Source organism: Calliphora vicina, chromosome 5, assembly GCF_958450345.1.
Source record: "Calliphora vicina chromosome 5, idCalVici1.1, whole genome shotgun sequence".
Lineage (NCBI taxonomy): Eukaryota > Metazoa > Arthropoda > Insecta > Diptera > Calliphoridae > Calliphora > Calliphora vicina.
Window position 1 is genome coordinate 1,234,027 of NC_088784.1, and position 55,161 is coordinate 1,289,187.

At 29.8% G+C, this 55,161-nt stretch overlaps 5 protein-coding genes across 11 annotated transcripts; 2 read left to right on the forward strand and 3 right to left on the reverse strand.

The window, feature by feature from the left end:
- The first annotated feature begins 7,004 nt into the window (after positions 1-7,004).
- Treh (Trehalase) lies at positions 7,005-26,679 on the forward strand. Of its 6 annotated transcripts, none has more exons than XM_065514109.1 (8): positions 7,005-7,261; positions 20,639-20,662; positions 22,371-22,554; positions 23,670-24,548; positions 24,614-25,012; positions 25,083-25,230; positions 26,217-26,297; positions 26,474-26,679. In XM_065514109.1, the coding sequence occupies exons 1-7, from the start codon at positions 7,251-7,253 to the stop codon at positions 26,294-26,296; spliced, it is 1,725 nt and encodes a 574-aa protein (XP_065370181.1). In that variant the 5' UTR covers positions 7,005-7,250; the 3' UTR covers position 26,297; positions 26,474-26,679. The 6 variants fall into 6 exon arrangements, 5 of the variants coding, with proteins under 5 accessions (XP_065370181.1, XP_065370182.1, XP_065370178.1 ...); XM_065514106.1 differs by lacking the exon at positions 7,005-7,261 and adding an exon at positions 12,904-12,920; XM_065514110.1 differs by lacking the exon at positions 20,639-20,662.
- A 2,087-nt stretch (positions 26,680-28,766) lies between these two features.
- On the reverse strand, positions 28,767-32,334 carry Rbpn-5 (Rabaptin-5). 2 transcript variants are annotated; one of them, XM_065514104.1, is made up of 8 exons: positions 32,133-32,330; positions 31,854-32,045; positions 31,516-31,793; positions 31,103-31,456; positions 30,630-31,036; positions 29,949-30,084; positions 29,230-29,346; positions 28,767-29,160 (listed from the first exon to the last, which is right to left on the reverse strand). In XM_065514104.1, exons 1-8 carry the CDS (start codon positions 32,239-32,241, stop codon positions 28,867-28,869), a joined length of 1,887 nt encoding a protein of 628 aa, XP_065370176.1. In that variant the 5' UTR covers positions 32,242-32,330; the 3' UTR covers positions 28,767-28,866. The 2 variants fall into 2 exon arrangements, with proteins under 2 accessions (XP_065370176.1, XP_065370177.1); XM_065514105.1 differs by having other exon boundaries at positions 28,937-29,173; positions 32,133-32,334.
- A 72-nt stretch (positions 32,335-32,406) lies between these two features.
- Positions 32,407-34,252, forward strand: LTV1 (LTV1 ribosome biogenesis factor). Its single transcript, XM_065514111.1, has 2 exons — positions 32,407-32,561; positions 32,634-34,252. Exons 1-2 carry the CDS (start codon positions 32,559-32,561, stop codon positions 34,143-34,145), a joined length of 1,515 nt encoding a protein of 504 aa, XP_065370183.1. The 5' UTR covers positions 32,407-32,558; the 3' UTR covers positions 34,146-34,252.
- On the reverse strand, positions 34,253-38,725 carry CPSF1 (cleavage and polyadenylation specificity factor subunit 1). Its single transcript, XM_065514103.1, has one exon. The coding sequence runs from the start codon at positions 38,611-38,613 to the stop codon at positions 34,312-34,314; it is 4,302 nt and encodes a 1,433-aa protein (XP_065370175.1). The 5' UTR covers positions 38,614-38,725; the 3' UTR covers positions 34,253-34,311.
- A 1,549-nt stretch (positions 38,726-40,274) lies between these two features.
- dnr1 (defense repressor 1) lies at positions 40,275-54,381 on the reverse strand. The gene is made up of 3 exons (XM_065511529.1): positions 53,432-54,381; positions 41,707-42,761; positions 40,275-41,647 (listed from the first exon to the last, which is right to left on the reverse strand). The coding sequence occupies exons 1-3, from the start codon at positions 53,516-53,518 to the stop codon at positions 40,861-40,863; spliced, it is 1,929 nt and encodes a 642-aa protein (XP_065367601.1). The 5' UTR covers positions 53,519-54,381; the 3' UTR covers positions 40,275-40,860.
- Positions 54,382-55,161: the final 780 nt, after the last annotated feature.

Here is a 55,161-nt window from a genome sequence, read left to right on the forward strand (position 1 = left end):
TGAAACTAATTTTATTTGAAACTGTATATTTTAACTTATGACGGTCTTCTTGCAAATCAGCGTAGTATGTCTACAATATCTGCGTACGTACGAATATGCATAGATATTAAATTATAGGTCATCACGAAGCAAATACACAACATTTGGTAGCGGTTTTAACATTTTGGTTTAGAAAAAATAAATTAAGTTAAACTTGTGGTTAAGCAAATTTACAATGGGTTTTATTATTGATAAAAGCATGTTTTTGCATATAAAATTGTTCGCATGAAAAAACCATAATTTTTCGCTAATATTAACAGAATACTAGGCTTAATGGATTAATTTTGTAAGCATTGCCATACTTTTCAGTAAAATCACATGTGCATTCCTCAAAATTTTTCATATAAATATAGCAATACTTTAAATTTTATAAGAAAAAGCAACCGCGAACATAACTTTTTTTTTTGTAAATTTTAACTTTGTAAAAGAAAAATTGACATTAAAGTATATAAAATGTATATTAAAAATTATATTGATGATAATAAAGCAAATCAAAACAAAGATATGCTGTGCTGAATTGTTTATTTTATTTTTCATCTGTTTGTGATATGACATTTTATACTTAGGTTTAACTCACCAATGATGCTCAGTTAAACCTAGATTATACAGCATATAAACAATAAGTGAGAAACACAATTTTTAGTTTAATTTAGGTTTAAACGACGAATGTAGATTATCTTTATCCCAGAAACTAGCTCTAAGACTGTTGTCAAAAAACAACGTATTAGCAAAAAACCAATACAATACGGCTGTTGGTATATGTGCTTCTTTGAGCACTATTCCTTTTTGAGTTCTTTTCAAGTCTTTATGGGTTTGTTTTTATGTTTAACATGTAGTTCGAGTAAATATTTATATACTCAGTACATGTTCTCATAGACTGAGAAAAAACTGAGTAAATTTTAACATTTATTATCTCATATCCATGAGTTAGGTTTTCAGGTTGCAGTCAGAGAATAGAGAAGACATAGAGAAGAAACTTTGTATTTACTTGGATAATTGTTCCGAAGTAGTGATTTTACATACCATTAGGGTAATCACTGGTTACAGAATTAGCTATGTGAGTAGTTATTTTAACATGTTCGTGTCCTAGTCGGAAGTAAATTGACCCTACAAGACTAAACTCCGGATTACAAAAGGACATTCAGTGACAATTGACTCCACAATAGATTACTTCTGGTGTGTGAAATAGCAAATTTCTAAAGTGCAGTACAAAACAAGTTTAAATTGATTACTTAGTGACTATAAAGTGACAATTGACTTTCTTGATTAGCTGACATGTATAAAGTAACCAATTGACTTCTATTTGCATTACAAAGAGCACATACTTGTTACGATGACTACTTAAGTTGTCAATGCAAATTTGTTGGGGTATGAAACTCACAACAACAACACTCGCGTTTTATGTGCATTTTTTTAATTTGATTTTCGGCTCTATATGTATTTCTCTATTGTTGCAACCAACCTTCGGCTGTTCTATCCAATACACTATGACTGACATCATCCGAGTTGGAGTGGAAATATTTGTGAATGGTTGAGAAAGAAAAACTAAAATACTCGTCGGCAAATCATGGACGTACATATATTATACATAAATATTTGAGAGAGTAGTGTGTAATATTTATTTTGGATTTTAGTTATTCACATGTCTGACATCATCACTGCACTATGGGAAAATAATCGTACAAACAATAGCACAGTGGCTTCTCAGATATTTAGTCAAACACTAATTTACATATTATCATTATTATTTATTGTTTTTAATTTAATTTTATTGTTTTAGATGCTGAAAAATTGTGCCATGGGAATTATGTTGTGTCAAGTGAATTTGTTTGCTATAAATTGACCATTTCTAAAATTAAATGTATAACTTGAGCATGGTGCAGTGAATAAAATGTTATAATAACAAACTCGGATGGTTGATGCATCATGGGTTTGAATCTCCTGTCAAACAAATAGGCTTTATTTCTACGTACATAAATCGCTTACAAAATTATTTATTGCCTGAAAATTATTATGGATTCGTTTTGGTACAACACATAAAAATGCAAATTCTAGTAAAATTGTAAGTACTTTTTTCAATAAGTTCATATTATTTTTTAGATTATTTTTGTTTGTTTGGGTTTTAAGAAGAAGAGCGACATACTCCTTTACACCTTGAACTAAACTCCTAAGTTGTATTGTGTCGACAAATTTTCAATTGTATATTCATACATAAGTATGTACATATATTCTGGATTGATAACTATCTGAAGCCGTCCGAAAATCGGTCTATAAAAAAATATAATTATATTTTATATACCAAAGAATAGTTTAAGATAAAAATTGAACACAATTTTTTGTAAAAAAAAATGTTTGTGAAAAAATATGTATATTGTAAAAAAAAATTCTGTGAGAAAATAAATTTGATGAAAAAACATCGTTGGAAAGGCCTTTGAAATATCTATCATTAGAAATCCGTTGTTTTTTGCTTATATGTCAGCCATTTGTGAGACGATTTTTCGAATTTAAATATCAACCGAACAGGAACTGCAGCGAATATATTGATGTATCAATCATGAATCATCTATGTAAGTTGTTTGCGGGCTTCGGGTAGTATATATACTTTGCAAATGGGAGAATCCATCCCAAAGCGGACATAATGCAGAACCTTTTGAATTTCTCATTTTCGAATTTAACGAAATTTACCACATCATAGACTTTTTGACTCCATAACAAAAACCACAGCTTTAAAAATATAGAAGGTTAACTAAATCACCGCTTACAACTAACTCATGGTGAAGGGATAATAGCAATAGGAAAATATCAAATACGTTAAATCCAAATTATATTGAATTTATTTTGAGGGGTGACTGAAAACTTTATTTCGTTTTGTGTTTAGGCTGAACAGGTGATGTACTATGCATTTTATATGTGTGTGTCAATCAATATTTTTTATTTATTTTTATCAATCTCAATCAATAAATAATTAGATATAAACCATAATCTTTATTTTGCATTCAGGTTCTGAGTTTTTTATATCGTCACATAAAATGCAAAACAACGTAACAACAAAAAATACCAAAATCTAATGTTTAATATATTATAATCAATAACTTACAAAATAATTAAAAAAAAAAAACAAAAATCTTAATTTGAAAATTATGCTACGTTATGTATAATTAGTACATATCGCCTACTTAATGCGCTATAAAGTATCAACAATCATTTAACCAATATATTTGAAATAAGTACATTTGTATGTACTTGTATAACACAGAATTTGAAAAATAATAAAATTTCAGTAATTTTTCTCGAATCGGTATTTATTGCGTTGTGACAGTATTGCACAAAGAGAGCAATATGCAGTATGTTCATTAGACCGTGTTGTGTTTATATTCACCTCAATTTTTCAAATCATTTTTAAAGTATTTTTAAATTAAATTAAAAAAAAATATTTTCTACTGACCAAAAGAAATATGAAATATAGGTTTCATATATATGTATGGTTTCATATGTATGTATTCGAAGAAAATCCTCATTCTCCTGTAATCTATCTGATCAGCGCTTAGGGCAAATCTTATTCCAATATGTGATCGGAGTAACATTTTTCATGAGCCGGTCTAATGAAAATCATATTTTTTGTAAACTGATCAGTTTTTATGCGTTTATAACAAACCAGTAAACTTTTTAATTTAGATTTCCGTCGATAAATTAAAGCGTAATACATAATTATTTAAATAAATCCATCTGTGCATACAGATGTAAGTGCAACAAAAATTTTATTTAAAGCTCTGCTTGTTACATATATAAAAAAATCCATAGAGTTTAATTTTTCAATTTAGCAGTTTGTTTACAGTTGAATCAAAATATAACGAACATCAGGCGATACTATTTTTTATAAAAGATATTCACACTTACATGTACATATGTATCACTGTATCAACGACCATCACCATTAACGTCGAGCGCTATAAGTCAATATAAACCAACGACATGTGGCCTCAACAGGACGGCGCTACATGCCACACAGGGTATTCTGCATGAGCGATTTGAGGGCATGGTCATCTAACATTAAGGTGATGTGAACTGGCCATGATATCTAAACACGCTTTCTTTTATTTAAAAAAAGATAGGAAGTGCTTAATGAAAAATCTTTTAGTATAATTTCGATATGTCGTGAACAAACTAATTTTTACTCATTAGCTTCGTTAAATTAAGTATGACAAATTAATAGTTCTACATCCAAGAACATAAGTCTGCTGTCAAAAACATTAAGAAAAAAAGTTTTTTGTAAAATGTTAAGCAACTATAACAACAAATGTAAATTTGATAATTATAATTATTGTCACTATTCAAAAATTCACATTACTATGGTAACACCTCCACATCATATTCACTGTGTTAAATGCACGTGAGTAAAATCACACAATCAGAATACATATCATTCATTCACTAATGCAACACTGTCACAACTCAAAATATAAAATGTTTGTAGTGGATACTAAAGTGGATACTAAAACCGGCTAACTAACTAAATTCTTTTAGATAATTAAATATTTGTTTGCTAAAATTCCATAAATTTACGAGTATTTTTCCCTATACGCTAATTAGATTAAACATATTTAAAGAATAATAAAATTGCACCGAAACACGATTTATTCGAAACTGTATACTTTTGAGATGTGGCGTTCTTGCATTAAATTGGCGATATGTATGAATACACTTCTGTTACATTATTCTCTATTTTCTCTTCGTGTTAATGCAGTTTTTGTATAATCGTATGTACATACATATATCGCTAATTTGAAGTCAGACATTAAAAGGTATTTTTTATACTCCTGTTAAGTTTTTATATAAAAAGTTAAGTAAATTAAGTAAAAATTCAACACAATCATATTAAATTAGTATAATGATTTTTCTTTTGTTAAAATTTGCTACACAAAATGTTTTTAAAACATTTTAATCACTTTAGTTCATTATTCTCTAAAGCATACAAAATAAACGAAATATTCACACTCGTATATGCGAATACGGATATTTTGCTACATCCCTAGTAAAATAAACAAACGATCATTTCAGAAAGTCACTACGTTGACTTAAACGATTTCAACAACATAAGAGTTCGTAAGGGGCAGAAGATATAGCAATTGGTTCGTTTTAAACAAAAATAAATATGAATTGCTGAAACAAAATATCCTCGCGTAAACTCCAAAGGATATGATCTGTTTTTGATGGTTTTACATGTTTGTAATTTCCACATTTACGACAACATACAGTGAGGCCTCGATTATCCGTGATTCAATTAACCGGCAACATCAATTAACCGGGAAGAAAATTTAAATATTTTTGGATCGATTTAATTTTTTTGCATCGATTAACCGTAATTACCTCTATTATCCGGGATTATAAGCATAATTTTTTTACGATTATCTTTGAACAATCAATTTGAACAATGTGAATAAAACGAAAAAGGGGAATTCCCTCTATTGCATACGATGATTCGGAAGCATATACAAAAGTAGATTTAGATTAGAATGCTCCCGGTCCCGACCATTACGGATAATCGAGGTCTCACTGTACATTAACTGTGATGCAGCTTAAAAAGCTCTGTTTGCTTTTTAACGTGGGTTGCGCAAGTCTATTGTCCAACAACAAAACAGCATGGTAAATTTTCTTCTCTTTAACCCGACATTACCTCTGGCATCTACAAACACAAGGGACTTGCGCAACTAAATTGCCTAGTGTGAAAGGGGTCTAACAAAAGAGGCTGACTATTTAAATACATAGTTGTTCCAATTTTGAAACAGCTTGTCGCTTTTATTTCCAATTAAAAGAATCCGGTTTTATTTGAAGGAAATAAACCAGCGCTTTTACAAGGTAAAAACGTAACAAAATAAATTAGGCGTGGTGCTATTGAAAATCGGCACAGTTGAATGAGATATAAGCAAAAAACCTCGATTATGGATATGAAATGAGAGGCATCCACCAACGATGTATACAATGATTTGGGTTAATTTCGAAAAAAAAAACAATATTTTGTAAACCGATTTTTTTACTAAATCATTTAATACATAAAATTTAATTATCAATTGAAAGACCCTGCCAAGGCGAATCTATAGTATACAACAAATACAAATACAACATGTACAAAAACAACAGGTACTTTGGTTTTGTTAAAAGATAAGTGAACTGTCAAAGTTGCCTGTTGTTGTTTTTGCTTTTGGGTTTGTTGTATTTTTCGCCACAACAACTGAATAAAAACCAGCCAGCCAGACGGACGGACGGACATCGTTTAATCGACTCAGAAAGTGATTCTGAGTAGATCGGTATACTTTAAGGTGTGTGTTAGACAAACATCAGCACAAACGCATAATACCCTCCCCACTATGGTGGTGCAGGGTATACAAATAATCAGCTGTTTTTCTGAGGTCACCTTCTATAGATTCAATCGCCTTGGACCCTGCCGACAAAAACTAACAATCTTAGTGCCTGTTTTTATAAAACGAATGAAACGCAGACAGCTAATGATGTAGCTAGTGCCAGTGTTGGTTGGGTTTTAGTTGAATTTTGATTAACGAATGTTTTCTTTAGTGCATCTGATTGCATTTGTATGATAAACTCAAGAAAATTACGAAGAATGCTTTAGCTGTACTCTCATGAAAATCTCGCAAATACGATAAAATAAACATGCAGTTGCAATATGTGCAAGTTATTTTTTTTCCAATTTGCACATACGTATACATATGTATATGTATGTATGTTTGTATGTACTATATAATACTACATATTTAGTTGTTTTGTTTGTTTATATTCACTTTCAATATGAATAAAAACTAAAAAATAAAACAATTTACATCGTATTAGTCAGTGTGGTGGTTGGCAACGATACAATATAATTAAGAGACCTGTTGTATGAATATCGTGCTCGTATATATAAGAAGTACTGAGTTCATACGAGCATTTCGTATTTATTCATTTATTTACAATGCACCAGACGCTTTTGACCATCATTACAATTTAAGCAACTGTCAGACATTGAACTATATTTCATTGCGGTCGCTACTTTCTTCGGAACGTGTTGTAATAAAATAAATACCTATATGTATTTATATTGTTCAGAGTGAAAAATAAATAAAAACTAAAATAAAAATAAAAATAAAAAGAGTGTTAAAGAAAAAATACCTATAAAAAGTTTTGAAAAGGAGAGTAACAGCAAAAAGAACTTTTACAAAATGAGTTTAAAGTAAGTGATATTCGAAATAATCATATGGATTCGTGTCAATATTTACAATTACACATTTCAAATTGCATAATTTAAGAATAAAGTTTAACCATGTGTATTATGCAAATGTCTTGTTTGTCTTATGCAAAAAAGTGCAACGTTTTATCAGAAAAAAAAAATAACCAGTGTTACCAACATTTCATTACAATTGCTGTGTTATTAGTCAAATATTTAATATAATACTGTGCACTCACTGCAGGTTTAAAACTAACAAACATTTGTTCATTGATCTGCATTAGCATTTAAAGTTTATAATAAGTTACATATGAAATAGTATTTATCTTCCGGATCAGCGATCTACATGTACATAAATGTAAGGAACTAGTTTGATTTAGAGGCGGATTTCTCTTAAGTATTTGGTTCATAGCTCAATTAGATATTAGAGTTCTAAAGTCATTTATTTACTAAAATTAAACAAAAATCAACTATATAACATTTTATAACATTTAATTCATTTCCGTCGAGAGTTCCTTTTATCCAATTGGCTCAAAATATTGCATCAATTAGTTTTAGATAATATAAAACAAAATAAGATCCATCCGATACAAAATACAAAATTATTAAGGGCAGGTCTATTGTAAATAAATATGTATGTGTGTATGTATGTATGAGTAAATAGAAATACATTCACGTATAGTTTCAACTTTTGCTGACATTGCAGTATTTATATGTATTTACATACATCGTTATTTTAAAATTAAAAATTTCTTTAAGTTTTGCACGTATCAAAAATTATTTATTAATTACACTAATTATATCAAAAATCATATAGCAATTCTGTTATAGCAAATGTAGTGAAATTACGATATTCTAAATGTTACAACTTCAAAAAATCATAAGTATGTAGAGTTTTGAAATTGACAATTTTAAAATTGTTTCTTACTTATATTTAAACGATACATAATTCACCGTTCAAATAAAACCCAATTTTAAAAAAAAAAAAATATTTTTCTTCGCGCTCCATGTTGATCATGATTCTTATTTTAGTGAAAAAGCTTACAAAGTACCTTTCCAAAATACATAAGTAAATAAAAATCAATTCAAAAATTAATGAGTTATGCTAATTTTTGTGATAAGATGTTTTTCCACTTTTTCAGTTTTTTCATACAAGTGCCGAACGACTTTTGCTTTAGTTGGGGAGTTACTGTCGTAACTCAGCCATTTTTCAACTGATTTTTACATACATATCTTTAAAAAAAAAACACAATTTTAAAATTAGTTTCAAAAGAAAATATTTATGATGTTTTGAAGTACTAAGTTTTACAATACCATTGTTTCACTTAAACGTAGTGATCGAAAAATATTAAAAGTATTTCCATACTCCAGAATTTCTACATGAGAACCCTTTCACTTTTGTATCACTGTTTTTATTATTATTAATATTAATTAGGGAAACTATGAGATTTTTAAAAAATTCTACGTCAAAAATTAATTTAAATTTGAATTTATCATTAAATTGAAACTTAAATAGTTAATTGGTAAAATCTCAGCATTTCTTGTAGCTCAATTTCATCGTAAAATTTTTATCAATGTTTTTATATACATACTTAGCTAATAATTTCCTAAATACATTAGACCGTTAAATGTCTGACCAAAATTTTGCGAATTGTTATATTTACGAGCTATTAAGTATCAAAGTGATAACCGATAATTGTGTGCAATAATGTTTATACTCTACACTAGAGTTTACTAAAAAATTTTTTGAAAATATTTTTTGAAAAAATTTTAAAATTTATTTTCGATTTGTTTTCTAAATACATAAAAATTTTAAATATTACGTTGCTTACATATATGTTGAAAACTCATGATGACCGTTTAATTAAATTTTATGATAATTATTTGACAAATGATATTAGTTTGATATTTTGTGCAGTCATAACTGAGTTTTATGTTTAATTGTCAGGAGTTATGATAAAGTTTTTAAAATGAAGATTGTTGATGACGCCCTTGGCAGGGTAGAAAATGCATTCCAATTTGCCAATTGTCTAAAATTTTAGTATTCAGTGATATTCTTTGAATTATTACAAATAAATTATAATATAAATGAACTTAAGCCTAATTAAAAATTTACTTTCAAATTATATATGAATTGATAACATTATTTATTTGAAAGTTTCCAAATGTGGATTAAATGATGGTACCTTGCCTCATTATTATAAGAATAATAGTTTCAGATCTCAATATAAACAAATTAAAATACATATACATATATTTATGTACATATGTATGTATATGAACAAATTCGTTAGGAATTCTTAAAAATAAAAATTCATACGACTACTGCTCCCAGCTGTTGTAGGGTATCGTATTGCACGACTATCCTTTTTTAATTGTTAATTGTATGACTCATTTACAGAACTTATCTTATCACCATATTTAATTACATGAATACGTCAACAATAGGCAAAATATTAGTTACATGCTGAAATGAATAACTTTTAGCCCTAGTATACGATCTGTATTTCGTATTTGTATTCGTTTTACTTACATACACGAACATGTTTATGTCAAATTAAAATGTGATTCTAAGTAATTGGATGCATATTAGACCTGCCCTAAATGAATTGGATTTTTATAAAACAATTTTCGATTTAAAAATGTAATATTTTTATCTTAACAACTGGGGTTTCTAATCGGGAAAAATTCGGTAATTTAGACTAAAACATTTGATAGGCAATAAATTTAGTTATTACAACCTAAACTATTTTCTTTGTATGATAAAAGCAGAACAAATTTTAATTAAATCTACTTTACATTAAAATTTATTTCGTTCTCTTAATGAACTACACATTTTTGTCAGATTTTAATTAATCGGATCTCTTAAATCTATTAAGAGATCCGATTATGTGTAACATTATTAAATTTTACAGATTTATTTGAAAAATGTAACTGGTTTTTGGTATAATTTCGTTGAACAATTTTTTTGTAATATTTTTCGGGAATAGAAAAATTAGTCCGAAAAATTAGGGCCCTAAAAACAATAAATAATATTGGCAATAATATACTAGTGGCAACCAAGGTTGCCAATTTAGCCATTTTCCGGCTAGATCTAGCGATTTTATTTTCATTTAGCCATAAAAAAATGGCTAGATTTAATCTAGCCGGAAGATCTAGCCATTTTATTTTGTCCTAGCCTTTTTTATTTTATACTTTTCTTGAACATTTTTGTAATTTTTTAAAAATAAAAAAGTATTTTTTATCAAATGACAAAGAAACTGTATTTTTAAACAAATTCGTCTGTTGATGATTTGATGAGAATATTATTGGTTTTATGAAAACAGTCTTCTAAATAGTTTCAAAAAGGAAAATTTATCAAAAAGGAAAACAAAAATATTGATATTACAATCTTTAAGTCTGCTAAACCCCATTAACACGAAGTCGGTAAAATTTTTTTTTGAAAACTGTCAGTATAACTATTAGTTAACACATAATCAGACTTCGTGGTGATGGGGGGCAATAAATGTAATATTTTTGAATTTGTATTCAGTTATTTTTGGGTTTTAGCCATTTCTAGCCATTTTTAATTCAAAATATAGCCATTTTCTGAGCTGAAGAATTGGCAACCTTGGTGGCAACACTAGTTTTAACTCCATCCCAAAATTGAGAAACACAACTTGAGATAAATAATAATTTAATATTTAGCCTCAAGATATGCTTTATATTTTTTAGACAAATACAATTCATTATCTGCATTTATCTATTGTATCTATTTGTTACAACTATAGCTTTTAAGTAGTTTTTTTTTTCTAATCTCTCATTATTTTATTCAAGGTCACTTTACTTTTTTCACATTTCCAACAATCAGTGTACAAAAAACACATTCAATTAAAATATTGAATTATACCTGCTTATATTAAACTCAGAAAAACTAAGTGTTGTTCGAAGTATCGAAGTGTTATTTAACTACAAACCAATTAGTGATACTAGTATTGGCATACAAACCACAGAAATTTAATTTATTTAAAGAAAAACAAAAAAAACAAAACACATCTGTTGATAGTAAGATAAAACATTTGAATACAGGTTTTTTTATTTAATCAACGTCATACAGACTGCATCTACTTGGACAATTGCTAAAGGAAAAACGAAAAACGAGACTTGTTATGCATGACTAGTTAAACGATCTATGATTGGCTGGGATTTGGCGGTGTGTCCGTTGTCTTGTGGGTTTGTTTAGACAACTGGGGGGTTGAGGAAGACGACGTGATAATTGTATCGTTTAAACTCATTTCGCAGTATAGATCACTTCGTTTTATTTTTGTATTCTATTGTCTATAAATGTAAATGAACGACAATCAAATAAAACATTCACATTTTTCATTTGTATAAGAATCTGGGATTTGTATATAATCTAATCTACATAATAGTATTTGTTTACTAAACTTTGATAATGGTACGATACACAAATTTATGTATTATTCTTAAAACGTTTATATCAAGGTTACCCCTAAGTTACCGTTAATAACTTACAGCTTGAATACAGTTACTTTCAAAATACCGTTACAAAAATAATATTGATACATATTATATACATATTATATACATACATATGTATGTACATATGAACCCTGACCGCGAAAATATCTTAAGTGCAGGAGAAGCTTTTTTTAATTCAATGTACGTTCAATGTACACGTTTTATTTTAATTTTTTTTTTTAACAAAAACAAAACACATTTCGTTTGAGTTACTTATATGTATATGTTTATATATACAGTCAGTTAATTTCCAAATTTTTATAAAAATCAGACATTTTACAACATTTAATCGATTTCCGGCAGAGGTTTCCATTAACCATATGACTTCAAATTGGATTTCTTATTAAAGTGATTTGGTGGCAATCGAACAGTGAATCATTAAACTGAAAATTTAACTTTTCCGGTGGGTCCACTTATTATAAATTGTAATTTAGACATTAAAACATCTAAAGATATTCATATTTATAGAATTAGTATTAGTAATTCGAAACGAATTACATTTTTATACAGATTTAACTATTGATTTTTTATCAATTAAGTATTTTAAAGGTTTTATTTGGTTTTTTGCCAAAAAAAATTCTCGTGAATTCCCGGAAATATAAAAAGTCCAAGAAATTAGGAACCCTAATACATGTATGTATATAAATACTAAAAATTAATTTAATTTATTCAATTTATATGGAGTTAGCAAGTTAGCAAGTTCCGAGATTTAATTAAATTCATTTCATGACTTAAAAATAATATATATTTTATATACACATACATATATACTAAATATATACTATGTACATATGTATTTATAGTATATTCTATTTCTATTTTAAACTTACTAAATGCATACATAGTATGTTCATACCAGATAGAGAGAGATTTTAATTGATCAATTTTATAAAATATTTCAGTATAGTGTATAACATTCAATAAACTGATAAGTGAACTGATAATTGCTGCAGCAAGTGACACTAAATATTAACGTATTAATGTTATATGTATTGCATTTTAAATTGTTTAACAAAAACAAAAAGAGTAAAATGTTTATTAAACCTGTAAGGTGTCTACATCAATCCATATATATAAGAGCTCTGATCAAGTCGGTTCGGTGCAATGTGAGGGAACTGAACAGTTTTATTTCTAATTCGAACAGGTAAATATGTAAATACTTATAATACATACATATGTAGTTAATTTTCGATTTTCATTTTGAAAACGAATGTGGTATTAGGTTTTGACTTGTTTTCTTTTTAAGAATATTTATCTTTAAGAATTTTCAAATGGTAAAGACAAATCTTTATTAACGCTGCAATTTCTGACAATACAAATTGAATGACAAACTTGAACAGTAAATATAATACACACTTACATAGCCATACATACATACATCTATCTATCTGTATTTGTATATTTTGTTTGACAATACGAGTGCATTAAACGAAAAGAGTTTTCTTTAGCTAAACAATCGGTGTATTAATATCAGTTGGGCGTTTGAATTCAGACCGTGAGCAACTTAAATTCGTTTCTACAATACAAACATTCTGCATAGTTAGTTAAATCAGTTATAAACATTTAAAATAAATAAACAACAAATAACTAAATATTAATAATACAAATAATACAAATAATTTTTATCGCTTGACAATCGTTTAGTATATTTTTTTAAAAATTATTTATTATTTCACTTAAGATGTATATAAGAATTTCGCAATTAATTTTCCAGTCGTTACATTTGAATCAAGTGGAAAAAATAAAATGCTTATTTCGTAACAAATTGAAAAGAACTCACAATAAATTCTAAATTAATAGAATTCGCTTTCTTTCATAAAAACATAAATAATTTTCTTTGGAATTTATAAACCACCAAGTAGTGATAAAAATAAGAATTATTTATTAATTTCTTACAATCAATCGAATTTTATAAGTGGACATTTATGTATGTATGTATATTAGGCTGGGCCGATTTTTTTCATAAAAAATCGTATAGCAGAAATGCATTCTACGGAAAATTCTAAGAAGTTTTCCCCAAGAAACCATAGGTCTAAAATGTAATCTTATCTTGCACATTTCCACTTTTATACAATAAAAAAACTATTAAAAAAAATATATACTGAAATATCATTGGATAAAAGTCGAAATGCTCAAGATAGGATTTCATTTTAGACCTATGGTTTCTTGGGGAAACTTTCTTAGAATTATCCGTATATTGCGTTTCTGCTACACGATTTTTTACTTTTTTATCGTCCATACAATTCGACCCGGCCTAATGTATATGCTTATCTCTTATCTCAATACATATTAATTATTTATTAAATGTTGTTTTAAAAGTGTTTAGAAAGAGTGCTTGATATTGGTGTCCAAATTTAAAATCAACTGCTTGTTTCACTTACCACTTGTTTGCAATCAACAGGAAGAGTAAGACACTGTCGTGAAGTTCCCAGACTGTCTGTCGGTTTCAGGGGATTTTTTTTAGATTTGTTTATTACCATTAAATATTGCATGTAGTGTTGCGTTAATAATAACCTGTAAACACAAGATAATTTAATTTGAAACTTTAAAGAGAATTGTGAAAATCCCCTTGTATAAGTGTGTTCAAAAATAAAAATAAATAATCGAGTAAAAAAATATTTTTTATTCAAATGGATAACATTTTTCAATTTACAATAAAAAATTTAATCGAATAGATGAATAATAACTTTATTATCAAGTTTATTTTATTTAACTTAACATCAAAAACCCTGCAGTAGAGTCAGAATAATTTTGCAATTAATACTAAACAATATATATCTTTCAGCCTAACTATAAACGAAATTTTAAAGTTAATTTTTGTTAAAGTCTACTTTATTTTAAAATAGAACTTTTGTTTTTTTCGTACCATAAGAAATATTTTAAAAAAGTTTTCAAAACTTTTTCCAACTCATACATTCAAATAAATTAAAATATTTTTCAATGAATATAAATAAAAAAAGAAATTTCAAAACATTAGCTTATTTTAAAATAAAACAACATTTTAAATTATGTATATTTTAAATTCTTTTTATAATAATCGTCAGCTTTATGGACTAAAAATCGACTTTAAGGCTTTTGTGGTTAGGCTGTTTCAATTATTTCATACAATATTTAAAAATACTGTATACAATTAGGGCTGGTCAAATATTTAGCTACAAAGGCTCATCGAGATTCTTGTTCGATGAAATCCGGGGGCTCGAAATTCATTTTCATGGAATGACCCATTTTGCATTTTTCATTCATTGTTAACAAACAAATTATTAATAATTTTCTGGATTTAAATATATTTTATTAAAATATGCGAATAATATTTTTTACTCGTTATTCGTTCGAATAATCGAGGAAATTTTAAAAAATTAATCGATCACTCGAATAATAAAATTCATAAACTTTTATTAGATTAAAATAAAACTCGAATAATTGATAATACATAGTTTGTCTTAAGGTACAATAAACATGACCAATTTTATTAATATACATAAATTTGTATTTATAAACTATAATTAATTTGTGATAATAAAGCCCTAACTAAGATGAAAATGTTGATAAATTAACATTTATTATGAATATACCATAATAAAATAAAGATTTTATATGATAAATTACAGATTTTAACCCCAAAATTATAAGGGGACAAGTTATTCCGGTTTTGATTGATGTTGATAAAACTGAGACGTATGAGTAACAATGAACACACAAAATTGCTTATACGCACACAATAATTGTCACTCATCCTACACTTACATGTGTGTACGGTATGTTTGAGTGTGTAATCTAGCTGTCAAGAGAGTGTAAATGTAAGTGTGTAACAATTCATAACACACTTGTTTATTTTTTTTTGATTTTTTGTTTACAAATTATAAGACTTGCTAAGAGAGGTGTTAAACGACTTGTTGAACTGATAAGACATCAAGTTTTTTTTGATAACTACTGTCATGTGTGTCTGTATTTTGACAATAGTGTTAGTCTTTGAAATATATAGTACTTGAATACAATTGAAATTTGAACTGCAAATTAAAATATCAGCTAAATTTTTGTTTAAATAACGTTAAATTTAATTTTAGCAATTATATTAACCAGGTTAACTGGATTTTTGATTCTTATAAATAATTATATAGGTATGTAGCCACAGTAAATATTTAATATTTACAGACAAGACAAGACAAGGTTTATAACAATTCGAAACGAGAACAATTTTAATCTAATGTAAATTTCTTCTGAGATTATCGTACATACAATGAAATGAGTTCGTTGAAAAAAGATTAAAAGTGAGAAAAAAATATAAATAATAATAAAAATACAAATACAAATTGCCAGTAAACGTGACTTAAATTATGGTAATACATTATCATGCGCATTTTACACACATGTAAACTTTTATGTTTAACTGTATGTCTGTCTGTCTGACTGACTGTTGCTGGTCTGTTGTATTTAAATGAATTAAATTATTTTATGGCGTTGAGTTTGTTGACAATAGCACAAAAGTGATGTTCAAACTTTATGTACATACATACATACATACATACAGTATCGGCCATAACTAAAGCACCCCTCAGTTAATTTTTTTTCATATTATATTTTCTTTTATAAAAACAAAGTATTAAATTTCGAATATGTATTATTTTCATTTGTTAATATGTTTATTATTGATAAACAAATAGTTTTAAAGTTAATATTTCCATAAGTGGTAACATAAAATCAAAAAATATTTTAAGGTAGTAAATGAAACGGACAAAACTAAAGCACCCCTTGATGGATATAATATAACACTAATTTTAATTACTATTTTTTTGCAAATTCTTTGCATTGGATGACACAAGCACATCACTTAGGCATAGAAGATATTAAGTTTTTTATCTTGTCTTGCAATATTCCTTCCCAGGCTATTTTAACGGCTTGGAATACATCATGAAAATTTCCGATCCTTATTTCGGCAAATTTCACGTTTTATTTTCATATTAACAATATCCCTCAAGTTCTCAATAGGATTGTTATTGGGAGATTCAGGAGTTCAATGAATAACTGGACTTTTATTGCTCTGTAGCCAAGTCTTACAAATTTTGGAGGTGTGCTTAGGATCTTTATCCTGTTGGAAACTTCCTTTAAGTGGCATCTCTTCACTGCCATAAGGCAATATTACAGCTTTCATTATATCACGGTACATGAAATGATCGATAATCCCATTAATTTTATGAATTAGCCCAATTCCTTGACCAGAAAAGACACCCCAGACCATTACATTGCCTCCTCCAAGTTTAGTTGTTCCTTTGCAATACTTAGGATTCAGTCTTTCTCCTTTTGGTCTGCGTACACGCCTTATTCCATTGGAACTTTTTAAGTTGTATTTGGATTAATCAGTGAACAGTACTGTCTTCCATTTTTGGACACTCTAGTCGATGTGCGCTTTGGCAAACTTCAGTCTAGCTTTCTTGTTCTTAGCTGATATAATGGGTTTTTTTGCTGGTCGTCAACTGAATAATCCGACTTCTAATGCTTTTCAACGGATTGTTCTTTCGCTAACGCATAATCATAAACTTGTTCATACTTGACTATATTATGCTGTAGGATATTTTTGAATTGCTCTTTTGATCAAGGAATCATAATATCGTGTTTTATTTCGCGGACGTCCTCCAGAATTCACCGTTGATATGCGACCAGTCTGCAAAAACATTGAAATGAGCTTGAAAAAAACTGATCTGTTAATTGAATATTATTTAATCAATTCATGTCGTGATAAATCCGTCTTCCGGTCTTCAATAACTTTAATCTTAAATTCACTGGAGTACGTTTTCCATCCCATTGTTTTTATTGCAATAAACTGTATAAAACTTAAATTATACACACTACGTCTTTCTTTATTTTTATCTTCTGGAATTTTTAAATCCATTCGTTGTCAGTCCCGTCAATTCACAATGCAAATATACAGTAGCGTAGTCAAATTTTTAAACATCTTATAAGGGGGTGCTTTTGTTTTGTCCGTTGCGTTTTGTGTTTTTATATGATTTATCATTTTAAATTAATTGTTCATAAAATTATCTTTTACTAAATGAATGTTATATGAACATTAACAATATAAGTTAATAAAATATATGCAAATCAGAATTCAAAAAAGCATTTTTTATCAAAAAAATTATGTTTTGAAAAATTCTATTGAGGGGGTGCTTTAGTTATGGCCAATACTGTATATACAGATAATATGTTACATACATTCATATGTATTTACATGGAGTATTGTGCATTTGCAGGTATGCTTTTTGCTAAAAATAACTTAATATTATTTTCAATTGATTTTGAAAAGATCATTGAATCACAGCCAGTAGTGCACAATATGAATTAAGGAAATTATATCATTATATTTGTATAAAAAAAACACTTGTATGTATAAGAATTCTGATAAAATATATCACTTTTTTTTAATTTCACTTCCTTGTATAAGTTTATTTAAAATGAATATAAAAAACATTTAAGCTTCCTCACACGTGTTTGCTTGATACATACATACATATTTATAATATTCAATATTGACAAATCAACTGATATACACTACAAAATTATGTGTTAAATACAATCCAAAATTTAACAGTTCAATTGGAATGTATTGTAATATTTACGATTTCTGGCACTATCTCCAACATATTAATCATTAAGAAAAGAACTTAGTGTGACAAAGATAAAATATTTGATGGAAAATCGTGTCTCTAAATAATGGGAATGTTTGTTCTTTCTGATTAAACAACCCATAATATACTAAACAAATAAGTTTTGTTTAGTTTTAAAAGGATTCAATTAAATTAAAGATTATGATGTAAATTTTCTGGTTTAAATGTACTATAGATTTTATATATAAAAACAGAAAAACATTTTTTGTAACAAAATACATATCGCTCATTTGCTGCAACAACGTCATAATTAAAAAAAACCCAAATTTCGAGTTAATAGCACCATTGTTTTAACAACTGACAAAGTCTTGAGATTTAGCTTCTAAAATTACACGCAGCATCGCCATATTGTCTATTATAACGTATTATTTTAGTTGTGTGTTCAACATCGTAAAGTTATCTAGCAAAGTGACATACATATTTTGTTGTGTTTGTTATTTTCCTTAAAAAAATTAAAATAAAATATACAATATCGGACCCAAGACCTGACCTATATCGGTTTAAAAACTTTTTTGAGACGTTTTTGATAAATCTCTTCGTTATTTGAGAACATGCAGAGTCGTACGAAAAATTAAACCGGAATATCTTGCCTTCAGATATTTAAATACATGTATAAAGCAGTTGTTCATGAATTTTTAGAGTTTCTTCAAAATGGTCCGATAATGATTCATTGTCGAGTTTCGTTATACTTTAATTTTATATATTATTATCTATATAAAGAACTTAATAAACTTAATACGGCCAATCGAAAATAGACGTCGTTGGAAGTGAGATTTGAACGCGATATGAAAACTTTCACTAGTACCGAAAAACCATTTATATCTCGGCGATTAGGATAATTCCTTAAACTTAGACAATACATAATGTATTTCTGATATGTTTCTTTGTGTTTTTAGTTCTATCCATTATCTGGTACATACTTGCTTATACCTCAGCCATTTATTGCTCATTTTGCAGTTTGTAAAAACCAAAATTCTGTGGGAGCTTCGAAAAGCCTATTTCAACTTTGGGATTAGATATATTAAAACATAAATTTTAAGTAAATAATGTGTCATCTTATTCATCAATAGTTCATTATATACATATAATAATTGACTAAGTTATTGAACAAATAATTGAGCAGTAATGTTCATTTTTGCGATTAAAATAGTTGAAAAAAGTCCCATTTTTTATTATGAGCCAGACATGTGAAAATGGAAATAACTTGTGCTACTTTAATGTCTCACCTACTTTTGTAACAATTTATTAAAGTAATTTTTAAATTGTTTTGTTTTTGTATATTTTTATATTTTAGTTACATATAAATATGAACTTGCTACTTGGGTGTCACGTTACAAAGTTCCAATACCATATTTGCATCATTATTATTATTTAAATTGTTTAAATATCCCTGTTAACACGATCATAACGATTCAAGTAGTATATTTCTTTAATACTTCAACACGTTCCATTGTTTGCAAATTCATTTCAATAAAACAAAGTACATACTTAATCACACGATTGTTTTTTCTTTTGAACCCAGAAGACCTTTTTATATGCCCTTGTTATGCCTTAATTTAAGTAACAAATTTTACACTAAAAACTACACAAAATTTACGCCAAAAATACGAAAATGTCGTGGGTTTGAATCAAGAAATTATTGTGCACTAGTTATGTACGAAAATATTTATTGTTTGTACAATAATGTAAAATATTTGTATTTCGTATAATTTTCGATACATGTATGTATGTATGTATATTAAACCGTACTTCAAAAACAAAATTCGCCGTACAATCCCTAATAAAATGCAGTTCTGCAAGGCAGTTACGAAGTGGAAACATTTTTATTATTTTTTTTGCCGAACGTAGGGGTCTCCTTTTTACATTTTTCGTTATATCTTTGTAATTTACATTCGGATCTTAAAGTACATATGATATATCAATGTTTTTGTCTCGGGAAGACCAATGTTTTTTTTCGTAACTGCCTTGCAGAAATACATTATATTAGGGGGTGTACGGCGCACTTTTTTTTTGCTTGTAAGGTGGTACACTCTAATTTATATGCATTATGTATATCACAAAAAATTACATGAAATTTGTTTTGTAAAATAATGCACGAAGTGTTCGGTGTATTTATACATGTTTACGTACTGATTTTTAAAGTATACTCGTATTAGATATATTTCCAATAAAATGTTAATGTTTGTCTTGTTTTTACTTTTAGCATAATATCGGAAAAGCCTCAATTGTAAGTAAATGATATTGCAACTTTAGCTTAAATTAATTAACAGGTTGAATAAACTAACTTATCAGCTGTTGAAAAACTACTTGTTTAACGTTGTTTAAACTGCTGTTATGTCAAGGTAGAAATACTTAGAATGTAAAGATTTTCCAATTTTATATTTTTTTTAATACCTTATCTTTCACTATGATTATTTTTTATTTATATGTCAATAAATAATATATGCATATTATAGCACAAGGAAAAACACTATGAGAGTATGTACTTGGTTTCATTTTTAAATTAACAAAAAAACGTCTTCATTTGAATTGGTAATAAAACCATGAAACAATAAGGTGCTAATAGTACTTACAAAGTTCTCATGACGGAGCGCCATAAGAAATATTTACAGTTTGAAGGAAAAAATAGCATTACTTGGAATATAGAAAAAACTCCTAAATGTAAAAATGTATGTAAAAAGAAATAATTAAGAAATTTATCGCCTGCTCTTTCTATCGATGTACGAGACACAATTGCATTTTGTTTTTGTTAAAATAATTAGCTGGCCCTTCTTACCTAACCAGCCATGATCATTACTAGATACTGCCATGCCAAAAAATCAGCGTAATTTCAACTGATATTTTGTATATATTGTAGTAACAGTTCATTTGAAACACCCTGTACATTTTATTCAATTAAAAAGGAAAAATTTGTATTAAATTTGAAACATGCTCAAATGTAATTGTTAATTGTGCAGCATAACTAATTATTTGGTCACAGCTGTATACTTAAAATAGAGAGGAAAATTTAACAATAAGTTTAGTAACAATAACAATACGACTGAGTATAAATAAATACGAGTAATCGAGCAAAATAATAATAATAAAATGCATATGTAGTATATCTGGTATAAATAAAAAAAATAACGATCACACTCTATCACATTTTTCTATACACATATAAAACACAAATCTTAAACAATTAAAGCCATTTCACGGCTGACCGCCGCTGTCAGTCGTTACAGTGAGAAAGAGATTTTTAAGGAACTTTTTTTTAACAAATTCTGACAAAATATACACAAATTAAAATAAATTCCAAAGAAAATTTTGCAACCATTCATACAATAGTGTATTAATAATCAACAAGTTAAACAGTTTGTTTAAAATATTTTAAATAATCGTGATTTAAACAGGTATTATTACAAAACATATTTAACGGTTAGAAGTATAAAATAAAAGTTTCTGATAAACTAAAATGTTTATTACGCGGATATTGCCTTTAAGGCTTCTAATTTTGTCATTACTAAATATTGGCTGTGTTAGGATTATTGGTGCCAGAAATCTGGTTGCAGACAACGCAATACAGAAGAGAGATGCTTTTGAGGATGAAACACCAGCATGGTAAGTGACACTAGAGAGAATATAAACAAATTAAAAAAGTATAAACTCAAGGTATTACTTAGGTAATAAATCGCTAAAAATAAAAAAAAAATCAAAGCAAAACTCAAGAACCAGCAAATTTAACAACAATTCCAGTAAAAGTGCCCTGTCAACAAATAAATTCAGATTTTTATTAAAAAATATAACTGATCGTGACAGACGCTCACACACTGACAGCAAATGTCTTATTGTTCTTCATTTTATTTATTTATTTATTGTTTGCTTTATGAAAATATGAATATTAAAATTAAATGTTTTGTTAAAATTACGCCTTTTTTATTATTTATTACCAATAGCCAAATCTACTGCTATGGAAACCTGTTACATACCGTACAAATGGCTCACTTATTCGACGATTCAAAGACATTCGTCGACATGAAATTAAAATTTACACCGGAACAAACATTTTCGGAATTTCAAGAATTCATGACATCAAAAAACAATGAACCATCTCAAGACGATCTCCGGCAATTTGTAAATGTAAGTTTATTTTCAACGTTTTCAAAACTTTTTTTTAAACCTATTATTATTATTCAAAATTGTTATTGTGTGCACTGAATTTACAGACATATGTATGTATAAGAAAGAATTGGTTCTCAATTTATTGATTTAGGTTTACATTTTTACAGAATTTTTCTCAGAATAGTTGAAAGTAAGGGGTGTTTTTTATAGATATAAAATGAAACACAGAAAAAAAAGTTTTTAATATCCATCCAATTGAATTTATTAATTAATTAGCCAATGTTATGGCATTAATTTTTAAATATGATTTGAGGCATATGGCCGTCGCAGCTAGCGTGTACATGACGTAACCTGGAAGACCAATTTTCACAAACCCTTCCTTCATTTGAAAATTATGTTCAGTGATGAAGCACACTTTGTTTAAATGGCTATGTCTATAAACAGAATTGCCGCATTTAGAGCGATGATAATCCTCAAACCATTACATCCAGAAAAACTGTAATGGCGAAATATGGTTTCAGCAGGATGGTGCCACAACGCGAAATACAATCAAATTACTGAGGGGAACATTTGGCGAACTAATAATTTCATGAAATGAACCTGTTAACTGGACACCTCGTCTATACAGATAAACCAGAAACGATCGAGCTTTTGTACGCGAATATTCGACGCGTTGTTGTCTGATTTATTTCGAAAGGTATGTGAAAATTGGACCTCCACCTCTATAAAAAATACACTCAACTATTCTGAGAAAAAACACTCATGTAACGTAAGGTTTTACTTGTTGTAATAATAAAAACCTAAATTAATAAATTGAAAAACACCCTTTATAAAAATCAACAAGACAATTATATTTTCCTACGTTATTACACGATCACCATTTGAAAACCTTGTTTATTAAATTGTTGTTTTCACAACATCTTAAATATATTTTCTTAATATGTATTCACAAACATATCTTTTTAAAAATTAAAGGTTTTTGCTTGAAATCTAAAGCAGGACTATTAGATATAGAATTGATACCAAGCATTTCGACTGTGAAATAATATTCTCATATACATATGGACATTTTAACATTTAAATTATTTTAAAAAACTTCCCAATATCAATATAATAATGTATTTTAATTACAGGATCATTTCGATGATCTCGGTAAAGAATTTGTTCCTTGGGTACCGGATGATTGGACGGATCATCCAGCTTTTATTGATAACATTAACGATCCCGATCTAAAACAATGGGGTGTAGATTTGAATGGTATATGGAAGGAACTGGGACGCAAAATGATTGAGGACGTTCACCAAAATCCACATTTCTATTCTATTATACCGGTTGATAATCCAGTCATTGTGCCGGGAGGACGTTTTATTGAGTTTTATTATTGGGACTCATACTGGATTATCAGAGGTCTTTTGTATTCGGAAATGACACACACCGCTAAAGGCATGTTGGAAAATTTCATGTCTATTATACAAAGATTTGGTTTTATACCCAATGGTGGACGGATATATTACGCTGGGCGTTCACAGCCTCCACTATTGGCCGCCATGATCGATTCTTATGTAGAGTTTACAAAAGACAACCAATTTGGTATAGACGCTTTAGATGTTTTGGAACACGAATTCGAGTACTGGATGAACAATCACACAGTACAGGCCAAGGGCTATAATGTCTGTGCATATAGCAACTCTGCGCCTGGTCCACGTCCAGAGTCTTATCGCGAAGATGTTGAAACATCTAAAATGTTTCCTACGGACGAAGATAAAGAAGCCCATTACAATGAATTGAAGGCAGCGGCTGAGTCCGGTATGGACTTTAGTTCGCGTTGGTTCATCAATGAGAAAGGTACACAAGAAGGCAATCTAACTAATCTAAAAACTCGCTCCATAGTTCCTGTAGAATTAAACGCCATTCTGTATTGGAATGCAAAAATTATCGCAAAATATTACAAATTATCGGGCAATGAGGCTAAATCGAATGATTATGAAAACAAAGCCGCCTACATATTAGAGGTATGTATGTAAAACTAGTACAGAAATTGCAGCAATATAAAATCGATTTTTATTTTTATTTTCAGGCAATTGAAGCCGTCCACTGGAATGAAGATGCCGGTGTATGGCTTGATTATGATCTTATAAATAATAAGTCTCGAAACTTTTTCATACCTACCAACTTATCACCACTTTGGACGAAGGCCTATAACTCCAGTTTATCAGAGAAAATTTCGGCATCAGTATTGAAATATATTGATGATTTAAAACTGGACAGCTATCCTGGAGGAGTGCCCAATACTCTTTATAACACCGGTGAACAGTGGGACTTTCCTAATGTTTGGCCTCCCATGCAATACATACTTATCCAGGGCTTAGATAATTTGGGCACCGAAGGTTCTAAAAACATTTCAAAAAAATGGGGTCATCGATGGGTGAAATCAAACTTTAAAGCTTATAGCGAGACTAGAGCAATGTATGAAAAGGTAAGAGAATAACAAATAATTAATATTGAGTTGGGTTGGGTTAACATAAACATGTATTTTTCTCTTGCAGTATAATGCTGAAACTTTTGGTGGACATGGCGGAGGTGGGGAATATGGTGTTCAAAAGGGTTTTGGATGGTCTAATGGTGTTATAATAGAGTTCCTCAATAATTATGGTCGTGAGATCTCAATTACTACAAACAATGATAATGGCGGAGGTAATTCTGAAACTGACATCACGAACTAAATAAATACAACAAAAATATGAAAAATGTCGACATTCTTAACAAAAGTAAATGTGCTCTCTTCTTGTTCTCTATTGTTTTCATCTTGAACTCATGTCAAATTTGAATATTTATCTTTAATCTTTATAGCATATAATCTCATCAAAAAGTAAAAGTTTCATACATCTCAAAGTATCCAGTAAACACTTGCATATACTTATACTACATCATAGTTCTTATATTTATTATTTGTACCTTAATTGTATTGTACTGTATTGTATGTAGCTACCTATCTACCTAATATAGACAATAATCATGTGTCAATTGTATGGTTTCAGAACAAACAAAAAATAAAGAAAAACATGTCATATACATACAACAAATATGGAACAAATCTCTATTAAATATCGAAATCATTGTGGACATTCTCTATATTGAAACATCTGTGTCCATGATATTGAAACTCGTATCTATACGTAAATACAATCATACATACAAACTCACTAAATACGACGGGCCGCATCACAAACATACTTAAGTTTTACAATTCAAATTATCTTCACCGAATATCAGTCAAACAAAATATTGCACTTTTAAAAAAATCACAAGTTGTTACATACAAATGTATAAGTACTTACAGCTACTACGTATGTAAGTCAGCATTGGTTGAATTACTGCACAGTTTTGAAATATTTACATAAATACATACATACGTATATACATACATATACTTCATGATCAGTTAAATTGATTAATTTAAGTTAAATTTTTTAAAAAGGCAACAATCACTTCACCATCACATTCACGGATCGAGATTTGAAGTTTAAATTTCCGTTTATAGTATCGGTACTTCAAATTCTATTTATTATCTACAATCTATGTACATATTATGTACTTACTTATGTTTGTGTTTCTATGTATAAATGTACCTGAAAAAAATCAAAGATTTCTAAAATGTATTTTAAATAAAAATTTCTTAGGAAATCTGAAAATGTGGAGTATTATAAGTGTGGCTAGCGTAGCAATAGTTGCAATTATACTTGGAAGGATCATTTGGTAGGGTAAGTACGAAAACCATATTTATCTGAACTGTAATACAATTCAAAATCATCAATCAATATATGCAATTTATGCATTAATAAAAAACACATCCATCTGTAGTTTAGTTTTAGCAATTGTATCGCAGGTTATATATAACTATTAAAGTTCTCTAATGTTAAACTTTTTTTATTTTCAGTTATTTTTCGAGCACAATTGACGTTCCATTTATTAAAGATGGAAGATTATTAAATTTGTTGTATAAATGTTTTTTTTTTGTAAATTAAATTTGTCTTTATTTGTTTTATAATTGTTGCAACTATTAAGTTATGTATATTAATCATTCGCAGTATTAAATGTTTAGTAAATATAAAATTAATAAATCTAATAAAATGTTTAACTAAATACGTTTCATAAACAAATTAATTAAAATTAACCACAAAAGCATTTTGTGTATGTATGAACATGAATATTAGGTAAAAAGTACAAATCAGGGACGTAAACGTATTTTATGATTTATCTTTTTTCTCAAGAATACTGTTCCGAATTTGAATATCACTTTTTGTCTCAGCAATAAGCATTATTAAAATTTCGTTAAATTGGGTCAGTCAAATACATATGTATATTACGAACTTGGTTTAACATATAAAATATTAAGAGCAATACATATTTTCAAAATAATAAAGATTTGGCAGCTACATTTCAAATACAATTAACATCGATAATTGTGGCTTCTGGTTTTAAAAAATCTGTAAAATTAACAATTTGGAGAAAAAGATGCGAGAAAAAGAAAAGTGCTAGCAAACCGTGTAACCCATTTGAACGCTATGATATTCTATATATTACGAACACTGTATACTGTGAAAATACGAATCAATAAGAATTTGGCAAATAATGCATGTATGTATTTATTTGGTTTTGATGTTAGTGTATCAAGTAGGGATGCCAATCCCGAAATCCCGGGATTTGTGAAAAAGAATCCCGGGATTTGTGAAAAAGAATCCCGGGATTTGTGAAAAAGAATCCCGGGATTTTTCGGGATTAACAAAACCCGGAATATTATGAGATTTTTGATATTTTAGGAAGATTTTTGAAGCACCCAAAATACCTAGAAAGCATATTTATAATACTAATCTCGCTTAAAATCCAAACGCAGCCAGATTTTTTCAATCAGGGAGCAGCACGTCTACCTTGCATTGACAGACTTTTACACAATTTACACTTTTACGAAATTTATGTTCAAGTTATTTTCTGAAGGGGACTAGGGGCAAATGTAGCCCGATTTCCGCAATACTTTACAGTAAAATTTCAGAGTACTTACAACTTATTTTGTGCAAAATTGTATAAGGATATTTAGGACTGTTCAAACAGTACTCCGGGGGACAATTGTATGGAGGTAGGGAAAATCATGGACCATTTTATTTTAATTCAATGCATTAGTTTTTGATTTGTTATATTTTTACTTAAATATATTAATGAAATTAATAGTTTTTATTCTTGAATTTGATGTTTTTGACGTTTAACTAAAATCCCGAAGTCCCGAAAAATCCCGAAATCCCGGGATTTGTAAAACCCAGTCCCGTTTGGCATCCCTAGTATCAAGTGTCTTGTAATTTGTTCGCCGGCATGTTTGCAAATGTTACTTTTCAGCTCAAATAATAACGTTGATTTTCTATTTTTTTAGGAAAAAATAATTTCAAGAATTCTTAGCAGATTTATATATACTTAAGACAATCATTTATTAATTTAAAGTAATGTGCAATTAGCTGTTAAAATTATTCATTTTATAGAAATAAAAAACCACACAAATTGTACATACATATATATAACAACACCTAAAATGTAAACCAACCTATCTCCCGTTGAGACCCAGCATACACGTTTGGTATATAGAAACTACTTTTTTAAATTACATATTTTATTCTACCGATATGTAAACAAACTAACAAACAAATTAAGAGTAAAACAAAATAATGAAAAATGTGTAAAAATAGTCAAAATAAAATGATAGTAATAACTAATCTTTAAGTATGTACTCCTTTAATAATTTACTATCAGTTAGGATTTGTTATGGGTGTTAAGGGAATTCTTCTATATAATAGGAATAATACATATTTATAAGTATAAGATCCCTTACACACTAGGTAATTTAGTTGTACAAGTCTGTTTATCATTTTCAAAAATAAGAATGTACTCAACATCTACAAACATAAAAATTGCGCAAAAGACTTGCGCAACTAATTGCCTAATGTGAAAGGGGTCTATTCGACACGAAACTACAGGTGATACCATTTGTTTTACATATTTAATATATATGTATTTTCGTTTATTATCTAAATTGTAATAAGTATGATTACTTCTATAAATCATGATTAAATTATTAAAGAATTATTGTTGTAGCTTTTATGTTGATTTGAATTTTTGTATGTTCCTATAGATTTATAGTAGATCGAATTTTAGCATTAAAATTTAAAAAAATAAAACGATTAGAATAGAATTTAAAATGAAATTTTATTGAGAAAAATGTAATAAATTTATAAATGAATGTACTTTTATAAACATTTGCATTTCTCTAGCTTATTCGCTCTTAATCTAAGAATTAGTAGACACCGACGATTGCTGGGCAGACTCTTGACTGAAATATGGAGCTATATTGGGTGTGAGTAACGTATGGCAGATATCACAGACACGTGCTGGCCGTTGCCGAGGCCCAGATAGTACAGTTTTTGTTAAACATTTGTCACAGTAGATATGGCCGCAATGACGACAGTGTAATTTACGTACAGTAACTGTAAAGTGATTATTGCACGCTGGACAATTGGCTACGTCATCGTCTTCTTGCCAGCGTACTTCGGTGTCAGCATGCCTCAGTTGTTCCAATGTCACCTGAAATTGTATTCTATTATAAACTAATACATTCTTACAATAAAATGGAAGGAACAGTTTCTAACATACCTGTAAAGTTTGTGATAATTGAACGAAATCTTTTTGTACTTGTTCACTGGTAGCTAAATCGTCCTGCAGATTTTTGATTTTAGCCTTAGCATCAGCATAATTTCTACTAAGTTTTTCCTATTATGAGACAATTAAAAAATTATTCCATTTTCGTCAGAGACAAGTCAATAAGAAGAAATATTTACTTGATGTAATGCGTTGTGAACTCGCAATGAAGTATCAATGTATGTACGTTAGACCTGCCCTTAAAAAATAGACTTGTCTGTTATGAGTCAAATATGGTTTTTCAGAGTCTAAAATTAACTGATGTAAAATTTAGAGATATCCAAATCCATTTTTTTAAAGGCTGGTCTATTTATATTATGAATTAATATTTGTTATTCATCGTATTATAATTATTCAGGCTTGGTTCATATAGAAATTTATTTTATTACATTATTTCTGATTGTTATGTGTCTAATAAACTAAATCGTCCCCTTAATAAAACAATAGTGTATAATTTTTTTGCCATTTCGAAATAGTTGAACCACTTTGTGGAAGAATCAGTTATGTAGATTCTTATTATGCAAAAAAAAAAATAATGGTGTGTACGCTTATACAGTAATGTTTTATTCAGGGGACGAAATGTTCTTTCTTAGGAATTTATGTATATGAACTCTAGCCTGAATAATTTACTTATTTAAATTTAAATAGATTTTATTTAAAATTGATATACTCACATTTTGCTCTTGTAGTTCTATTATTTCTACCCTGAATTCTGATATTTGTCTATTTAATTCACTTTCTTTTCGTTCTAACGCTGTTTTGGCTTCTTCACAGTTTTGTAATGTCACCAAATGTTGAGTTATCCGATCCCTTAAATTTAGCATTATAAATTAGATTGAATAAAAAAATGTATGTATAAAAACAAGTAAGCGTGCTATATTCGGTTGTGCCGAATATTATATACCCTTAACCAATGTATACTTTACGATAAATATTATATATATATAACTATTATTGGTAAAAAAAATATTGGTGAAAGAAATTTTTATTGAAAAAAGTGGTTAAAAAAAATTAGTGAGAAAGTCAAGGTAGTATTTTGCTCATTATTAAATAATGACTATTATTGGTGAAAGAAATTTTTGTTGGAAAAAGTGGTTAAAAAAAATGAGTGAAAAAGTCAAGGTGGTTTTTTGCTTATAGTCAGCCATTTGTAGTCTTATTTTCTTTATTTTAAATAGCAACCTAAGTTGGATTATGAAAGTTACTTGGGAGCTTCGGAAAGTTGATTTCAACAGACAGACGAAATGACTAAATCGACTCCTTTATGTGATTGCAAATAAAAGAAATTGAAAACGGAATGTCAAACTTGTCACTCATGGTGTAGGGTATTTAAAAAATATATTTGCGAGACTTACTGAAAAGATTTAGTTTCAGTTTGATACTTTTTCCGGTTTTGAATCCTTTCATTGTTGCTGGCATCTAACTGATCTCGCAAAATTTGAATTTCATCCAAAGATGTTACACATCGGTTTTTTTCGAAATCACAACCCAAACGAGCTTGAATTAGCTCATTTTGCTGTCTTAAAATGACTTCATGCAATTCTTCAACAGTATTAGGCAGATTGATGTATTGATTTTCGATTTCTTCTGCTGTTGCTAAATACCGTCCAGACAGAAAGTCATTGTCAGCTTGTAAAGTCTCCAAGTGTTTGTTGACCTTTTCTCTATCGTCGCTGACACGCTGCAACTGACGCATTACCTCGTCTTTGGTTTCTAAAAATTTTTGTTGCAACTCTAGTAGTTGTTGTTCATTAGAGGTGACCTGAAAATGACGAAATACCAAGTTTGCACATTGTATAATGCAGTTATTGACCTCACTACTACTTACTTGTTCCCTAAGAATGTGGACTTCGTTTTTATGAGCCTCTCTTTTCTCTTGCCATTGATTTTCTAGGCCCGCTCTAAGGGCTGCCTCCTTTTCTAAATCTTTAACAGATTCATCTAATTGTTTTTTTATGTTTTCGAATTCCTCCTGTTTTTCAGCAGCATTTGTTTTCAGTTCTTCCAACTTTTCCTCTAATTTTGCGCAGTTGCTACAATTTGAAATTGTATCGGAATTTGTGATTTCAATTTGTGAGGCTCGAAGTTTTTCGTCAGCCTCCCGAAGTTTTTCTTTTAAAGCCTTCATTTCTTCTTGCAGTTGCGTAACAATTGAGCTCAGCACCTCTGAATCCTCATGAGTCTTAAATGGGTATTAATACAAAATATTTTCCAATTGAGCACTGTATTACATTAACTTACATATTTTCCATCGTTTTTATTTTTGCTTTCTTCTATAGAATTCTCTTGACCAAAACTTGTGCCTAACACAGAATTAGTTGTTTCTACCCCAAATTTCCGAACTATAGTCTTCTTTACTTGACTCAGCACCTGCGGAGCTAAACTGCTCAATTCTTGTGAACTGTTGGAATTTGTTTGTTGATGTTGCATTAAACTTTCGTTTAATTGTCGATAACGCACAGCTTCCCCTTTTAGGTGCTCCAGTTCGGACTTACAAATAGCCGATTCTTCAATTGTTTCTAAAAGATTATAAACAATAATTAATACGTAGCAATACTTTGCATTATTTGACTCCAAACCTTGCACCAACTGTTGCAAAGAGGATATCTCTTCCTGGGCCTTTACTTCTGCCACGATCATTTTGGTTTTCAGCTCATCCAGTTCACGTTCTTTTTGCACAAATAGTTCTTTTAGCTTCGCTCTCTGGCTGTTGAATCCATATTGCATTTTCCTATTTTCTTCCTCCAGTTGACGTATTTTTTGCAACAAATCTAATTACATATATTACAAAGTACAAAATAAAGTGTATATTTTTAGTGAACATTTGGTAAAACTCGATGATACAGAACATTGTTTACCTGCACTTGTATCTGAGCCACTCCCACTTTCGCCAGCGGCATTACTTTTGGACAACTCACTAACATCGGCGCCGGATGTCTGTTTATTATTAAAATCGCTTTCTTCCATTTTTGTCACTGAAAATCTTAAGTTTTTAGCACATCTTATTATTCCTGCAGTGCCTATTAATTTGCAATTTATTTTATTTGGTTCTCTTGTTGCCAGACTGCGATTCCAGTGATTTTCTGGGTTTACAAAGCAAAATGTCATTTGATAACGTAGAAATTTCACATGAATATGGCAGCTCTATAGGTGACTACGTTTTTTATACTTATTTTCAATCAGCCACATGTGTTTTGTTTTTGTTAAAAAAAAATATTGAAAAAATCTAAAACGTAAAACAAATATATTCCTATTTAATCGTTAATAAAGTTGTCGAAATAAAAATGGTAATATTATTGCACACCTGGTCTGTTTTTTCATAAATTCTTATTTATTTTCTGAATTTTCTCTCTGATCAGGGTAAAGGCAAGAAAGCTTTCATCGATCGAAAAAGTGCAGTGACATTTCATTTGGTACATAGAAGTCAGCATGATCCCTTAGTTACCGACTCTGAAGCTCCACAACGTGTATTGGTCGAAGCTGGTGCTCGTCAGCCTAACAAACAAACTACGGAAGTGGATCCAGTTAAGCGAAAGGAAGAGCAGCAAAAGTATGGTATTCGATTCGACGATGATTACGACTATCTGCAGCATTTAAAAAAACCAGATCAAGAGGTCGTTTGGGAATACGTAGAAAATCCAAATCAGGCTAAAAAACGGGTCGATGAAGGAAAAGTCACCACTGCGCCAAAACTGAACTTGCCTAGTTCTGTTTTTGCCACAGAATTTGAAGAAGATGAAGGCATGTTGAACAAGGCCGCACCTCAACCAGGACCACGTCCAGATTGGGACCCAGATGTAGTAGCTGCTTTAGATGATGATTTTGATTTCGAAAATGATGAAAATGTATTAGAAGACGACTTTGTAATGAAGGCTATGGGCGATGGAGAGGATGACGAAGAGGATGGTTCATATGAATCTGGTGATGATGAAAGTGAAGATTTCGACTCTGACGATTTGATGGATGATGACGATGAGTTTGATGAGGATGATGATGAGCTAATGGATCGTTTAGGACCTCTTATGAGAGATCGTCGTTTTGCTAACGAAGAAACGAAATCACAGTTTACTGAATACTCCATGTCTTCTAGTGTGATTAGACGCAACGAACAGCTGTCACTTTTGGATGATCGCTTTGAACGCTTCTATGCCACCTACGATGATCCAGAGCTGGGTGACCTTGCCACGGAAGAAATTGAAGGCACTTGGAATCAAAAACATCCCTATGTATTAAATTGCTTTAAGCAATTCAAAAAACCAGATCAAATTATTGACTACAATAAACAATGGGATCAGAAACGTATCGAAAAATATAGAAACGTGGTTGAGGGCGATAATGATCCCAATGAGGAATTAGTCGAAGTTGAAGTCGACGATCCTAAGGAGAAGAAATGGGATTGTGAATCAATTCTCTCAACATGTTCCAACATTTACAATCATCCAAAATTGATTGATGAACCCAGACGTAGAAGTCGCAATACCTCTTGTTCGTCATCTAATCCACAAGGAGTACAGAAAATCGATATAGATCCTAAAACAGGCATGCCGTTAAATGTCTTGCATGGCGATACCAATCAACTAACCGCAAAAGCTTTGGCCAAACTCGATAACAGCGCAGACAGCAACGGTATTTCGGGGCCCAAATCGCTTTGTGCCAAATCAGTGCTATCTACTTTAAGTGTGTTGTCTATAAGACCAAAAGATGAGACGCTAGAGGAAAAGAAGGAACGCAAGCGGCTACTCAAAGAATACCGCCTTGAAAGACGTATCGAGAAAAAGGCCAATGCTGAGGCATTCAAAGAGGAAAAGAAACGTCAAACACATGTTAAACTGAACCAGCGATTAAACCAACAAGGAAATAAAATTTTGTAGTTACATACACACATACCATCATTTAGAATTTTAAGAACTATTTTGTATAATTTCGTACATATGTACATACATGTTGTAATGTAAATACAGAGAGTAAAACTAAAGAATTTTATAATTTTTATTGGCGCCAGCCAATGAGTTTATTTTGTTTTTATAAAATTTTATTTTAAAACACCGCAGTTAGTCTTTCAATTTCTAGTAGGTCGCTTAAGATATCTTCAGTTTTGGTTCCAATTTTCTTAGATACTTCATTACGTTCCGCAACAGTCATATTGGCGAATGACCATATTAAGTCGCCATCGATAATGCAGCGACTCGGGTTGAGAGAAAGTTTCTTTGACATTTTGATTGTGCGAAATTCTTTTGGATTCAAGCCACACAGATGCTCCTGGTACGACAGCAAAACATTTTGCAACATGAGGAATCGACGATATACTTTCTCGGGTAGTGGTAAGCAATAGCCAATCGCTCCATCCAGAGTCCCATAAACGACCATATGCTTGTTTTCATACATAAATGGATAGCGATGATTGATGCCTCTTTGATGACACTGTACTCTAAACATGGTGTTCACCGCCTGTCCCAGATGAAAATCGCCTTTGCGCAACAGCTTTTGTCCACCTATAGACTCTCGAACCTCAGGTTGATACATGTAGACGATAAGATTCTTTTCAGCGTCCGTAACAAGGAAACCGAGATTAGAATTGTCCACCATGAACTCTACTCCGTAAACTTCTAACGGGTTAAAGTCTCTCGATGCCAATGACAACGTGCGGAACTCTTCCTGGAAGCGAAGTAAACTGACAGATTTGTAGACATCAGCAATAAGAATTAGCGATTTGATGGAAATGATTTCATGTACGTAAATATTGGTATCAATAAAAGCCACTCCAATTAAATCGTCGTCTTTTAATTGCCACAGGTAGATTTTCTGACCCAGCGCTGTTACCAGAAAACCCAGAACGTCTGCTATCGCCGATACGGGTCCTTTCTGTTCCTTTTTAAATACTTCTTTGAGTTTGAACTTTGTCAAGGGTTTACCAGGTTCGGGCACTACCTCGATTATGTCGTAGATGTGTATGTTTCCGCGAGACGTTATGTCCTCGCTGTAGTTGAAGTTTGTGCCAATGCACAGATATTCCTTGAGGCCGGAACGCGTACCTTCGTAAGCAAGCTTAACTATCTGAAATGCCGTTACATGTTCCCAGCTTTCAAACTCAATAGCTGCATCGGGAACAATTTCCCATGTTTCGGGACTCATAAGAACAATGCTGAATTTCGAAGCATTGGGATAGATGAACCGCTCACCCTTATTCTCCTCCGTCAGCTCCTTGTCTTCGCCATTGAAGCGGAAATATTTATTACTGGCTTCCTCCGTTTGAGTGACGAGGCAATAGACTCGGTTTTCTCTATGATATACAATTTGTCGTGGTGTGCACCGAAGTGGAACTTTTCGTACGGGCCATGGAGAGTCATATGTGAGGTAGGTTGGTAGCACACAGATTTTTAGATCGAAAGTTGTATCGAAACACAGAAATCCTTGTGGGCAATTCACATTGTTGAATGGCGCAAAACTGCGTAAAGATCCGTTTCCAAATATTTTATGAACTCTCATTTCGCCTTTGCCAGTTAAGAATATAATGCATGGATTGGGGCCACACACCACAACTCCATTTAAACCAGCTATATTTGAAAAATAACGAAGTCTACTTATGTAGCGATTTTGCAAATTATACGAATCCAACGAATCTGTGTAATCTTCATCAACATCCATAGATTTCGAATCCTCATCGAACAAATTGAGACTTTGTAATTTTCGAAAACGAACCTTCATATGACCTTTGCCGTAACGATATGCTTGGTATATTAGTAATTCTAGACGGGTGCGTATCATAAGTAACGGCCTACTACCATTATTTCCTAGTCCAACCATTGCTAACTCCAGCACAGGAGGAGAGTTCACATGCTGTGGCATACAATTCAATAGAATGCCTTGTTTGTTGTCTTGTTGATTTAGCGTTGCTGGCACAAATTCCATTGAATCGGTAAGAACTGTATCCCCGTTGCCCACGTCGTTGACCAAATACATTAACTTCATATCTGGCATGGAGTAAATCTCGAGAGTACCGCTCTCTCTTGCAACTATCAACCAGTAAGACGGTTTCACCTGCACCAACAATCGCCTCCACCAATCTGAATTCTTTTGCCTCGACTGTTTTGCCAAGTCAGCCATACTGTTCATTTTAAAGGCATTTCCCGATTCACCGTACAATAAGTCTTCTTCATCTTCGATTTTCATATTAGGTTCTGCTTTCATATAGCCCAAGCCGCTGTACAGTGAATTTCCACCACTGCCGGTTAGATTTAAGACCTCATCCGTCTTTGTAGTGAACAAACCAGACAAGTCTTTGTATGCAGCCAGAGATATTACAGCTGGTACACTGCTGATTGTGTTCTTGTTAATAGCCAAACGAGGTGATCCTTTCGTTTCCCGAAGAGCTAGTGTTATTACTTTGCCATGAAGCACTCTTAAGCAAACATAAGGATCTGCTAATGAAACCTGTACTACGGGTGCTCCTTCATCGATCGGCACATTTTGTATTAGCCGCTTTCCCTGTAACAATCGAACTGAACGAGTCGTGACCTGAACGATAAATCGATTTTGTCCCAAGTTTCCAACAAAAATTGTTGGTTGATTGCAACTGAAACCAGTATTTTCGATTTCATTAATCTCTTCGCCAGTTTGCAAAACCAATGTCGATGTCCGTTGCGATAATATCATGAAATCGTGATGGTCGTGGCGAGATACCTTCTTACTGACATCGTCATACAGTGTCCAAACGTCAAGGCAGCCCTCCAACTCGAACGATGTTATTACTTGTGGATTAATACAGTTTACGAAAACACAAAGTGAGCCATTCTTACTGTGACCACTGGATGCAACCACATCTATTTTTAAATCACGCAATTGGTTGGCTTGAGGCCGCAAAGTTGTGCCACCTTCTTCGAATTCAACCCGTTCGCCAGCACACATAAAATTAATTGGGCCGACATTTAGTAAACTATCACAAACTTCAAAAATATATTTTCGAAGCTGTACGGAGGTCTTAGTTCCTAACCCATACACCTCAAGCTCCTCGTCTTCAATGCGACGACCTTTGCGCGACTCCTCATTAACTGTATTATTAGCATCAGACATTTCAACTTCATCTAGAGTTATTACAGTGCTTTGATCTTCTTCTGTGAAGTGAAGTAATAGGGAATTGCCCAAACGTGATCCGAGAAACAAGTATTCACTTTGAAACACACACATACAGCTTGTAAGTACACTTGCTGCGGCCTTGTGGAAGTGAAAGTTACGCACTGTTCGCATCGAATCGACGCACAAGGTAACAACATATAGTTCCCCACTGCGTAGCGACACAACTAACTTATCGACGTCAATAAATGTAATATTAGCAGCATCAAGACTTATGCGAACACCGTCTTGTGGTTTCAGGGGAAAGGTAGTGCTGTGATCGGCCGAACTGTTCAGAGACACACCATACGGAGGAACACTCTGATTCAGATATATTATAGCATTTACGGTTGTAACTAAACAGCCGCCTATTGGCTTCTGTATGGGAAATACTTGCAAGCAATCAAATGGTAATCCCGTAACGGTCCAAATAATAGGATGGACACGTTGTTGAATATTTAATGAAATAGCAACCAATACACAAGTGTCCGCTCGGACTGCCACACGGCCGGGAAACGTACGCACAGGTTCGTACAATATGAGTAAAGTAGGTTCATAGTAGCCGTGCAAGAATTGCAAATCTAAAACATTGTCGATTTTCTCATCAAGATCACGTAGAGCAATTAGATAGGAAGCCAAAATTGGAGTACGCGCCACTATAGCTGTGGGCACCTTTTTAATCGGCTTGACATCAGCCATCTCAATTTCATCTATACCGTTTTCTTTACGAAACGGTAAAACAACTAAGCGTTTACCGTATACCAACATGACAGCACAACGCGCGTCCGGATCAACACGAACCATAGGAATATAGTAGCGACCGGTCCAGCCATCTCTGATATCATCTTCTTCAAAGAAATGCAACGATAATGTTTTCAGCGCAAATGTGTCTGGGTCATGCTGAACAACTGATAATTTGGCTTCCTTAAAACTTATTAAAAGGGCATCCCTCATTGATCCCGTCAAAGTTACACTTTGCAAAGACATTACATTTCCATATAGAGTGTACGATGCTAAACACTCCAAACGCATCTTTGAAGGCGCTCTTAAGTCATTTGGATTAATCTTTTGTTGTCGCTGAGTTCCATCGATATTTGGATAAATTCTATAGATTTTTAAAATATTGGCACCGGCTACCACCACATTTTCTTCAACATTGTTGAAGAATCGGCATGTTATAGCAAATTCAACTGCTGTTGCTGGATGCGATTGCTTACAAATGGAGAACATTTTACTTGCTTGCACGTCTTTGTTATAATTTAATATATTTTCACCACTTAATCAAAAAATTGTTTTATTTTCTTTATCATTTTCATAGACCGACAAAATTGTACTTTTTTTCTTAACTTGTTCAAATGTAAACATTGGAGTATTGCCAGACTGATTCTGTGTTGTTTACATGCGTCGTTCATTAAGAAAACGAAAATGGAATGAAACAAATTTGATTATACACGTAGAGAAATTCACCCAATGCTGTGAGCCAAAACTAACAGTGGGTTAATCGAAAAAGAAATATATTTGTTTGAAACTTAATAATGTTCAACACAGATTTTTGATAATGCGTTTCTTTATTAATTATTAAATTGTTTTGCATATTTTAAATTTATATTTGTTAAAACTTTAAAACCCTATACAATACAAACTTATTGGAAACATTTGTTCATGGATCCGATTCGTATTTCGTTAAAAGTATTATTTATTTGCTTTATTTGTATTTATAAATACATACCCGATAGATATGAAAATAAAAAGTTTTTGAATTGTTTTAAAAAATATATGAATACCGAAAAATCAATTGTATTATTTAAAAATCTAATTAAATTTTTGTTTAGACGATGAAATTGTATTATGATACATAAGTTTTTGACAAATCCTGAAGAATTACATACCAGTTACATACGAAAATAAACCGTTTTTGAATTGTTATAAAAAAATGTTTTAACATCAAAGCAATATAAATGATATCCAGGAAGAAATAACGATATTTACAGAAATTATGTATCACTACATCTATCGAATATACGCCCCCGGAATGACCCGAATCCACCATTAACCAACTCTCAACAAAAACTGTTACAACAACATTGGAAATATGTATAATCCAAAATTGTACTTACCTGGTTTACAAAGATCGTACACCACTACAACATAAATAAATTCGATCCTAATAACAAATTTTAAACATTGTTTTTTTATATTAATAATTATAACAAAAATTAATAATTGTTATTTGAAAATTGTTATAAAAATAAAACTTTTTACCACTTTTTTCGAAATAATTTTTAAAAAATTTTGTATATTGTGCAAATCTAGATAATCAATATTGGTTGACAATAACATACTTAAAAGTGTACCACAAAATAACGTGTGGCCTATAAGATACTTATGTATATAGCAAATGTCGGCACAAATGTATTAAAATGTTGCAAACGCATATTCTGATTGTGGTTTGGTGCACTATCTCCAAATTTTTACCTTTATACAATTTTTACAAATTTCCCTCACATTCGTGTTGTATACATTTGAATTATCGAACGCTTTCGGCCCCTGGTGACTATGAGTGCCGACCAATAGACCTGTTCACATTAGGCAATTTTGCTGCGCAAGTCTTTTGTGTTTGTAATACAAACTTTGTATATGTCAGTGGTAAGGTCGGGTTAAGGAGATGAACATTTTACAAGTTGTTTTGTAAATTGCCTAATGTGAAACTACGCTGTCACCTTGTGCATGTTAATGCTTTACTTATTATACAAATGCTGTTAAAATATTTAAAATCTATATTTAAGGTATTAGAATCATGTGAAACATAAGGTTAAGGACAGGTAACTTATCAACATTTTAAACAAAGTTAAGGCTTAATCAATGTAAAATAAATAAAAGATAAATTGAAATTAGAATTTAAGATTATTTTGTAATCGGATTTTTTATTTTAATTACATAACGTTTATTCGTTCAATATTAATATTACATATATAAATATTTCAACATCTTTAAATATCTATTTGCATTGTTTGATTGCGACCATTGTTTCAAGTTAAAAAAAATATAACAATATTTTTACAATAATTAATTTGTGATTTAATTTAGTATAAAAGTTACTGAAAAAGCAAATTTACATAACTACGTACAATAATATTTATATAGTATATTCGTACATGTCTATCCAGAAATAATATACTACATATGTATGTATGTATGTATGTATGTATGTAATGATATTTTAATATTTGTTTACGACAAATTAACATATAAATAAATATATGGTACATTATAAAAGTTTAAATAAAAGCAAAAATAGTACTTAAATGCTAATTGAAGGAATTAAATAATTTGCAATTAATTGCTATTTACAGTTATGTCAAAAAAATTGCGATGAAAATGTTAAAAATATACTAAAAGTATTAAAATAGTCAGTTGAAATGTACACAAAACTATTCTATAAGATGTGACAATAACTAGAGAATCTAAAAATCAATTCTATGCAGCCGTTGTTACTTTTCTAGTATTCGATTGATGGCTTATGTTTAGACCATCTAAATTGTTACTGGTACAGGCACTTGATTGTGTTGTTCGTAATTCAGGAGGTAAAAAGATTTTAACAACACTTGTGATTTTCACCCGACAATTTGGGCAATTGTCGCATTTAGCAGCACATTGGTCACATGCCATGACGTGGCAACAAGGATTGAACATTGTATTTATGGCGTGATCCATGCAAATTTTACAGGTCATAGCCTCAGATATTCTAGAATCCACGCATCGTTCAATGGCAGCCTCTCTTTCTTCCTTTTCGCGTATCACCAGATCCAATTTACAGGCCATAGAGGAAACATTTGGATCTTCAGCATCTGTGCTACCGGCCAAATGTGGTAAGTAGCGGCCAAGATCACCCAAACCAGAACCATCGCTATGGGTCGATGTTTCAATACCGCGTTCATGTAATATCCGACGAGCTTGATCATGTACTTCTCGGCTGGTATGCTGAATATCAAAAACATATCGCTTTCCCAGTTCAGTATCTTCTTTAAACATCGAAGCTATGGTTCCCTTAAGATCACGAGTAAATTGATTCGTTACTACGCCCCTCACTTTATCACAAACGTAAAAGGCGTGTCGTTCTGTTATAGATCTGTACAGTCCAGCTGCAATTGCATGTTTTGGCAACTTTATTTCCACTTCTCTTCGAATATTATGATCGTCTACATATTCCAATTTAAAGGTACGGCGAAACGATTTAGCCGCCGCTATTGCACTGAAAGGAATGCTGAAATAAAATGAAAGATTAATATATTGAATATATTGCAGTGAAACGAAACTACTTACTTTCTTTCGTTGTCTCCAGTGGAAACTTTAATACCATGGGCGCCAACGGCTACATCACAACATTGAGAATTTTCCAAAGTCGTTACACCACTGAAAACTTCTTCGCCGTATCCCGGCAAATCTTGAATTTCTTTAAGCAACCAATACTTTGCTGCTTTTGGTGGCATCTTCAGCATGGACAATTTACCGTGCTCTACGGCAATTTGCTTGAGAAAGTCTTCGGGCATCTCGACGTCGGCTTCATCATTTACCGGCGTAATTATGTATTCTTGATATATACGCAGAGGTGATGCCGCTATACGTTTCTCTATGGATATATCTGTTTCTTGGTGTTTGTTATCACAGGTACTATTTACATCATCAGATACTTTGGTTGAATTTTCATTTGTACTAGAGGTAGATTTGTTATTTTCCGCTTGGCGTATGTTACTCGTTGAGACCGTTGTTGAAGCACCAGCAGCAGTGTTTGAGGATGAGGCCTGAGACGATAACTGAGCATTTTCTATATTTTCCACAGACTTCTGTTTCGATAAGCGACGTTTTTTAAACGACAACACATAGTCTTTCTCTTTGCGTTCTTTTCCAGTTGTTGCTTGCTGTTGTTGTTGATTTTGTAGTTGTTGTTGCTGCTGCTGTTGTTGCTGCTGCTGATGGTGAAGATGCTTCAATCGCTCTTGTTCTCTTTTAATTTTAAGAGGACAATCGGACTTAAGTGAAGTCTCATTGAAACGCAAACCGTCGGCTTGGCACAAGAAAGCAGCCAGTTTGGCAGCACTCGACCAGTTTCTCGCAGAAAGTCGTCCTTCCAATAAGTCAGCTTTTGCTTGCATATAGAATAAATCACGGACGCTTTCCTGTAATATGCAATGGACCGGAACCCAAAATTTTACCCGCAACGCCAACATCAATTGTATGCCACTGCCACTTCCGCCATCACAAGAAAGCCGATTGCGCAAATTAATCCACTGATGCGTACGAGATTCTTTTTGATTGGGAACCCAATGCTCTAATCCGAAATATTCCATTTCGCATATTACACCCAATGCTTTGCATACCTAAAATTAAAAGAAAAAATTCCAGAACTGTTAATTTCAGTGTATGATTGAAAAGTTCAGAATAGTGTTTATGATGTAATGTTTGTAAATATGTATGTATATATAACATAAAACCTAAAATAAACAATGTTTCCTTTTCTCATGATTTATTCGAAATATGTATGTAGTTTTAGTTTCCTCCCACTTATATTGTTAAAGATTAAAGTTTATGGGCATGTCTTAAGCATGACCATTTTATATATAAATTGGCATCAGCCAAGTGATCAAACATTAGTGACAATTACTGTCTATAAGGGACACATTGACTACTTGCTCAAGTGCTGGGTAATGTACGCAATGTATGTTTGAGTGTAAAAGAAAGATACTTTTATTGAAATAGTTACATACATGTATGTATGTAATAACAATCTTCTTAAAACTGCTTAAATTGAAAAGTGTTTGTTTATTAATTAACAGAACCAATCCAATGACAACGTGGTAATACCTACCACAAACTTCATGTACATACATATAGATACCATAGATACAAATGAACACATATCAATACATGTGTATCTATGTATATAAATAACATTAAAAACTAGAAAATATAAATAAACCAACAACAGATGTATTTATATACATATGTTTGTACATACATACATACATATGTATGTATTAATATAAAACAGTCACTCATTCGTAAACACGAGTATAAAGCATTTGCCGCTAAATTGAAAAGTACAAAGTCCACAAAGTTTTTTAAAAAAAAAATTATGAGAAATACAAAATCCGCAAACACACAATTCACACATTTATACTTACATACATACATATATATGTATATACATCAAATGGAAAATGTATAATGCGAATGCAACTTTAGTCATGTACTCATGGTAGCTACATACATATATGTATACAGATGTAGATATCCATATGTATCTGAATTATTATTATTATTGTTATTATTATTTAGATACACATGTTTATGACTTTCGGATATTAATTTGTCTCTAACTAAATGCTGTGTTTATTCTCTTTTTTCTCCAATGTTCATAAATTCTCAACCATATATAGTGTCAATTAAAGAGAAACTCTCAAAATTTAATGAATGATGACTTAATGAGTTTATTAAAACCTGTGTGGAAAATGTAGTCAGATTAGAATAGAATAGCCTTAATGTCCAACCGATATTAACCTATTCTCAAACATTACATGAGTAATAATAACCTTTCTTAGTGTGAAGGTTGTGGTTGTGATATAAAGTGCCGATTTGGCCAATTTTGGTAGGCAGAACTGGCACTATAAACCAAACGTATTGTGACCAAATTAATACTAAATATATGTATTTTAAATATTTTTTTAATTCCGCATATTCCAAAACAAAATAATATTCACGTGATTTCATAATTTTGTTATTTTTATCCAAAGAAAATGTTTCTGTTTTCTTTAGGAAACATTTTCTATGAATATAATTTATACGTTATGCATACTAAATATGTTTTTTTTTATATTTTGAAAAAATAAAATAATGGTGAAATTAAGATAGACAACGACTGAATTTATGGGATATAATTATGTATGTATATACAAACATTTTGATGAAATAAAATTACTTATTAAAGATTATACAAACACGTTTATATTTTTTTTTGTTCAAATCGCCGATTTTTATTCCTCTCAATAAATAAAATAATGATTTATGTAAGTCACAGAAAAATTAACAGTTTATCAAGTCAATTCAACTTTATAATCGAAATACAAATTAATTATGAATTAATTCAAAGTGAATTCATTAACGGAATAGTTAAGAGATTAAATTTTTGATTTCGAATTTTCCAATTCTTTCCAATCTTTGGTTTCAATTCATAATAAGTACATACATATTTTTTACTTACATTTTATTCATTTTTTCATAAGTTTCAATTTGAAACAAATCTTGAAAGCTTGATAAAAATTATTTAAATTAGCGGTATTCACTATATAGAGTACTTGGCCTAGTAAAAAAGCAGAAAAGCAATTTATTGGCAAACATTTCAATTTCTAATGTATTTTGTTTTTATTTTTTTGATATTGTGTTCTTTTACTATATTACCAGGCCAAGTATTCAACATTGTGAATACCGCTATTGTGTTTTTTTGCTGCTGAAAAATAAATAAAAATTTTCCTAGCATAAATTGTATTTTGTTTGTTTTTCAGATACTATTAGGGAATGCAAATTTGTATGATATTGAGCTTTTGTATTTATTTGATTTCAATCTTTTGATTCCACTCCAGAGTAGTAAAATGTCTGCTCCATAGTGTAGAATACTTTAACTCTGACTTACATATGTTAATTATTAAATGATAATGGTTTTCAGCAACTCAATATTACAGAGATGAAGAATAAAGGGTTTGTGTTACTGACAGTAGGTAAATTGAGTGGAGTTTGAGACAGTGTGTTTCTTTTAAGTATGGATCGATTTTATTCATGGACAGATTCATTCATGAATTCTTTTGGCTTATTTAGCTTATTCAAAATTTCACTCTGTATTTTGAAAAGTTAACATTTTTTACTGGAGTGCACAGTGGAGTGACTCTGTCATTGCCTCAAATTTCAATAAATTTCAGTAATGAATTCTTATTTTTGTGTGTTTACGTCTATAAATCAAACTAAATATTGTACATATGGGCAATTCCACGAGAATCGCTACCACGACTGAAAACACAAAAACACTTGAAACTTTTTTTCAAGATGATTTGAATAGAAGAAAATAATAAAATGTTACTATGTGAAAGTATTTAGATCATATTACAACATTTTAAAGACAAAAATAATAGTTTAAACTGATTATATTTAATTTTTTACGTTGTTTTAGGTTAAAATTACGGCAAAAACTAGGACTCTGATTGTTTTTTTGCTATTGTCAAATTGTTTATTGAAACCGAATGTATATTTCCTATTCACTTTTTTAGTTTTTGTATACAGTTTTTGTATACATATATTTACAGAATATATATTGTTTTATTGTCACGTACGATATTAAATTTTATTTATTAAAAAATCATCCGAAGATTGTTTTTATTTAAATATGACGGATTGTAAAAGAAAAATATTTCGTTTAGTGTAAGAAATTAAAAGAAAACATAATGTCTCTCACGATTTGAATATTTTCGCATATATCTATGTACATGTACCTCAAAATGAGTTTTATGTCACGTACAAAATATTGAGCGAAATAATGGTATATTTCGCTCAATATTTTGGACAACAATATTTCGAAAGAACTTTTTATTATTTTAAAATATAGTACCCTCTGAATGAAACATAAAGACAAAATTATTTTTCAGATACTCTTATTTTTGCAAAATCTATTCCACTCTGTATAGGGGTACAAATGTCACGTACGATGATATGGAATTGCCCATATGTAATTATGTGCATAGTTCATAAGTATTTTTTTTTTTTAATTTTAGGCTACCATTTTGTTATTATATCTGGCAACTTTGAACAAGAGAAAAATGCAAATTTATCACTTAAGTAAGAGAATATAATTGTAAACTTCAGGTAAAATATATTTTTTTATTTTAAACTTTTGCAAAGAGAAAAAGAGCAATATGTTGTATCTGTAGCTGTAATTGAAACTTAGAATGTGTTTAAGTGTAAAGATCTTTTTCATGTGTTTTGTTTTGGTCTCTCAAAAACCAAAAAAAAAATGAGAGTCACGTTGGAATTACCATCAAAACGGAGACCCCAAAATTTGAGTATTCAGTAGAAAAAGCTAAAATAATATTTTGAAATTGGACTTTGGACTGCGACCCAAACAAAACTTGGACTTTGAACACTGTTGCTCATGTTTGTTTTCATCAATGTATTTTACAGTGTTCACGAAGATGATGATGATTTTTTTTTTGAAGTTGATTAATGTGGGGGGATACTTAAATTGGTGCATATACACTACTTGCACATACACAACACAAATCCGCCAGTCGATATATGTATGTTAGTATAGTATTTTTTTTTTTAGTTTTCATATGTACAATCTATGTACATATGTATGTACTTTATGTTAAATTCATAGATACACTCTAAAATACATATCAGGTATTAAAGCTCGCTTTACTTCCAGGTTTTGTATACATTCTAGTCGTGTATATACTAAATATATGTATATTTTTATATTTTATAAATATATGTATCTATACATATGTATGTACGTATACATTTATTTGAATTTAATATCTAAGATATGTTTTTATTTTTGTATATTTATTGCTTTAATTGCATATTGTATGAAAGCGTTTTCTTAGAAACAAATGTTTGTAAAGAACTTCTGTCTGCTATTTATTTATTTAATTAATATAATGAATAAAATATAAAATCAACGTTAAATGTTACATGTCTAGAAGCACGCGTTCAGCGAGTGTTCTTGATGGTGACGTATTTTTAATTGTTTTCAATGATAAATATCTAAATGCCGGCAGAAAGGTGGCTCTGATTGTTATGTTATTGTTTTGTGCTCATACCATTAAACAAAGGAAACAAACTAGGGTGTATGGATCTACTAAGTATATAGTACATATGTACATATTTCCTTCTTTTGTGACATCGTAATAACATGTAGTTTTTCCTTTGGAATGTAGTATATGAAGTTAGTATTGTACTTTCGGGCGGCTGATACTCGCTTAAAATGAAGATTGGCCTATTTATACATATATTGGAATTCTCTGGGGGAACATTTAACGGCTGATTAAAACAGGTCCTAGTGATTCCGTATATGTATTCTGTATTTATCATACCGATTTATCATCGTTATTTGCTTTCAAGCGATATATGTATGTATAATTATGTCTGTATGGATTGTAATCCCTTTGAGAGATACATAGGTACTATTTGTGCATATGGTATGTATGATAAAATTTTAATATTATGTCGGTTAATGTTATTTGTTTTAGAACTCAGCACTTTAAATTAAAGAAACTAGGTATTTATTATTTTTAGTTACTTGTATACATTTAAATACAATTTATTTTTATTACATATGGTTGAAATTTTTTGAAAGACAAATAAAAATTCGATTAAGGTTAAAGAAACGCAATTGTCATTATTTGCTTAAATAAAATTTTAGCTGATTTAACTTCATAAATACATGAACAAAGAAAAAAAAACTAGTATACTGTCTGTATGTATTTGTAAGTTCACATTTATAAAAATATGTATAAATATTTTGGTACCTTGGTACGGTTTCTACACAGTTGCTAGATCAGCGAAAGTACCGTATAACAAATATGAAACAATTTTTGGATCAACAAATAAAACTGTATTTAAAAACATATAATCATCATTTGAATTATGTGGAAAAAATAAAATAAAGTTTACCTTTAAAATTCTAATTTACAAAAGTAACACATGTCTACATACATACATATATATTTGACAAAAATACAATTTTCATAAATGCATGAAAACAAATATCTGTGTGTTTATATGTAGTACATATATAAAATTAAAGTTTATAACACATTAAGATATAGTATGTGAAATCTGAATCTATTAAAAGAATAATATTTTTAAGGTGAAAATTAAAATTTAACTTTTCAGCATTCTTCGAAATTATTAAAAATGTCTTTGAAATTGTTTCCTTTGTTGCTTTGTAAATATCTTTGGTGTAGCATATTTGTATTTTCAAGCTTAGTTAAAAAATTGATTAATTCGATCAAATAAATTTTCAAACCCGAATAGAACAAAAGAAACGAAAAACGAACTTGAATACATTTTTCAATATACATGTAATAGATTTGTTAATACAAAGTAAATTTATCCATTTATACAAATTAACAATAATAGTACGAGTAGATCTAGATATTAATAATTGCTTTTAAATTATTATTTAACGATCTATTCTGATTAGTTTTCAACAAAGATGCTTACAATAGTACTGGATATGTACATTTTTTAGTATCACGTTTAAATTCTGGTTTATCATCCCCGATATATATGCACACATTCATACATTTAAATATTTTTATTGTTTTGTTAACAAATTTGCACATCGATTTCAGGTTGTTTGTTTCACTTCTGCCTGAATATTAAAAATGTACATTTGGACATGTACAAATAAATAAATGTACATACATATGTATGTAGGTGTGTATGTAAATATTTTATACTATATATGTAGAGTAATACATACATACATACATACATGTATGTATGTATAACAACTTGATACTACGATGCCAGGTTTAATTTTTATTTTTACCATAAAATGTTAAACATGTCGATATAGTAATCATATTCTGGTTGTCACAGAATTTCAATCCATTCGGAAGTAGAATTGAATTGAATGTACATATGTATTCAAATTATAAAAAAATAAATTTTGTATATATAATACTGTATAGTAAATATGTATAAAATTGTGATTTTATTCTGATAAAATTGATCGTAATGTGAATAAACCCTGTTGGCATAGTATGGCAGCTTTGTCCGGAATAACAATAATATTATCTACATTATAAACAACATTTCTGAAATGTTATTTTTATTAACCACAAATACCACACCTATTTATAATATATACAATACATCCCAGCAGTTTTACAAGTAGACAATGTATCCCTTAGATACAGTAGTTGTCACTAATATTTGATCTCATGGCAAGTTACAATATTTTGGGTCACTTGACATGTATATACTCCCAGGTAATCTAGTGTAAACACAATTGTCACATAAGTGTCTCTAAGTGATCTAGAGTGTAGTCACTTTAAACGCTTATTTTGTACTGCACTTTAGAAAGTAGTTGAATATTGGAGAATAGTCGGATGAATGTTTGTTTACACGCAATCGATTATTGGATTATTATGTAGCTAATTAAGAATCCAATGTGTTGACAACATTAGACAGTCTATTTAGGGTCCATTGACCCTCGGCTTATCACCCGTACATGTTAAAATAACTAGTCATTTATAAAACTAGCCGTCACCCTAAATTGTAGGTAAAATTACTGGTTCGGTACAGTCCCCCAGAACTTCTGGGATAGTATATGTGGATGTGCCTATACTACACACAATCATACATATTTATTTAAGCAGAATCTTATTTTATATACTAAATAGATACGCAAATAAACCAAATAAAAAAAGCTGACACGAGTCTGGATATTGTAAATAAATATTTAATTTTTTGTTTTTAAATTGTTATCGTGTTTTAGTTTACTCCTATGTGTGAGTTTTTTTTTAACATTTCTAATTATTTCTTTGTTAGTTTTTATGTTTTTTTAAGGATTTTTTGAATTCAATAACCACATACATTTCCGAATACAATCACATAAATCCTAAAGATAACCTTTTTAATAATAATTAAATATTAAGCCTCACATTGAAAAAAAAAATGCTTTACAACGGGAATTTTGTATGAAAAAAGAGCTTAATAAATCATTATTAACTTTTATTATAGAGTTTGCATGAAACCTAACAATTTTAAAACCGCGGTTTCAAGTTCGAATGCTATGCCTTACTATATACAAAAATCAAAATTGAAAACCCACTTTCTGATGAAATAACAGTTTTTTTTGTGGTTTAGTTTTGTAGTAAAATATACTAGATTAAGTGTTTTTGGATGAAATATAGCAATTTTTATTGAAACATATTCTATAAAATATATCTGACAGATCTGTGTCTTTTGAATATTGTGATTAGAAAGATGGGGAAAGTTGAACGGACATCTATTTAATAATATTTTCTTATAATCCATGAAGAGTTATAAAAACGGGATTTTTATCTTACATGTCGATGTTTTTCATTTCAAAATAAGTGTTTTTTTTTTGTTGTCATTTTAGTACTTTATTATACATATTTATATTATTAAAACTTAACTAAATCATTAGTTGCTTTTGTTTGTATATACATATTTAGAAAAGATTTCAATTTTACATTTGATTTGAAAAAGAAAAATTAACTTAGTAACCATTTTCAAAATGTTTTTACCAATCATGTATTTCTAATTACAAATGTGTTATTATTGAGACTTGCTTTACTAAACTAAAATACTTTTCTTATACATACATTTATATACATACATATATTGTATTTATTTATTTATGTATATTAATAAGTTAATTTATTTTTCCTGATGTCAATTTTAATGCACGTGCACGTTTACACTCGCAAAATTGAGCCAGTCAAGTCAACAAACTGAATTTTAATCACAGTTTTGTTTATTAAGCAAAATTATTAATTTACTAGAAAGCCCAGAGAATGATTCGATTTATTCACACACATCTTTGGCTGTTGATGTAAATGACATCCTATAAACTCTGATTAGAAGTGAAATAAAATGAAATAACTTGTTATCGCTAGAGTATAATAGTTCAGTAAATTTTTTACTTAGTAACTAATTCTATTTATACATACATAGTATATAGTAATTAATAATATACATAATTAAATAAATTGCAAATGTTTCGAAACTGTTTTATTGGCCCCCTAATATTAGGTGCAAAAAATTAATACATTTCGAAAAATATTTTGTTAAATTGTAAGCGAATTAATTATTAATTATTCAAAAATTATATTCAAATTATTGTAACAAATTATAAATATGTACACTGGAAAGATTAGGACTTTCACTTGAAATTATAGATTGTTTTAAATGTCAAAAATGCGTCTTTGGAGTTGTTGTGATTCATAAACAGTTAATTGAATTTAATTTATGTTTTGTTGGCAATTTATTCCATGAAACTTACTATCATTACAAGTTCGTATTAAATACAGTGATAATAAATATATTTATAATTTATTGCCTTAAAAATAGAATTATAAATTAAAATGAAAAAAATATTATTAAAAAAGATAACAAAAATTCGACTTTGCATTCAAATCTGAGTAATCATTTCAAAAATAATTACAATGGTCATATTATCTATTATTGGACTTAAATAAAATAATTAAAAGAATATATTTTACACTGAGTAAATGAGCAAACCTTTTAAATTTCAAATTATAAAAATTTTTCATGAGTGATTTTCAGAATTTGGTCTTTTACGTGAGCTATGACCAATTATGGACCGATCGCCATGAAATTTATATTAAACTTATTTCTGTTAAATACCAATATTTTTATGAGATTTAGGCTCGTCGAAGTGATTTTTGGAATTGTATATTGTACCTTTTGTATAAAAGGTGCTTGTGGTGTAATTTGTGTGGATACCTACATATGTATATAAAGCCGACATTTATGATAATATGTAAATTTAAATAATGGAACGATTTCAACCAGTTCCAATAATCTTCGTACTAGGGTCGAAAACATTCATGTGGCAAATGTTAACGAAATATTTTCAAAATTGACTCAGAAAGTCGATCTGATTCGATCGATATACTTTAAGGTTGGCATTACAAACATCAGCACAAACGCAATATACCCTCTCTAATATGGTGGTGTAAATAGGTTATAAATAGATGAGTCTTATTTTGCAAATAAATTTATTAAAATAATAAAAACTAAATTATGTATATCTACATACTTATTTATTACTAAGTAATTATTCATAAATTAATAATGATTTTTTAGTACGTTCTATTAATATTTTATCTTTGTTTTATGAGGTTCAATGTTTGTTAAAATGTGAAATTAAAAGACTTGCAGATAAGATAATAATACTTAATAAAGTTGATTAATTAATGTTGAATACATTTGTTTCGTACTTACATATATATTTTTTTTAATTTTAATGTGAAGTGATAATGAATTTGTAGGTAAGTACTCGTTCGTATCTTTTGAATTTAAGTACTGTATTTTTTTCGTTTTTATCAATATCGGTATCAGATAAGTTATAGTATTTGTTTAGTAACAATACGAAAAGTATAGTTAAACAAAAACAAGCTTATTATAAAAAGTTAAGACTGTGTACAACTTGAACTTTGGACAGTTTCGATTGTGAAGCATTCGGCATTTTGTTAATTTCCAGGTGCGTGTTTGTTTATTAAAGTTTTTGCGTTTTGCGTTTTGTACGAATGTTATACGTTTAAAGGTACATACATATAATAAATGCAGATGTTTGTGTGTATATTTTGTGAATATACATACATACATATGTATGTACATATTTTGTCATTCTCTTTATAACACTTTGAATTTTAATTCTGTGGACTTTTGTCAAAACAAATACCCTCAGAAATAACAACTTTACAGGGGTACAAAAACATAATTTGTTATTTAAATAAAGTTTTTCAAATAAAATCTAATTCCTAGATAAGATAATTGTATTTTTATCTTTGGTTGATGTAGGTTTCGAAAACGTGTTATATCATATACAAAAAGTATTAACTAGAAGAACCACAATTCCGCAATAAATTAGTAAATTATTATTACAAGTTGTTGTTTTAACTTGATATATTTTAATCATTTTGAATACCAAATATATATGTACATATTCTATTCAACAAATTTCTATGTTTTTTTTTTTTGTCTGACTGCAACTTTTCATTTTAGAAGAATACACTTAATGCAATACCTTCCCAACCTAAAAATATTATTTTCAATGTCATTATATTGTAAACTTAGGGAAAACTCCTAAAGATTTAATTATTCCGGAGAATTCAGTAGGAATGTACCTATGTACATTATTATTTTCATACACTTGTATATATTTCAATAAAATAGAAATATATAAAATACGATGTATAACTACATATTAATGATTTACCTTTTCTAAGCATTCTTGGCCTATGGCTTTCGGGTCCCATTTAACGGCCTGTTGAGTACCGTTTGGTAAATTAACAATGCACCACATTTTGGAATTAACGTTGAACGTTGGCTGCTTTTTAAAAATATTGTTCCTTAATTTTCCTCCTTATAGAGTACGTGATTTTCGTCAGCTGACTAGATAATTTTTGTATCTTTTAGATACAATATAATACGTATGTATATATATATTTTTACAGTGTTTCTTGTTTTGTGTTACTGTCGTTTTAGTGTTTTGTTTTGTTCTTTCTTCTTCTTTATTATTATTTTTATTTTTTTGTTTTTATTTCACAAATGCTACAGGTTAAAGAGTTTATTCTTCTTTTCTTTCTTTCTTTCGTACTTTGTATTTCTTTATTTGTTTTTGTTTTTGTTTGTTTTGTATTTATAATATAGTATGTATGTATGTACTATATAGTTATATACTTGTTTATAATGGAAGTATGTTTGTAGTATATTTAAATAACAATAATTTTATATAGGTTTTCGTTTTTCAATTAATAAATAAATTTCCTTAATTTGTTTATAACTTTTTGTGTATTTTATTTAAGTATTTGGTCTATATATGTTTGACTTTGTGTAGCCACGACATTTGTTGTAATGACACAAATTTATGAATGTACAAAAAGTTTCCATTTAAATTGATTTTAATTCGATTTTTATATAAAACACTTTAATGCTTCTTTTTGTTTAATTTCTCGTTTTTTTATGTACTTTTGCTTTAAACATTTGTTTTAACCAAAAATTAGCAAATTGATTGAAATTAAATATTTTTCCAAAGTCTCTGTCATATGGTTTGCTTTCACAATTTTATTTTTCTTATTTTCTTTTTTATCAATAATTTAACTTTCCGTTATTTCCGACAAGTAGCGACGAGCTGTTATAGCCAACTGAAATATCGCATACAGTTCACATCGATATGAAATACATTTTCTAAACAAGAAAATACAAATTTAAAATGCTTCTCTCTTTCGCTCTGTCCTGACTTATCAACAATCACTCTTTAATATACATATATTTGTTGTACTCTTTGTGTACTAATAGAGTGTAAAAATAAATGGCGCAGTTAGGAGAATGTTTCCCCGCGTAGGGCATCCTAATAATGTGGGGTTACTTTTAAAAATTGAAGATTTACAATTTTAGCGTCGGATAGGGCACTTTAGGCACTGTTATGTACATACATATTTATATACATTAGGGTGGTCCAAAAAAAGTAGACAATGTTCCCAACTAATATTAATGTATATTTTAAATAGCAATTCTCAAAATAGTTGTTCTAGCCCTAGCCGTTGGGGAGCTCGATACGTGGTTAAAAAAAGATATATTTCTCAAGGTTTTTTTTTGGTTTTATCGTATTTGTTCCTAAAAAAAACACAATACCCAACACTCAAATCGGAAATGCTATTAAAACTACAATTTGTCATTTGTTTAATATGTAGTGAATAACGTCAGTGAATAAAATGATCGATTAAGTTTACAAAAATTAAAAATAAGTTCACATACCTATGTAGGTGGTAAGACCCCTTTCACAATAGGCAATTTAGTTGCGCAAGTCTCTTGCCCAACAACAAAACAGCATGCCAAATTTTCTTCTCCTTAACCCGACATTACTTCTGACGTCTACAAACACAAAAGACTTGCGCAACTAAATTGCCTAGTGTGAAAGCGGTCTAATATATCGATGGCTTAATA

Coding starts and splice junctions, on each gene's coding strand:
- Treh (XM_065514107.1), top strand. CDS start 21,890: ATGTTTATTACGCGGATATTGCCTTTAAGGCTTCTAATTTTGTCATTA. Junction 24,549..24,613: donor AAGCCGCCTACATATTAGAG/GTATGTATGTAA, acceptor TTTTATTTTCAG/GCAATTGAAGCCGTCCACTG. Junction 25,231..26,216: donor AAACAATGATAATGGCGGAG/GTAATTCTGAAA, acceptor AAAATTTCTTAG/GAAATCTGAAAATGTGGAGT.
- Rbpn-5 (XM_065514104.1), bottom strand. CDS start 32,241: ATGGAAGAAAGCGATTTTAATAATAAACAGACATCCGGCGCCGATGTT. Junction 31,037..31,102: donor TCCACATTCTTAGGGAACAA/GTAAGTAGTAGT, acceptor CGTCATTTTCAG/GTCACCTCTAATGAACAACA. Junction 29,347..29,948: donor TAGAACTACAAGAGCAAAAT/GTGAGTATATCA, acceptor GTCTCATAATAG/GAAAAACTTAGTAGAAATTA.
- CPSF1 (XM_065514103.1), bottom strand. CDS start 38,613: ATGTTCTCCATTTGTAAGCAATCGCATCCAGCAACAGCAGTTGAATTT.
- dnr1 (XM_065511529.1), bottom strand. CDS start 53,518: ATGTGGTGCATTGTTAATTTACCAAACGGTACTCAACAGGCCGTTAAA. Junction 42,762..53,431: donor GCCAAGAATGCTTAGAAAAG/GTAAATCATTAA, acceptor TTTTAATTTTAG/GTATGCAAAGCATTGGGTGT. Junction 41,648..41,706: donor ACTGGAGACAACGAAAGAAA/GTAAGTAGTTTC, acceptor ATTTTATTTCAG/CATTCCTTTCAGTGCAATAG.